Below are 72089 nucleotides of genomic sequence, written 5' to 3'. Positions count from 1 at the left end.
TAAAAATAAATGAATAAGGAATTGACATGAAATGTCAACTAATCTAAATCTAATTCATTTACATAATTTTTTAGTCTGCTGCTTAAGTCAAATGGCTTTTGAGTTTGTCTTACATATTTGTTATGATATACATTCTACATGTAAACTCGTACTGTTCTTACAGCTCTGTCTTGGGTTTTCCAATGTGAGTGGCAGCCTTCACTGGCTATGCGTTACTATGCACCTCGCTATTTTTTCAAGTTGCTTGGAAATCATTATTCAATATTCACCGCCTTTTATCTTTTGTACTAAGATAATTCAAAACCCTCAAAGGGTGTGAAATTTGAGGTATTTGACATTGAACCCTATTTTATTCTTACTAAACTAATACAAGTTAATCTTATAATTTGCCTAACAAGAACCCATTTTTTATAGGCCATAATTATTCCTAGCAGATCTCAGAGATTTTCAAATAAGAAATGAAGCAAGATAGGTAGTTTTTTTTTTTTTTTAAATTCACTGATACTGAGAGTCAGGATACATGATTTGAACAGATGCATTCTGAAAATGAAGGAATGGGAGGTGTGGCGAGAGACTCTGTGTCAGCTTCTTCATACAGACAATTCCATAACAGCATAGGAAGCTAATTCTACTATAAAGGTCATCTAGTCTTTTTTCTACCAAGTGTCTCACAAAGAGAATAAATAGTATAAGGAAAGTTCAAAGAAACAGCCATCCAGTGTTCACTGAAAACTCAACTTCTTTCCTGTTATTGAAATTAGATTTTTTTCCTAAAACAATGTCCTGATATCCCCTCCCTCTACTATTCCCAATTCTTCTCTACCTACCTGCCCATCTTGATCCACCTTTCTATCTCTCATTAGAAGATAAACTGGCTTCTAAGGGATAATAATAAATATAACATACATAATATAACAAAACAAAAACTAACACATCATGATTGGACAAAGCAAACAGAAAGAAAAGAGCCCAAGAGACGGCACAAGACCCCACAGGTTCACATAGTCAAGAATCACATAAAAACCCTAAACTGGAAGACATAGTGTATTTGCAAAGGGACTGGTGCAGACCTGTGCATATTGTTACAGACTCAAGCCTATAGTCAACATCATCAAATTAAATACAGAGAAACACAAACCAATTCCACTAAAATCAGGAACAAGACAGTTTGTCCATTTTCTCCATACATATTCAATATAGAAGTATTAGATAAGGTAATAAGAGATAAAGGGGAGACAAATAGGAAGGGAAGAGGCAAAATATATTTATTTGCAGATGCTGTGATAGCATATATAAGTGGCCCTAAAGATTCCACTAGGAAATCCCTACTGCTGATAAACACTTTCAACAAAATGGCAGGATACAGAATTAATATATAAATATATACAAATGTATATAAATGACAAATTGACAGAAAATAACAGGGAAATGACACCTTTCAAAATAACCTAGAAAAAATTGAAATTATCTTGAAGTAACTCAAACCAATGAGGTGAAAGACATGTATGACAAAAACTTCAAGAAAGAAATTGAAGATATCAAAAAATGGAAAGATCTCCCATGCTTGTGGATCAGTAGGATATACCAATAGGCCAGCCTACTAAAGGCAATGTATAGATTCAATGCAATCCCCATCAAAATTGCAACACAATTCTTCATAGAACTTAATAGGACAATTTTCAGCTTCATATAGAAACACACACACACATGCAACTGATACCAAAAGCAAGAATTATTATTCAGATAATAACTGTTGGAGCTATCACCATCCCCTATTTCAAGTTGTAATACAAAATATATAAGAAAAAAGAAGAAAGAAAGGAGAGGAAAGAAAAATAAAGGAAGGAAGGAAGGAAGGAAAGAAGGAAGGAAGACAGAGTACAGTATTGGAGAAGAAATAGGCATGTTAATCAAGAGAATAGAAATGAAACCTAGAAATAAGTCTCTACAACTATAGACAACATGATTTTTAATGTAGAAGCCAGAAATAAATGCTGGGGGAAAAATAAAATCTTTAACAAGGTACTGATCAAACTGGATGTCTGCATGTGGTAGAATGCAAATAGATCTGCATCTATTAACCTGAACAGCACTCAACTCCAAATGTATCAAAATCTCAACATAAGATACACTGAACCTGATAGCAGAGAAAGTGGGGAATAGCCTTGAAGTCATTGGCACAAGAAAAGACTTTGTGAACAGAATATTAGACCAATAGCACAAGCACTAAGATCAACAATTATTAAATGGAACCTACAAAATTGCAAAGTTTCTGGAAGGCAACAGACACACCCTCATTCAGACAAAGTGGTAGCATGAAGAATGGAAAAGATATTTACCAACTAAATATCTGATAGCAAATATCCAGGAAATATCAAAGAAACAACCAAATTTAAAAATGAGGTACAGATCTAAATAGAAAATTCTTAAATGGCTGTGATACACTTAGAAGAAAGCAACCACAAGAGGGGAGGGAAGGACCTAGGAGGGAAAGGGGATTGAAGGGGTGCAGAGAGGGGAAGATGGTCAGTTATTGGGTAGGGGGAAAGAACTGAAATCCCTGAGAACCAGTAGAAAGAATGGAAACAAGCAACCTAGGGAGGTAGGAAGTTGGGGGGAACCTCCAGAATGTACCAGAGACCTGGGAGGTGAGAGACTCTCAGGACTCAGAGAGGGACCTTAGATGAAATGCCCTCGACTACTTCCTCAGCAACAGTTTCCAGACCTCCACAGCAAGTTTCTAGTCCCACACTCTGGAAATGGAATGTCCATACAGACCCAACAGATTAGCATGAAGGTCACCTACCCAGAATTCCCTAATGTGTTTTAAATTAGGCCTGCAAGCTCACCTAGGTGTCTCTCTATTCTGGTAGTGGGAGACCCTGGCATGCTGGACTTCTGCAGAATAAACACTCTTTGCATTTATATCTATTTGAGTCTGGGGTATCATTCTTACAATACTACTGTTCTGCTAAAGGGATATAGGTATAAAATGATGTCTACAGACATATAGATTAGTGCCCTTCTCACCCATCATAAGAGAAGCTTCCTCCTGTAGTAGATGGGAACAAATACAGAGACCCACAACCAGACATGTGAAGAGAATAAGAGACCTTGGAACACAGAGCTCTAAATGGTATGCCTCCATCAATTCCCTCTCCTCGTTGGTTTCTTCATTGACATGTGAATTATTGGGAATTGTGTTAGCTTTCTAAAATATGAGGCTGCTTGATTGCTTTCTTACCATGTAAATAAAAATTTTGAAGTATCTTTCTAGTAAAGTTCGAGCAATGCTTTTGCCATAACTTTTATCATATTTATATATAAAATTTCATTTGGTTTGTATGAAATCCAATATATTATGCTTCAGATGCAATTTGTCATAGCAGCATTATTTCCTTCTTTTACCACTTAAAATTGCCTTTAACTGGGTAACTTTGTCCTTTATCTTAAATAAATACAATTAATAATTTGAATGTTGATCAAATGTGTCTGTTCCTCTCAACTTATCGTGATTAACTCCTTTATTTTGCTTTTGTGGAGTATGATCACAGTTGATTTTCTCATGTAGAAATAGATTCCTGGCATAAGCCTGACCACATCATGAACTGGCGTTTGCTAAATTTGTCTTGATAATCCTTTAGCTTCTTCATACATAGGTGAAATTGGCCACTGGATTCCCTTCTCATACTTCACTTGGTGTCTGATATAAGTTAATGAGGGAGTCCTCTCTTTCTGTTCAGTAAAAAAAGCTTCAGTTTAGAATCACTTATTTCTTGATATTTGGCAGTGCTGATCCAAAGAATATTTAGGCATGATCTTTTCTTTCTAGAATCACTGTAAATTTATTGCTATATGTCTTTCATTGCCATAGCAACATTTATGTGTGTGTGTGTGTGTGTAATTTTGTAAGCTTAAGTTTTAAAAACTTTATCAATTTCTTCTGGATGTTACAAATGTTATTTTTAAGTTGTTTATAATAGCTATCTATTGAATGTTACAACAGAAAAGAGCTGCCTCCTTCTTTGTTCCTGCATAAATTAATTTTTCTTTCTGTTAATCAACATTACTAGGGATCTACCATTGATATGATCGATGATTTTTTTTTTAAAAAGTTTTTAAAAAATCAGCTTTTTTGTCTTAATCCTTATTTCCTTCTGAGGCTTTTCTGTGAATTACTAAGGTAGGCACATCCTTTTAAGCTTTTGAAATAGGATCTCTCACGTAGCCAAGGCTGACTTCAAGCTTACCAATAGTCGAAAGAGACCCTGAACTGATGATCTTCTTGCCTCCCACTCTTCCCAGGTGCTGGAGTTTTGGATGTCTGCCACCCTGCTTGGCTAAGATATATACTTCCCATACACAACCTCTCTTTGTAGACACATTGAAGTGGATCAGTTTACTCCAAACATTGAAGTGGATCAGTTTACTCCAAGTGTTGTGTTTTTGTGGCAGCCCATACATTTTATTGGGCATTTTCACACTGATGAGTCCATTATATTCCTGGTTTCTTCATTAACATGTAAATTATTGGGAACTGTGTTAGCTTTCTAAAGTATGAGGCTGCTTGATCACTTTCTTACCATATAAATAAAATTTTGGATTATCTTCCTAATAGAGTTCTAGCTATGCTTTTGCCATAACTTTTATCATACACGTAAGCATAAAATATCATTTGGTTTGTATGAAATTCAATATATTGTGCTTCAGATGTAATCTTTCATAACAGCATAATTCATTTCCTTCCTTCACCACTTAAAATAGCCTTTAACTGAGTAACTTTGTCCTTTATTTTTAATAAACACAATTAATGACATTTCAAGTTATATCCATTATTATTATTATGCCGCTTTTTGTTTCTAACACCACAGTATCAATGTGGTCATCTTTAGAAATTTAATTTGGCTCAGAGTCCTGGTCGGAGGTGGAGGGGCTAGATCTGATGATGGTTGGTCTTCTTACTAACAGAATCCCAAGGCAGTGTATTACATGCAGATATAGGATGACTTGTGTTTTGTCTCTGTCTCCTCTTATAAAGTCATGGGGTCATGCTGACATCCTCCAGATTCTGTCTACCCTTCTAGGATCTCATAGTGAGGATTAACCCAGACATGAGTTTCAGAGGAGATGCCATTGCCAAACCAAAGCATCTATTTACTCTTATTTTTCAATTGATTGTGCTCCTTCCTTATTTTTCTGTTTTCCTGAATTCATAGTGGTTTTACTATTTCATTTATTCCTCTCCTAGCTTCAAATCTGTATACTAGTTTCTATACGGCAATTTAAAATGGCGATGCTACAAATCACTCATACTTAAAATTAACTAATACCTTCTTTCAAAGTATGCAAATTTACATCTGCTGTGATTGTTACCCAATGTGTTACTCTCCATGTTTATTTAAAACCTCTCATTTGGGCTGTAGAGATGGCTTAAGAGACCCCAACTCAAAATTTTTAAATCCCTAGCAATTAGCCTAGACATAGTGCAACTTAGAAAACTGTAAATCTTAAGATAGCACTCCACCAGGCTTTCCCTGCTTCAAGGACCCCCACCATCCCTCCACCCCCACACCCCACCCCCCACCCCCAGCTTCAAGCACTAGTGCTCCATCCCTGCTCAAAGTAACAGTGTTTGCCCAAGATAACCTGTAACCTTCCGCTGAGCCATGAATTGCCACTTGATCTCCCCATTCCTTATGACATAGATCACTGCCTAAGCATCCCCTCCCCTTTTTCTTTATAGTCTTCTTCTTTAAAAAACCCCCAACTGCAGCTGAGCAGAGTGAAACTCCTCTGCCCCTGCGTGGGATATGAGTGTGACCCCGGTGCACTGGAGAAATAAACCCCAAGTGTTTGCATCAAGAACGGTCTCTCATGAATTTTCTGGAACATCATCCTATCCCGAGACTTGAGTGAGGATTTCCTGGGATTCGGGAGTCTTTCATTTGGGGGCTCGTCAAGGGATTTGTGACCACCCAAATTCTTGGAAACCCCTCTTGGAGGTGAGAATCTGTCTTTTGTCTTTGTCTATGTCCTTGTCTTTCAGCTGTTTCTGAATCTGGTGAATCTGGTATTTCTGGTTTGCAGTCACCCACACAAGGAGCAAGGAGCTCCCTGTCTGGGATAGAAGGGAGGGTTATTGACAGACATTTCAAGAGATAACCGACTGTCACCCTGGGAGACTTCCCAGGCGGTTTGAGAGAGCTCCAAGGATGCTCAGAGAGTCCCCATCTGGATGCCGACTTGGAACCCGAATCTCTCCTAGAGAGGAGAGGTTTCCTGTCCTCTCAGCCATCTGATTCTGTTTCCTGGATAGAAGTCCTGCAAGAGGCAGACTCTAGTCTCGGCTTTCGTGGTTTTTCTGAATGTTCTGTTTGTGGTTTGTGTAACTTGGACAATGGGACAGAGTGTTACCACTCCTCTCAGTCAAACTCTCGACCACTGGACTGAAATTAGAAATAGGGCACACAATCTGTCTGTAGAAGTTAAGAAGGGATTATGGAGAACATTTTGTTCTTCAGAATGGCCGACATATGACGTTGGCTGGCCTCTGGAGGGTATACTTCACCTGACTGTGATTTCTGCCATCAAAGACATTGTTTTTCAAAAGGGACCAGGGTCTCACCCTGACTAGGTACCTTATATTTTTATTTGGGAGAATTTAGCTCAGGACTATCCTTCCTGGCTAAAGACTTGGTCTCAGAAAAATAAACCAGGCTCCTGAGTCCTAGCGCTCCATGACTCAGAGCAGAAAATGAAAACAAAAACAGCAGAGCCCAAGCTGTTACGCAAAACAGTGGAGTCTGAACTGGTAAGCAGAACCCTACCCTCGTCCCCCCCTAAGATTTATCCAGAGATTGAGGAGCCCCCAGAATGGCCTGGTACCCCACCTCCCTATCTCCTCCCTCACTCCCACCCCAGAACCCTCAACAGGATGCCGATGGAGGGGCAGCAGAAGGACTGGCCGCCAGGACCCGAAGCTGCCATGCTCAGAGCCCTGGAGGACCTGACTCAACTACGGTGTTGCCTCTGTGTGCCTACGGCCCCCCTTCAGCCAACCCTGAACAATTGCAACCCCTTCAATACTGGCTGTTCTCGTAGGCTGGCCTCTATAATTGGAGGACAAATCATGCCCCTTTCTCAGAACATCCCTCTAGCCTTACAGGTCTGATAGAATCCCTCATGTTTTCCCAACAGCCCACCTGGGATGACTGCCAACAGCTTTTACAGGTCCTTTTTACCACCGAGGAGAAGGAAAGAATCCTGCTAGAAGCACGAAAGAACGTGCCAGGAACCAATGCCAACCAACTCAACTCCAGAATGAAATAGATGCAGAGTTCCCTCTGAATCGTCCTGACTGGGACTACAATACCTTAGAAGGTAGGGGGCAGCTGACTGTCTATCGCCGGGCTCTAATGGCAGGTCTCAAAAGGGCCAGCAGGCACCCCACCAATTTGGCCAAGATAAGAGAAGTTCTTCAGGGGGGAAAAGAAACCCCCTTCTGTGTTTTTAGAAGGCTTTTGGAGGCATACAGGCAATGCACACCTTTTGACCCTGCCTCTGAGGGTCAACAGGCAGCAATAGCTCTGTCTTTTATTGGGCAATCTGCCTCTGATATTAGGAGAAGATTACAGCACCTGGATGGTCTGCAAACATTATCCTTGCAGAACCTAGTTAAGGAAGCAGAGAAAGTGTACCATAAGAGGGAGACTGAGAAAGAAAAGAGAGAGAGATTAAAATGAAGCGGAAGAAAGAGAAGATAGATGGGATAAAAGGCAGGAAAGGAGTTTGGCAAGGATTTTGGTCGCAGTAGTAGGTGACAGGGAGGATTATAGAACAGAGCAAGGAAACAGACAGACAGGGTACCTGGGCAACGCAGGGCCAAGAAGACCCTGGAACTCTGGAGGACTTTTACGACAACCTTTAGCCAAGAATCAATGCGCATATTGCAAAGAGAAGGGACATTGGGCAAAGGACTGCCCCAAGAAGACACCGGGCACAAAGCCACCCAAGGTTCTCATTCTAAAAGATAATGACTAGGGGGGATGGGACTCGGACCCCATCCCCGAGCCTAGGGTAACCCTAACTGTGGAGAGAACTCCTACAGACTTCCTTGTTGACATTGGAGCAGAATTTCCAGTTTTAAAGAAACCATTAGGAGAATTAAAAAAATAAAAAACCATAGTAATTGGGGCCACTGGCCAGAAACCATACTCTTGGACCACCAACAGAAAAGTTGATCTGGGAAAGGGTCAAGTAACTCATTCTTTCCTCGTCATCCCTGAGTGCCCCATGCCATTATTGGGGAGAGATTTATTATCAAAATTAAAAGCTCAAATAAGTTTTTCCTCGAAGGGAGCTATAGTCAATTGGCAGACTCCCACTTCTATGATTTTTGCTTTAAAACTAGAGGAAGAATACAGATTGCACAAGCCTCCAGCCTCACCAGGCAAGACACTGGACGGAGCAGAGAAGTTCCCCAGAGCATGGGCAGAGATGGGTTGGGTCATGGGGGAGGCCAAACGAGTGTCCCCCATCATTGTAAGCCTAAAGACTGATGTAATCTCCATTGGGGTACAACAATACCCCATGAGCAGAGAGGCCCGAGAGGGCATCAGATCACACATCCAAAGACTCTTAAGACTAGGCATTCTGGTTCCTTGTCAGTCTCCCTGGAACACTCTGTTGCTGTCAGTTAGGAAGTCTGGCACTAATGATTACCGGCCAGTACAATCTAAGAGAAGTTAATAAAAGAGTGCAGGATATCCATCCCATGTCCCTAACCCCTACAACCTGCTCAGTTCTCTCCCTCCTGACAGACATTGGTATACGGTTCTGGACTTAAAGGACACATTCTTTTGCCTGAGACTACATCCTACCAGTAGGGCGATCTTTTTTTTTATTGATATATTTTTTATTTACATTTCAAATGATTTCCCCTTTTCTGGCTCCCTACTCCCTTGAAAGTCCATAAGCCCTCTTCCCTCCCCCTGTTCCCCCATCCACCCCTTCCCAATTCCCTGTTCTGGTATTCCCCTATACTGCTGCTTTAAGCCTTTCCAGAACCAGGGGCTACTCCTCTGTTCTTCTTGGACATCATTTGATGTGTGGATTATGTTTTGGGTATTCCAGTTTTCTAGGCTAATATCCACTTATCAGTGAGTGCATAACATGATTGATCTTTTGAGACTGGGTTACCTCACTTAGTATGATGTTCTCCAGTTTCCATATGTATGTGGGCTTTCTGTTGTTTTTTTATTGTTATTAAATACCACTTTTACTCCATAGTGATCCGATAGGAGGCATGGGATTAGTTCGATCTTCTTATATTTATTGAGGTCTGTCTTGTGACCAATTATATGATTGATTTTGGAGAAGGTACCATGAGGTGCTGAGAAAAAGGTATATTTTTTTGCTCTGGGATGAAAAGTTCTATATATATCTGTTAACTCCAATTGGTCCAAAGCTTCAATTAGTTTCACTGTCTCCCTGTTTAGCTTCTGTTTTCCTGATCAGTCCATTGGTGAGAGTGGAGTGTTGAAGTCACCCACAATTATTGTGTTAAGTACAATGTATGCCTTGAGTTTTAGTAAAGTTTCTTTTATGAATAAGGGTGCCCTTGCATTTGGAGCATAGATGTTCAGGATTGAAAGTTTTTCTTGTTGGATTTTTTCCTTTGACCAGCAAGAAGTGTCCTTCCATGTCTCTTTTTACATTAGGTTGAAAGTCAATTTTATCTGATATTAGAATGGCTACTCCAGCTTGTTTCTGAGACCATTTGCTTGTAGAATTGTCTTCCAGCCTTTTACTCTAAGGTAGTGTTTGTCTTTGACACTGAGGTGTGTTTCCTGTATGCAGCAAAATGTAGGGTCCTGTTTATGTAACCAGTCTGTTAGTCTATGTCTTTTTATTGGGGAATTGAGACCATTGATGTTAAGAGATATTAAGGAGTAGTGGTTATTGCTTCCTATCATTTTTGATTTAATTTTATACTTGTGTGGTTATCTTCTTTTGGGTTTGATGAAAGAAGTTTAAGGTCCTGCTTTTTCCAGGGTATAGTTGCCCTCTTGTAATGGTGTTTTCCCCCTATTATCCTTTGTAGGGCTGGGTTTGTGGAAAGATATTGTGTAAATTTGGTTTTGTCATGGAATATCTTGGTTTCTCCATCTATAGTGATTGAGAGTTTCGCTGGGTATAGTAGCCTTGGCTGGCATTTGTGTTCTCTTAAGAGTCTGCATGAGTTCCGCCCATGTTCTTCTAGCTTTCTGGTGAGAAATCTGGTGTAATTCTGATAGGTCTTCCTTTATATGTTACTAGACCTTTTTCTCTTACTGCCTTTAATATTCTTTCTTTGTTTAGTACATTTGGGATTTTGATTGTTATGTGACGGGAGGTATTTCTGCTCTGGTCCAGTCTGTTTGGAGTTCTGTAGGCTTCTTGTATATTCATGGGCATCTCTCTCTTTAGGTTAGGGAAGTTTTCTTCCATAATTTTGTTGAAGATATTTGCTGGCCCTTTCAGTTGTAAATTTTACTCTCATCTATACATATAATCCTTAGGTTCGGTCTTCTCATTGTGTCCTGGATTTCCTGGATGTTCTGGGTTACAAGCTTTTTGCATTTTGCATTTTCTTTGACTGTTGAGTAAATGGTTTCTATGGTATCTTTAGCATCTGAGATTCTTTCTTCTATCTCTTGTATTCTGTTGTTAATATTTGCATCTATGGCCCCTGATTTCTTCCCAAGGTATTTTATCTCCAAAGTTGTCTCCCTTTGTGATTTCTTAGTTGTTTCTACTCCTGTTTTTAGATCCAGGATGGTTTTTCTCAGTTCCTTCATTTGTTTGTTTGTGTTTTCCTTTAATTCTTTAAGAGATTTTTGTTTTTCCTCTTTCATGACTTCTGCCTGTTGACTCAATTTCTCCTCCATTTCTTTACTTTTTTTTTTTTTTTTTTTGCATTTCTTCTTTATTGGCTTCTATCTCTTGACCCTTATTCTCCTGAATTTCTTTAAGTGACTTTTGTGTTTCCATTGTAAGAGCTTCTAACTTATTCATGTTGTCCTGTATTTCTTGAAGAGATTTATTTATGTCCTTTTTGTGTTCCTCTAGCAGCATAATGACCAGTGATTTTAAATCCAAATCTTGTTTTTCTGGTGTGTTGGGGTATCCAGGACTTGCTGTTATTGGAGAATTGGTTTCAGATGCTGCTATATTGCCTAGATTTCTGTTAGTAATGTTCCTACATTTGCCTTTTGCCATCTTGTTATCTCTGGCGCTAGTTGGTCTTGTCACTGGCTGGTGTTTGAACCTCCTATGAACCTGTAAGGATATTTCTGCACCACTGGATAACTGGGTTTCCCCTGACACAGATTGCTGATGTGCTGCCCTCCTCTTGGGTGCCTTTGGAGCCCTAGTGTGCCCTGCCCCAAGTTTACTCTGTGAACCTGGTGTTGCCCCGTTTGCTCCTTCAGAGAGTGATGATGGTGGATGCTGCGGGGACCTTTTCTGAGTGCTGATCCCTCTATAGAGCAACAGATTCCCCAACTGGGTTGGTGCACACATGGATGGCTAGCTGCCCAGGCCCCTGAGTCCAGGTATAACCCTCACAGCCTTAGGCCTGAGCAATGTTCGCCTCGGGCTTTGTCTGCTAATTGGTTCTGTCAGGTAGCCAAGATGATGGTGCGCCCCTGCAAGTGCTGGGCAGTCTGCTGGGCAAACGACCGCCTGGCTGGGATGGCACAGAGATGGGCCCACCAAGCTGCCCAGGGCCTGGGTGCTGGCACAAACCTGTCAGGGTTAGACCCAAGCGGCCTCGGGCTATGTCTGTAGCTGGCTTTGTCTCTGGCGTCAGGTAGCCAAGATGCTAGTGCAGGCCCCTGCAAGTGCTGAGCAGACTGCAGGGCAAAAAACCTCCCGGACAGGTTGGCACACAGATGGCCCATGGAGCTGCCCAGGGCCTGGGTACAGGCCAGAGCCTGACAGGTTTAGACCCAAGTGATGTTAGCCTCGGACTATGTCTGTGTACCTGGCACTGTCAGATCACTCTGGCATCTGGGAGCCAAGATGGCGGAGCGCCTCTCATAACTGGCTAGCAGGAGGAAGAGGTCTAATGTGGCTTCAGTGTGGTAAAAAGCGCTGTAACTCTACTGCCACTCGTAGCCCAGCTGGTGGTGGCCATTGGTAGGTGTTGCAGGACCTGCCTGGTCCCTGTCACCTTGGTTCCGCTAGTGGTGGCCCTCTCCGCTAGACGAGCTGCTGCTACCACCACCGCCCACCACCACCGACACCCCCCACTGTACAGATTCTTTTTTTTTTTTTTTTTTGTCTTTTTTTTTTTATTTGATATAATTTATTTACATTTCAAATGATTTCCCCTTTTCTAGCCCCCCCCCCTCACTGTACAGATTCTTATGTTGCACCAGTAGTATCAAAAGTTAGAAAAAGGCAATGTACAGTATGTAGAATCAGAAATTTAATTCTTTAGTTTTAAGATTAGAAACCCCCCCACACACACTAAAAGGAGTGGGAAATAAGACCTCCAACTCAAAATTTTTAAAGCCCTAGCAATTAGCCTAGACATAGTGCCACTTAGAAAACCTTAAACCTTAAGTTAGCACTCCCCCAGGCTTCAAAGACTTCCACTTCCCCCTGCTTCAAGGACTAGCACGCCCCCTCCCAGGCCCTAGCTTCAAGGACTATCACTTCATCCCTGCTCAAAGTAACAGTGTTTGCCCAAGATAACCTGTAACCTTCCGCTGAGCCATAAATTGCTACTTGATCTCCCCATTCCTTATGACATAAATCACTGCATAAGCATCCCCTCCCCTTTTTCTTTATAGTCTTCTTAAAAAAACCCCCAACTGCAGCTGCACAAGGTCAAACTCCTCTGCCCCTGCATGAGACATGAGTGCGGCCCCAGGGCACTGGAGAAATAAACCTTATGTGTTTGCATCACGAATGATCTCTCATGAATTTTCTGGGGTGTTGTCCTATCCTGAGACTTGAGTGAGGATTTCCCGGGATTCGGGAGTCTTTCAGGCTCAGCAGTTAAGAGCATTGACTGTTCTTCTGAAGGTCCTGAATTCCAGCAACCACATGGTGGCTCACAACCATCTATAATGAGATCTAATGCCCTCTTCTAGGGTGTCTGAAGAGAGACACAGTATACTCATATATAAGTCTTAAAAAAATAAAATTTCTCATTTTTAACTACCTGAAACATCATTATTCTTCATCCAGTAAATATGCCTTAGACTCAGCCATATTGAGATAGGCTGAGGATAGCGGAGGCGTTTTATTTTACTAAGAATCTCCAGGTGACATTCTTACCTAATGTCTGACTATATATAGTCTATCATCACTCTTGAAATATATTTTTTGGTACAAAATTTAAAGTTGAAGGCATTTTTCTTTCTATAAATTAAGAATAGTCATTCAGACAGTTTCTGGTGTTCATTACTGCTGTTGAGAAGTCAGGTAAAAGTCTGACTGGAAACGTTACTCCACAGTGGTCACTATATCTACCCTCTGGATCTTCAATCACAATTTGTGCTAGCAAGACTCTGGTGAGACATATTTATAAGATATCATATATATGAAATCCATTTACTACTGGTAGTATCAAGGGTCATGAATAATCTTAATATCCCTAACCAATGAGTTCAAAGCTCAGAAGAGCTGACCAGGGTGGACTCTCTCATCTACCCATACCTGTCTTATACTGTATTTAAGGGTCCTCCAGAGAGATTTCACTGTGAGATTTATATCCTAAGGGTGACCTGATCTGTACTGAGCCTTGCTTTTGAAAAACATCTTGTTCCAGGAGGGATAGAAAGAGGAGGCAGATTGCTCTAAATGGTTTCCTTTTGTTTCAGGATTTGCATCACCAATAGATTCCAATGCCCTTCTGAGAACTACAAAGGAGAACAAAAGGAAGAAATGAGCTGGCCACCAGGACTATTCCAGGATTTGGCCTGCACTCACTGATGATACCCTTTCAAAGGTTATCTGGACTTTGGCCTGCTTTAAGTCCATGGTCCATGCTGTCACTAGAAACTATGTGGAAAAAGGAGAATGAAAGGAGGCCATGAACTGGGCCATCAGGACTGTGGAAGTCCATGGTCTGTGCTCCTGTTGACTGTTGAGGGCAAAGAAGCAACATTTTCAGAGGTATCAATGACTGTAGACGCACAGTTGAGAGACACAGGCTTCTGTGATGACCCTTTCCTACATATCCCTGAAATAATAACAACCCGGGCAGGAAACTGTCAAAGAGAACTCTTATAAATGTGATAAGGATGTTGAAGTGTAACTCTCTACAACTGGTGGCTTCTGGCAGCAGTGCAGGTAGGGAAGGACTGTTTTCTGTAAGGGATTGGCCACTGGGAGTTTGACCATGCTCCAGTGAGTATATGGACTTCTACTTTTCTGGGGGGTTACAAGGGTTGGGGTGGACGTAGAAAGATTAGGAAGTGAGTATAACTGGGATGCATGATATAAAATTCACAAATAATATAAATATTATGTTGAGGAAAAATTATTTTGGGGTTATTTCCTATAGTGACTCAGTAAGGATTTCACATTCTAGATATATGCTAGATGGATGTTTCAGGAACTCTCACACTTTCATGTGCAGCAGCCTCTGCATCTTGTTGTTCTACATTTTAATAATTCTTATTCAAGGCCCTCCTAATCTATAAAGCCTATCTACTGAGGGTTGGTTTTTTTTGTTGTTGTTGTTTGTTTTGTTTTGTTTTTGTTTTAAATCCTATTTCTATTTCTCTAAGTTCTATTTTGGTCTTTCAAACATGTGATGCTTTATTTCCAAAGACATTTTAACTACCTTTTACTTGCAAATGTTTCATTCTACATTGCCCATGTGTGAATCCCAACATCTGAGCTTCCATGTGGTCTATCTCTGTTGTTTTATTGATAGGGTTAATTTACCTTGTGGGTTTATTTAAACTTAAAGCATTCCCTAGGACAGTTATTTGTGGCTCTGGCATCTTCCCCAAAATGGCTTACATTTCTCAGGTACTTATTGGAGACCACTTTATGTAAAACATTATAGTGTAAAAGTTTTGTTTTAGCCACAAATTCAATCTGTAATGGCCTGCAACTCTGCCCAAGTATTCAGAAGGGTTTCTTCTACCTTACTCTAACCGTCAGTGTACAGTAGTAATGGTTTTGTGTTGTTACACAGTTTTCAGGGACAATCAAAATCAAACCTGAAAACACCCTTGGGCAGAAGCTTCAGCACTTCTACTTGTAAAAGTTGGCTCTTAAGTTCCTTCATCCCTTAGGATACCAGCAACTTGAGTGTTCCTTTCTATTCTACCTAAAAGTTTGAGTTTCCAGTAGGAAAGGTAATCAGCTGTATAGAGTCCATCATATTACTGAAAAGACTAACCCTTTCTGAAAATTATATTTCAAAGCATCTTTTCTTGGTTACTAATAATACAGAGATTTCTTTTCATGTCAAAATGTCTTTGTAAACTGAAATTTCAGTTGGTTTACTTATGGGTCTGTTGGTGGCTGAGCTGGGTAGTTCAATCTCCCTCACAGGATTGGGTCCTGTGGTGGGGTAGCCCATGTGGCAGCCAGGAGATCAAGTTTCTAATGGCATTGGTGGAAATGTGCCAGGCTTTAAAGTCTGGACCACACATTTGTTCTTTTGAGCAAATCAAGTTTCAAGGCCAGCTAGGCTGATGTGGGAGGGAGGAGCTGTAGAGGAAGGAGCTACACACTTATAGACAGAAATGGCTATCAGGAACAGCAGAGAGCTAGGGCTACTATGCAATCTACCACATGGCATCATCAGAATTCCTAATGATGAAGCCGCTAGGGAAATGTAACATCTAATCTGAATTGCAGATTAACTAATATATGAACCAGACATATATTAATATCATTCAGTTTTTGAGAAGGGAGGAAAAATAAGTTTAATTTTTAATATGATTAGAAAGATGACAGATAATTTAAAAAAACAAGTGTGACTTTTAGAAATAAGGCTTAGTTCAGGGTAGGAGGTATGGAGGACCTTGTACTCACAGAAAAACACTGGGCAAACTGGAATGTTAAATATACAGGGTTGTTCCTTCAAAGGAAGGGATGCACAGGCTGTTATCTGCCCAGCAGGTTAATAGCCTGTTGACCTAGACCACACCAATCCTCCCCAAGACCCTTATCGTGAGCTTGTTTTTCTCAATCTAGAGAACCTATCTTTATACAAGTGTCACAAGTAGTCAATCTACAGAACCCACCTTACCTCTACTGATCTACTCTTTTTAAGACCAGGTCTCCTACTGAACCTGACACTCACTGCTTCAGTTTCAATGGCTGGTGAGCGGCAGGGATGTACCTGTCTCTGCTTTCTCAACACTGGGATTAAAGCCTGCATCTCCATGCCTGCTTTGCATGTGGGTACCAGAGATCTGAACTTGGGCCCTCAGGCTCTCACAGCAAACACTTTACCAGTTGAGCTACCTGCCTGGCACAAATTGTGTCACACCAATATCTGATAGGTCACCCAACATACATGCAGGTTTTGATAGATAATTTATTTTTAAATGTATGAGCCAACTTAGTATTTTTCATCTCCCCAACCTTTAGACAATAACTGAAATTCTTAACAATTGAATCTTAAAGCTTTTCTTAAAACTTTCACTGTGACTCAAAGAGGAACTTCTGAGTGATAGTCAGGTGTGTACTATTAAAGGAAAAATGGTGGGACTTTTAGAATCACAGTTATACCTAATAATAAACTTGGAATTCTACATCTTCCATTATTATGTTTACTTAACCAAGGAAGCTAGAGACAAATCAGGAGACGGATGCTTGATGGGAACAGAATTTAAAACAAATTCATATACAAAAAAAATTTCAGCGTAATTCCAAAGTATATCTTTTTAAACACCTTTCTTCGGTCCAGACGTTAAATTCTATCAAACTACATTCCACACAGCAAGTAAATGTCATTGCAATGATGGCATAGTATGACATTTGTGATCTTGATCATGCATTGCTCATACTGTCCAAAAGTAAAAGACTATCCCATTAAAGCTGAAAGAACATATTTCAGAGAGTCGATGGTAGATGAGGTTACAGGTTACAAATTTTAGCCACTTTGCTAAGATTATTGTATCACAGCTGTGGTTTTGTAGGCTCGGTGATACTAAACTGCCGATTGGGTTTAGTGGCTTCTTGCATCAGCTCTTGCAACTGTCCAATTTGCTCATCACGGAAGTCATTGAGTTTTTCTTCTGGGAGAGAGGCGCCAAAACATGCTTTTCCAGGTGAGCTTTGTCTGCTGTCCTTAGCTTGTTGCCACAGCACTGCTGCATATGTCTGGTAAAGACACACAGAGAGAGGACTGGTTAGATTTAAAAACATTCAAGCACACTCCCTGAGTCACAGAGTCCTGCAGTTCTCATTCCCAAGTCGCTCATTCCCATCTGCGCTCCATCACTAAATTTTCTGTGGTTAATTAAAAAGATACAAACAGGATTTCAAGTAGATTTTATTTTAGGATTCTAAAGTAGTTTTTGCAGACATTAGGAGAGTTCTTAATCTGCAAATGGGTGGCAGAGGTCTGCTTTAGAAGTGTGCATTGCCACCAGCCAGACCAGGTACAAACCATGGACACCTGAGTACACACACATTTCTGGGGTTATAACTTTTCATCAGGTTTGCAAAAGGAAACTATAGGTCTTAAAAGTGGGCCTCAGAATCCAGGCAGAGGGCTATTCTTCTCTCTGTTTTCACCTAAACATGTTAATCACTACACAAACCAACTCATTAAACCTTTTAATATTTAACACTCATCATTGTGAAGAACTCTATGTTTAATAGTGTTTAACTCGGCTTTTAGTGGTTGGCCTAGTATTCTTTCACTCTCTGCACTCCTCTAAAGGGAGGCAGATGCACCAACGGTTTCCAGTCCACAAAGTTGACTATTTGGTGCTCATAGTAAGTGAGTGAACGAGCTAAAAACATGAAGCTGAAAGAACATATTTCAGCTACTCAACCTGGACTGGACACTACTCAACCTGGACTGGACATTCGAATTGTTCACAACTACTAGACTTGACAACTGCTGGGGTCTGGGATTAGCTTTGCACTGACCACTTAGACTCCAGTCTCAGATATGATGAAATTTATTGAATGCTTGATTCAGACTGATCAATCAGATCAACAAAAAGGACTTGGGAGCCTAAGTGCCGTACCAATTTTATAGGAATGTTATAGGAAAAACCAGGTTCGAAGGTTTAAAAGGCAGGCAGGAAAGTGGCACAATATGCTCAGCTAACTAGACAAAGTATTATCAGCTAACCTGTAAGCTGATTAGTCCTAGGTGAAGTGAGAGGGGAGGTGTATGAACAACATGGAGGTTACATACAAAATGATATGGTCTGCAGTTATCTCAGACCCTATCACCAACATCACTAAAGGAACTTTGGTTTTAATTCCATATATCTCTTACATTGGAAATATTTTCTCTACATGTTACGAAAATTCATCTCATAAAATGACATACCATAACCTTCAGCAACTCTGCTTCTAAGTTTAGACCACTAAACTGTGGGAGACCAAACTGTGGAAAACCAGACTTTCAACAGCTCTCACCTTGAGAGTCCACTGACCTTGCAGTTTACAGCTGAACCACCCCCTTCTTCACACAAGGCAGATCAACTGGTTCTTATCCAGGCGGAACACCTGGGGTTGTCTAGGCGGAACCAGCATTCCAGAAAAGCTGCTGGATGCCATAGCCAGCATCTGCCCTGGATGACCTTTCCTCTTTCTGTGCACTTAGCACTCCCCTCAGCCCCTCCCTACTTCCTCTTTCAGTGTATTCAAAACTAGGCGCTTTGCCTTTCATTAAAGAGGCCTTGACAAGACACCCCTTTTGCTTGGCTTTGCTTTTCTTTCCCGCCCATTTCTCTTAACAGGCTCTGTCCTCCTCGGCTCCCAGAATAACTAGGTCTGGCGGGACAGGATACTAAATAAGATTATTCAGTTTGGGCCCAGCTGAGGTTTTGGATACTTTGGCTAATTCTTTTGCTATGGGTAAGAGTTGTTTTATGTTGTTGGATGTATAGAACATCACTGACCTCTAACTATTAAATGCTAGTGGCACCCATTCCCCAATCAGAAGTGCCTCTAAATACTGTCTGTGTCTTCTGGCAGGCAAAACAAATTCATGATTAAAAACTATTCCTGACGATGCTTTTGAACATGTAAATAAATGGCACACACACAAATCTCCAGAGATATCATAGGCTGAAGAAAAACATTAGAAACAACCCATTTCTACTTCAAGAGAAGAAAATGTATTCAAACTATGGATTATAAAGAAATAACAGCAATAAGGTAAGCAAAGAAGTGCAGCTATTACAAATAAGGCCTGTGTACCAACATGGACTAATCTCTTTATAAAAGGGGGGAGAATATTCTAAAAAACTTACTTTGCTTAAGGAACTTATTCAATAAAGAAATGGAAAAGTTTAAATTAAACTCACATGAATGTTAAGGGGCCTTGCATAGGCAAAAGAACCTGAGCAAAATTTGAAAGACATCAATTTTCAAACTCCTTACAAAACTACAGACTAAAAACCAAATACACGCGCGCGCACACACACACACACACACACACACACACACACACACACCTGTGGAGCTGGGTGTGGTGGCACACACCTTTAATCCCAGGACTTGGAAGGCAGAGGCAGGCAGATCTCTGTGAGTTAGTCCTGTTACTCTCCCTCATACTCTGTCCACCCTGCTCAGCACGTATCCAGATATGAAACATTCTGTGTCTCCAAAGGTATATGAAATACTATAGTTGCAACACAGGCTGGGCTCAGGGCGACCTTTTAATAATAAAGAAACACATACCAAGTGATTAAACTGGAATCAAACAACTAAAGGTCCAGGCCTGGTGCATTTACAGTAGAATTGTACCACTGTATCAGAGATCTACAATCAACACTTCCTAAATTGCTTTAGAATAGAAGAAACACTGCCATACCCCTTCTATGAAGTCAGTACTACTTTAATATCAAAACCAGATAAACATACATACACACAATACAGAACAGAATACTGTATATTCCTGATGAACACAGATCTCTACAAAATACGTGCAAGCCAAATATAAGCACATGCCTATAATCCCTGCACATGAGAGATGGAGGCACAGTGAATGTGAGTCCCACCTGTACTACATCACACTCAGTCTTAAAATACAAAAACCACAACGGTAATCAAGGGCTCAGAGAGATGGTTCGGGGAATAAGAGCACTGGCTGCTCTTCCTGAGGACCTGAGTGTGATTCCCAGTACCCACGTGGTAGCTAACAAATGTCTGTAACCCCAGTTCTGGCTTCTACAGGAGCCAGGCACACACATGGATCACAGACAAACATGCAGGCAAACACTCATACTCCTAAAACAATAATTTTGAGAGTTAAAATATCATTGAGTATATGAAAATGGAAATCCAATGTATTTGGTATTTCGGGATGAAAAAACAAGCAACTATTTCTTATCAGCTTATGAAAACATTCTGTATGCAAGTATGCATTTGTTTATATATAACTATATTTAGCACAGAAAATTTTCTAGGAAATTCATGAGAAGTTATATATTAAGTTGTGAATAATTTCATTATAAACAAAAAAACCTAAACTTCATATACATTAAAAAAAAAAAAACTAGGCATACTTCCACGATAGTCAGTTTCTGACCATTGATAATGCATGTGCCAAACAGAATACAACAAGCTAACCTGTAAAGCACTGTGTCTCTTATAAATGTGGTGCCATGGACAATACACCTGTTACAAAACTGCCATTTTATACTGAGATCTTATTCATTCTTTTAAAATATAACAACTTCATAGAATTGGGAGTATATTAAATGCTCTTTAGTACAATGTAAAACTCCCTGAATAGGATGTAAACATTATTAATTTCTACAACTGCCCAGTTATCATAATGAGCACACATATAGAGTTTATAACATACTTTACTCAGCTGAACTGGACTGTTGGATCTAGCTGCAAATATGCTCTTACCTTCTAGACTACAGGATTTGGGTGTTTTGGGATTTTTCCTTATTGTTTGCACGTGTGTGTAGCACATGCGTGCTAAGCACGTCTTTAATTGTGTTATATAGTTTTAACTATGGACACAATGAGCTGCAGCTCTTCAGCAGGGACCCATGTTGTATCTCCATCCAGACACCCCCCCACACACTCTACACTTTTTTTTTATTCGATATATTTTTATTTACATTTCAAATGATTTCCCCTTTTCTGGCCCCCCACTCCCCAAAAGTCAGTTTTATTAGCTCAACTATTTTAGATATCTTATGTAAGCAGGCTCAGGCTGTGTGTCACCTGACTGGTCTTTTTCAGTTAGCACCCTTCCTGCAGTCATCTGTGTTGCTGTTCATAACAGGTTCTCCTTTGAAATGCTCAACACTGTTTGAGTCTATGATTTTCTTTACGTATTCTTCTGATGTTTGTTACTACATATAGGCTATTGTGAATATTTCTGAGGTGGGGAAAACAGGAGTGTTATTTCATCAAAAGTTTGCTCTCAATCATTCTGAATAAATGTCATGTCCAGGTTGTTTGACAGCAAAGTATTTCTCTTTTAATTTGGGGGCACTAGCATACTGTTTTCCACAGTGGCTATACTTTTTTGCCTTTGAAACCATGTGCAAATATTCTAATTGCTTCACATCCTCACCACTGTTTGTTATATCTGCTAGTAATGCCTGTCCTGTCAGGGATGCAAGGAGGCCTCACTGAGGCTCAGCTCACATTTCCTTAATGACCCTGATAATGAGCCTCTTCCAACTGTCACTTGTGTATTTTAGAGAAATGTCTGTTCAAGTTTTTGCCCTATTTTTTCCATTGGATTATTTGGCTGTTTGTGAGTTGTAGGTGTTCCTGACATACTTGAAGTTTATGAGAAGTGTGGGTTCCATGTTTTCTTCGATTCCTTGGGTAGCTTTAGCACTTTATGATTATGAACATTCTTTGCTGTTCAGAAAGAATCTTTTGGTTTTATATCTTCCCACTTGCCCAACTTTAGATTCATTGTCTGTGCTTTCGGTATTCCAGCCAAACACTCTTACTACACCTCTGCTTCTAGTTCTATGGCAGTGCCCAGTCTAGCTGGCAGTGCTCATTCTAACTTAAGTCTTTAATCTGTTTTGAGCTAATAAATTTGAGATGGTGTATGATACCCAGTTTCATTCTTTCCTGTGTAGAGATCCAGTTTTTCTCAACACCTCTCTTCACTGTGTATTCTTAGTTCCTCTAAAAGATTAACTATATGAGGGACTTATTTCTGGATTCTGTTCTGTTTCATTAGTCTATCTTTATGCAGTACCATACTATTTTAATTACTGTGCCTTTGTAATGTATTTTAAAATCTGAAACATGTGATATGCTTCGTTCTTTCTTGACTGTTTTTGGCTATTCAGACCATTTATGGTTCATTATTGCTCTATATTTATAAAAAACATTAATGTTTAATGTTTTAGAGTTATTTATGTATATGAACATTTACCTGTATGTATACTACATGTATGCCTAGTACCCTCAGAGGTCAGAAGTCATCAAACTCTTTGGAACTAGACTTACAAATAGTTGTGAATTGTGAAGTCAGTGGGTCCTCTACAAGAGCAACAAATGTTCCTAACCACTAAGCCATGTCTCCAGTCCCATAATTGGCATTTTGATAGTGATTAGTATGTAGCTTTGGGTGATAAGAAAAATTTTTGACTCTATTAATTATTCTAGTTTGTAAGCATAGAATCTTCATTTATTTTTGTTTTCAATTTCTTTCATCATGCTTTTGTTTTCAACACATACTACCTTATCTCCTTAGTTTATCTCCTAGTATTTTACCTCTTAGCTGCTATATAAATTGTTCAATTTCAAATAGCTCTTATGCACAGAAATATATTTGATTTTTGTATGTTCATTTGTACTCTATGACTTTGCTGAATTTGTTGATTGGTTCTGATGCTTTCTGGTAGGGTGATTTTTACAGGCACAGAACTTCAGTTAAACAACACAATACACACTCTCTTTTATATGGCTTATTTCACTCAGCAAAATAAATTCTTTTCATTCATGTTGCTGTATGCATCAACAATTATTTTTATTATCAAACAGTGTGCCAAGATATGTTAATATACTCCTAATGGGTAGAAAAATGTTTAAGCTATTTCAAGTTCAAGTTATTACCAATAAAGCCACTGTGAATTTTAAATCATGTCAGCCATAAATCAAAACAACATTCCTTCTTCCATTTTGATTTGTTTGTTTGTTTGTTTTCCTTTCTTGGTTTCCTTTCTATCTAGGTTTTTCACTCTTTAAAGATAGAAAGTGGTGAAAATAGCATTGTGTTTGTAGAGGAAGAGCTGAGGTCTGCATTGAGCAGCACTCCCTTTTGCATACATGACCTAATTCATTAAGGCAAACTGAAGCTTTAAACAAATTGAAATGAGCACAGTAAGTCTCAGAGTCCTCCAATAACAACCCAATGATGGCACGGCTGGATTGCACACATTGCCCCCGGGCTCCCATGTGCACCCCCTGCCTATTTCTTCGTGCTCATGGTCCTCCTGTAAGACAGGAACATTCAGGAAGTGGAGTGCTAGAGTAAATAGGGTTCATGCTGCTCTATCCCACAGGAAGTTTCTCTAGTTCATGTAGCTTAATCTACAGTATGTACAGGTACTGTTTTATACTATCAGTCATCAGGTGGCAAAAAACTATTATTAAATATTAAATACTCAGCATAATTTTCTTAAAATCACCATTCTTCATTAGTAGTCATACAGATTATTAATGTTCTCTAAACCAATATGCTGGGAAACATATGTCCTGTGACTTTCCTTGCAATGAATAGTCTACACAGTGTCCTCCTTTTATAACCATATATATATATATATATCTTAGCAAAATACTCTTAGGGAGCAATTAAACTACTTTGATCATATCCTTCTTTTTCAAATCCAATTATGGACAGATATTTAAAAGGATAATAATTTACAGATCACTAGATAAAATATTTTCAAATTGCCAAGAGGTCTACATCTTAAAACATATTTTTGAAATTGTACTTTAAAATATAGTGGGATTTTTTTTCAGAGTTCCAAATAATGAGAGCCTCTAGTACGGAAATTAGCAACACACAGGGTAGTTTAGCTACATTTCAGCTCACTGCTGTCTTTAGGAGTCTGCAAACCTCAACATACAGTGCTACATATGAGAGGTGTTATAAACAAAGGACAAATGGGAAAGGGACTCAGAAGAAAAGGAGTGACAGAGGGGATAAGATCAGCTTATTTTAAGGACAGACAGCAGGAATTTAATATGTAGTAGAGGGTTGTTCAAGCTGACTCAGCAAAGATGAAAAGCTCTGGTCCTGTGGTGACTGGAGAGTAGTCTGCCTGAGTGGGAAAGTTAAGAGTTAGCAAATGGATAAGGACTAAATAATGGCATGCTGGATACAGATCCTAGCTCTTTGCTGGTCTCTGCTACTTTGTGGGCTCTTTTGTTCCCACCTTTTATCCTGCCCCATCCCATCCCCACCCATCCCTCGTTTCACCAGCTATCACTAGATAGAATAAAAAGGAACATGGAGGGAGGGAGGGAAAGGGAGAGGGAGAGAGATCCCCGAATCTAATTTATTCTTTGACCATGGCTACTAACAAACTACATCCAACCTCCCTAAATGACCAACAACCACCCATCTGGCCTATCAGGCTCTAGCATTTATGTACCCTCTGAAAAGTTCCGAGAATTCCAAATATCCCACAATTTCAGAAATTATCTGCAGCTGGCCAAACTATGCCTCATCTACAGCACCAGCAAATTATAGTCAGCTGCTGTGGACAGACTGAAGCAGTCCCAAGTCCCCATACCTGGTATTAAAATGAAAACACATTCTTATATTATTTCTGTGCTTTTTAAAGAAAGCAAAATTCCAGAATTCTTAAAACTTGTCACTATATCTACCGTTAGTGACAGGAACACTTAGGTGATTTCAGTGTTGTGTAAAGACCACAAATGCATTCATACCAACTAAGAGATCTAGTTCTTAACTAAAATGTCATTATGTAATACATAATTATACTCAGTTCTTTTTTTTATCACATAGACAAGGCTGACCTCGAACTCAGAAATTTGCCTGTCTCTGCTTCCAACGTGCTAGTACTAAAGGCATGTGCCACATCACCTGGCCTGTCATTTATTTACCACAAATTAACAGTTCTCTAATAAAACTTAGGTTAGTATTTTAATTATACCTTCTTCTAAGCCAGACCAAATATAAAATTGAGTCTCACAAACTAAACACTTTGTTTTTTTATTTGCTACCTGAAGAAATTACAAATTCGGGTGGGGGTACTGAAGATTATGGAGAATGTACCAGGCCCTGGAAGAAAGGAAAAAGGAGAGAAGGAAGTAAGGATAAAAAGAAGGAATGGAGGAAGTGAGAGAGAAAGGGAGGAAAGGAGGGAGGGAGGGAGGGGAAATCCCAGGGAGCAGCAGCAGTCACTGGAAGTTCTAGAGAGTGATCAGAGCATCAGCGACAGTGGAAAGGGTGGAATGCTGCAGATCCAATGTCATTATCGTCAGTTGTCTGAGCTCTACTTAACAACCAATGACCGAAACAATGAATTCATGAAATTCTTAGGCAAATGGATGGAGCTGGAGAACATCATACTAAGTGAGGTAACCCAGTCTCAAAAGATCAATCATGGTATGCACTCACTAATAAGTGGATACTAACCTAGAATACTGGAATATCCAAAACATAATCCACACATCAAATGAAGTACAAGAAGAACGGAGGAGTGGCCCCTGGTTCTGGAAAGACTCAGTGCAGCAGTATAGGGCAATACCAGAACAGGGAATTGGGAAGGGGTGGATGGGGGAACAGGGGGAGGGAAGGGGGCTTATGGGACTTTTGGAGAGTGGGGAGCCAAGAAAGGGGAAATCATTTGAAATGTAAATAAAAAATATATCAAAGAAAAAACATTAAAAAAAACAACCAATGACTGACTGCTGGTGTCTGATTAATATCCTAACAACTAGGGTATAGTAACTCAACAGACTCCTAGCTTCCACCAACTCAAATGATAAAATTATGTCAGCATTAAGGCCACTGCAGAAATCTCCCTGCTTTGCTGCAACTCATTTACCTGGTATATACGGAAGAACAGAACTTCCTCTGTTCTGTATTCTAGGCTGCTTCTCTGTAGTGATGATAAAAACAGACTGCAGAATGTCCAGACTTAATGGAACACAAATAACATACCCCCTTTTCTAAAGCAGTGATTCTCAGCCTTCCTAATGCTGAGACCCTTTAATACAGTTCTTCATGTTATGGTGACCCCCAGCCATAACATTATTTTTACTGCTACTTCATAACTATAATTTCACTATTATGAGTCATAATGTAAATATCTATGGCTTCCAATGGTCTTAGGTGATACCTGTGGAAGGGTCATTCAACCTCAAAGGGGGTTGAGCTCGCCCTCCCTCCCCCTCCCCCCAACCCCCACCCCCCCCCACCCCCCCCCACCCCCAGCCCCCACCCCCCCCACCCCCCCACCCACCCCCAGCCCCCACCCCCCCACCCCCCCCCCACCCCCAGCCCCCACCCCCCCCACCCCCCCCACCCCCAGCCCCCACTCCCCCACCCCCCCACCCCCCCCACCCCCCCACCCCCCCCCACCCCCCCCACCCCCCCACCCCCCCCACCCCCCCCACCCCCCCCACCCCCCCACCCCCCCCACCCCCCCCACCCCCCCCACCCCCCCCACCCCCCCACCCCCCCACCCTCCCCACCCCCCCACCCCCCCCCACCCCGATTGAGAGCCGCTGCTCTAAAGGCTCAGAAAACACTGCAGAGGAGGCCGAAAGAGTATCAGGGGCAGAGGCAGAGGATAACGAAAGGAACAGTGTCTTCAGGGCACAGTCAGCTGCACATAGGAACTCACAGCTGCTGTGATATTAGCACAAGACTTTTACAAGCATAAATCACATTAAATCCCAGCATGGAGAGGGGATTGGGACACAAAGCTCTACCTCTAGCTGAGGACCTACTGACAATTCTTCACTCCTGGGAGAAAGGGGTCAGCTTTCTCTGAAAGCGTACCCAGTAAGTTAACCACGCTCCAGGGGAAAGCCACACATCTAAGACTATTTGGCAGCATAAATTGGTACTGACTGGGGCAGAGGGGACACAAAGTTGGGTGGGCAGCAAAGTTGGGGTGAATCTAGGAAGATTCTGGGAAGGGAAGATGAATACAATCAAAACACATCGTACCAAATTTTCAAACAATAAAAACGTTTTAAAAAAAAAAAACAACAAAACAAACAAAACTAACACAAAAAATAGTCTGACCAAAAGCAACGTAGAGGAAAGAGCTTCTTTCATCTTACCACCCCCAGTCATAATTCATCATCAAAGGAAGTCAGGACAGGAACTAAAGCAAAAGCTGAAGGCATACTGCTTACTGTTCAGTCCCCAGCACATGCTTAGCCATCGTTCTGAAAGCCCAGGCCCACCTGGATGCTGCTGCTGGGAAAGGGCTGGGCCTTCCCATACCATCATCAAAACAACCAGTTCACAGACAGAGCCACAGGCCACACTCACTGGGCAATACCTCAGATGAGCTCTGCTCTTCCCAGGTGACTCTAACTTGGATAAAGCTGACAATAAAAATAGGACATTCTTCTACTAGGAAAAGACTTCATGAAGTTAACATCATGTTGGAACATGAAATTTGGGGTAACCCAAGTGTTCTTGAGCCATGGTCAACTCATGTTTGGCTGGAGAAAAAACTATTAATATGCTATAATAAACTATATCTCAGTCCCTTTGAGGTGAGAGATGAGGAGTTGGTTTGTTCTGTCATTTGTTTAGGGCTTGCTTTGTGGTTTTAAGGGATGTTTTGTTTCATTTTGTTTATTTGAGACAGGGTCTCTCTATTTTGCCCTGGATTTTCTGAAATTCTCTGTGTAGACCTTAAACTCACAGAGATCTGCCTGACTCTGCCTCCTGACTGGTGGAATTAAGGGCATGTGCTACCAGACCTAGCTTTTATTTTATTTTTTTGTTTGTTTTTACATCATCAGAAGAGAAGGGAAGAAAGAAAGGAAGGATGTGAGGGGGGTGGGAGATGAAAGGAAAGGAAGGCTTAAACCAAGGAGAAATCAATGTGTTAATCCACAGGAAATTTACAAATTATGCTTTAAAAAATAATAATTAAAAGAAAGTCCTATTGAGGCAGGAGCATAGGGCAGAAAGTGAGACATAGAAGGCCTGGTTTAAACTCTTACAAAATTAGTACTTTAAAAAAAAATTGGTAAAAATCTGGAAGCAACCCCCCATCCCTTACAGGCAACTAGAACAGGTTGGGAGCACAAGCAGACACTCCACAGTCTAAAGAGGCCCTTGGCTCAATCTATAGCAACACAAAATATGCATTCCTGAGAGAGAGCTAAAGATGCTAGTCATATGACACATGGCGTTGTATGCTGAACTACATCATGGAACAAATATACAAGTTAAGTCACCTGGGAACAGAGGGGGGAGACACACACACACACACAAAGCCCAAGATCTATGACATAGAAACCTAATTCAGTGTAAGGTAGGGCTGTCTGAGCTACTATACTCAAACAGTTGCCTGTTGACTCCTTTTGAAATGTTTCTCCTCTTAGTAAACTGTCTCTGCTCCTGTGTCTCTGCTCAGTTCCTTGGTCTGAGACACAGGAACCCATATAGTCCTCTGGAAGTGTCCTGCCTGACACTTGCAGATGTTACTGTTTCACAAATGTCTTAACGCACCTTGACTATAATTGTTCTCCTCAGTTCAGTTCCCCCCACCCCTGCCCCTTCACTGTCTGCTCCAGGTCACCTACAAATTCAATAGTTTAATTTCAGAGCAGAAGCCTCCCCTTTCACTGAAATACCATATCTACAGTTGCCTATGACTCTCTGCTGAACGGCTTCCCATTAGCCAATGTTTAGCACATCAAGACAGAAGAATGCCCATACAAAACCCTCACTAGATACCAGCCAAAATGGCAGAGTATTTCAATGGGCTCTCTTCATAGAGGAATACAACAAAACAGCCATAAACTGTCAAAAGACATTTTCTCTGAATTTTAGAAAGGAATGGAAAATTACTAAGTCACATATTTACTCAAGAGGAAATAGCAAACTCTTGATTCCAGCTTTGTGATGCTCTAAGTTAGACTTCTTCTCATGATCCGCAGAGATGCAGAGACCTTCAAAGACAGCAGCCGACATTCCAGACACAGTTTCCCACTACCAGAGGCAATACAGCAGACCTTATTCCCAACGAACGGAAGTTGTCTGCTCTGGCCAGTTTGGTGGCTGCATGGGGGCAGCATAAAAGGGATACCTTTCTCTTCCTTTCTTGGAAATTTCCCAATGCTGAGGACAAAACCACAGGGAAGGTCTGTGAAAAACATGCCAGGCATATAAATGTCACTGGTGCCCGGGGCAAGGGATAACTGCTGGGAGCCAACGGCAGCCTGACCATAAATAATGGCATGAAAGGCCGCAGACCAGGAGGCTTACAGAGTATGGGCTCTGCAGGGCACCTACATGTTTCTGAGAATCTAAAGTCATGCCGACATGTCTAAGAGGCTTTAAGGAGTTAAACCCAGTGCCACTGCTTAGAAAAGACTCACAGGAAGGCCACCTAAAAAAGAACATCTACAATGCAGTTTTTAAGAGAACATTAATTATTTTATCATTGTAATCCACCCAGACACTGGATCTACCCCACCCTGCCCAAGCATCATTCCCCTTCAGATCTGCACCTACACTTGAATCACTGGCAGATCAGAGTGCCTGCCCCACATTCCACAGCCTACTTGTCTCCAAAGAGGTCTGCCATAACCAGAAATACAGATCAATATGCCTGCCCCTGGACCCCAAAACCAGCCTGTCTCCCAGGAGGTCTACTCTAACAAGGGACACAAGGACACAGGGACATAGGAGGCCTGGCCAAACTAGACACAGCACTGCCTGCCTCCCAGGAGGCCTGTATACCCCAGGTCACACAGTTGTACCAGCCTCTAAGGAGGCATGCTCCAGTCTGAAACACCCAGGCCAGTTAACACCATAGATAACCAGATGGTAAAAGGCAATCACAAGAACATAACTGAGAGAAGCCAATGTAATTTGACACCAACAGAACCCACTTCTATCACAAGCCCTAGATATCCTAACATACCCAAAGATCAAGATTCTGACCTAAAATCTCATCTCATGAAGATAACAGAGGACTTTAAGAAGGACATAAATAACTCATTGAAAGAAATACGGAAGAACTCAGGTAAACAGGTAGAAGCCCTTAAAGAGGAAACACAAAAATTCCTTAAGGAATTAAATGAAAGCACAACCAAACTGGTGAAGGAATTGAACAAAACCATCCAAGATCTAAAAATGGAAGTAGAAACAATAAAGAAATCACAAAGGGCGATAACTAGGAAAGATATCAGGAACTACAGATGTAAACATTACCAACAGAATACAACAGATCAAAGAATCTCAGGAATAGAACATATTATGGAAGAAAACTACACATCTTCCAAAGAAAGTATAAAGAGTAAAAAGTTCCTAACCCAAAACATACAGGAAATTTGAGACACAATGAAAAGACCAAACCTGAGAATAACAGGAATAGAAGAGAATGAAGATACCTAGTTTAAAGGACCAGAATACATCTTCATCAAAATCATAGACAAAATTTCATTAGCCTAAAGAAAGAGATGGCCATAAAAGTACAAGAAGTCTACAGAACAACAGACTAGACCAGAAAAGAAAATACTCATGCCATATAAAAATCAAAACACTAAATGTACAGAACCAAAAAAAAAAAAAAAAATATTAAAAGGGAAAAAGGTCAGTTAAGGCAGACCAATCAGAATTACACCAGACTTCCCATGAGAGATGCTAAAAGCCAGAAGATCGCAGACAGTTGTCATACAGACTCCAAGAGACCACAGATGCCAGTCCAGGCTACTATACCCAACAAAACTCTCAATTACTGTAGATGGAGAAACCAAGATATTCAATGACAAAACCACATTAAAATATTATCTTTCTACTAATCCAGCTCTACAGAGAATTCTCAAAGCAAAACCCCAACACAAAGAAGGAAATGACACCCAAGAAAACACCAGAAATTAATCATCTCACAACAAACCTAAAATAAGAGAAACACACACAAACACACACCACTACCACCATCACCCCTCCAACAATAAAAATAACAGGACTTATCATTGGTCTTCACTATCCCTCAATATCGATGGACATAATTCACCAATAAAAAGACACAGGCTAGCAGACTGGATATGCAAACAAGAACTATCATTCTGCTGTATACAAGAAACACACCTCAGCAACAAACACACACACTACCTCCTAGTAAAGGGCTGGAAAAATTTTTCTAAGAAAAAGATCCAAGAAATTCAAGATTTCCAAGAAATAAGCTGGAGTCACCATTCTAATATTCAATAAAATAGACTTTCAACCAAAATTAATCAAAAGAGATTGGGAAGGACACTTTATACTCATCAAAGGAAAACTCTACCAAGATGAATTCTCAGTTCTGAACATCTATGCCCAAAATGCAAGGGCACCCACATTCATAAAAGAAACTTTACTAAAGCTCAAAACATACATTGAACCTCCCACAATAATAGTGGGGGACTCTGATACCCCACTCCCAACATTAGACAGGTCATTGAAACAGAAACTAAACAGAGACACAGTGAAACTAAGAGAAGTTATAAACCAAATGGATTTAACAGATATATACAGGAACCTTCTCTAAAATTGAGCATGTAGTCAGACACAAAAGAAACCTCAACAGATACAAGAAGGTTGATATAATCCCATACATTCTATCAGATCAGCATGGACTAAGACTGGACTTCAATAAAAACAAAACACCAGAAAGCCCACACACTGATGAAAACTGAACAACTCTGTTCTTCAGGAAAACTTATCAAGAAAGAAATAAAGAAATTAAGGACTTTCTAGAATTCAATGAAAAAAAGGGTTGGGGGAGGAAAGTTCACAGGATCCCCAAACTTAGCACTAAGTGCTTTCATAAATTGGAAAGATACGATTCTAGCAACTTAACAGCACACCTGATAGCTCTAGAACAAAAGAAGCAAAATGACATAGAGGGCAGGAAATAGCCAAACTCAGGGCTGAAATCAATCAATTAGAAATAAAGAAAACAATACAAAGAATCAACAAGATAGATAAACTCTTAGCCAAACTAACTAAAGGGCACAGAGACATTATCCAAATTAACAAAATCAGAAGTGAAAGGAGAGACAGAACAATAGAAACTGATGGAATTCAAAAAATCATCATATCTTACTACAAAAGCATATACTTGACAAAAGTGGAAAATCTAGATGAAATGGATGATTTTTCTAGACAGATACTACATACTGAAGTTAAATCAAGATCAGGTAAACTATCTAAACAGTTCCATAACCCCTAAACAAATAGAAGCAGTCATTAAAAACCTCCCAAGCAAAAAAAGCCCATGGCCTTTAGTGCAAAATTCTACCAGACCTTGAGAGAAGAGCTAATACTAATACTCTCAAATTATTCCACAAAATAGAAACAGAAGAAACACTACCTAATTCATCCTATGAAACCACAGTTACTCTAATACCTAAACCACACAAAGACACAACAAAGAGAGAGAACTTCAGACCAATCTCGTTTATAAATATTAATGTAAAAATTTGAAAACCAAATCCAGGAACACATCAAAGCAATCATTCCCCAGGATCAAGTAGGTTTCATTCCAGGGATGCAGGGATAGTCCAATATATGAAAATCCATCAACATAATCCACTATATAAACAAACATAAAGAAAAATGTCACATGATCATCTCATTAGATGCCGAAATCTAATGTTGTTAGATTACACTCCTTCTTGTTAAAAAGTTTTGGAGAGTTCAGGAATTTATACCCCATACCTAAACAAAATAAAAGCAATATACATCAAACCAACAGTCAACATCAAATTAAATGGAGAGAAACTTGAAGCAATCCCAGGAAAATCAGGGACAAGATAAGGCTATCCACTTTCTCCCTATCTATTCAATATAGTCCTTGAAGTTCTAGCTGGAGATGACAAAAGGAGACCAAGGGGATACAAATTGGAAAGGATGAAGTCAAGCTATCACTATTTGTGTGTGTTATAATAGGATAAGAGTCGCCCAAAATTCCACCAGAGATAAATAACTTCAGTCAAGTGGCCAAAAATAAAATTAACTCAAACAAATCAGTAGCCTTTCATTATACAAATGTTAAAAGGGCCGAGAAAAAAATTCAGAAAACAACATCCTTCACAATAGCCACAAATAATATAAAATATCTTGTTGTATATCTAACCAAGCAAGTGAGATCTGTATGATAAGAACTTCAAGTCCCTGAAGAAAAAATTTGAAGACTTCAGAAGATGGAAAGATCGCTCATGTTTATGGATTGGTAGGATTAACATAATGAAAATGGCCATCTTAACAAAAGCAATCTACACATTCAATGCAAATCCCATCAAAACTCCAATACAATTCTTCACAAACATGGAAAGTGCAACTCTCAACTTCATATGGAAAAACAAAAAACCCAGGATAGCCAAAATATTCTCAACAGTAAAAGAACTTCTGGGAAAATCACCATCCCTTGACCTCAAGTTGTACTACAGAGCAATAGTGACAAAAACCACTTGGTATTGGTACAAACAGGTCATTAAAGGAAATAAAATCAAAGAAGCAGAAATAAACCCATACACCAAGGTCACATAATCTTTAATAAAAAAGCCAAAACCATACAGTTGACCAAAAAGCATCTTCAAAAAATTGTGCTGATCTAACTGGCTGTTTTCACGTAAAGGAATGCAAATTTATCCATACTTATCACACTGCACAAAGCTCAAGTTCAAGTGGATCAAGGATCTCCACACAAAACCAGATACACTGAATTGAATAGAAGAAAAAGTAGGTCAGAGCCTGGAATGCATTGGCATGGAGGCAGTGGGTGAGGGGAATTTCCTGAACAGACTCCATGGCTTTAAGATCAACAACTGGACAAATGGGAGCTCATGAAACTTTTGTAAGGCAAAGAAGACTGTCAATAGGACAAAAAGGCAACCTACAGATTAAGAAAAGATCTTTCCTAACCCTGCATTGGATAGAGAACTAATATCCAAAATATATAAAGGACTCAAGAAGTTAGACTCCAAAAAACCCAAATAACCCAACTTAAGAATGGGACACAGAGCTAAACAGAGAATTCTCAACAAAGGAATATCAAATGGTCAAGAAGCATTTAAAGAAATGTTCAACATTCTTAGTTATTAGGGAAATGCAAATCAAACTAACCCTGAAAGTCCACCTTACACCAATCAGAATAGCTAAGATCAAAAACTCAATTGACAGCAAATACTGGTGAAGATGTAGAGAAAGAGAAACACTCCTCCATTGCTGATGGGATTGCAAACTGGTACAGCCATTCTGGAAATCAATCTGGCAGTTCCTCAAAAGTGAATAGTTATACCTGAAGAAGCAGCTTTCCATTCCTGGGCATATACCCAAAAGATGCTCTACCATACCCCAAGGACACGTGCTCCACTATGTTCATATCAGCCTTATTTGTAATACCCAGAAGCTAGAAACAACCCAAATGTCCCTCAACTGAAGAATGGATACAGAAAATGTGGTTCATTTCTATAATGGAAACTACCATACCCCAAGGACACATGCTCCACTATGTTCATTGCAGCCTTATTTGTAATACCCAGAAGTTAGAAACAACCCAAATGTCCCTCAACTGAAGAATGGATACAGAAAATGTGGTTCATTTCTACAATGGAAATACTACTCAGCTATTAAAAATAAGGACATGAATTTTGCAGGCAAATTGATAGAACTTGAAAACAAAATTGCAAGCCAGGTAACCCAGACCCAAAAGAACAAACATGGTATATACTTACTGATAAGTGGATATTAGCCAAAAAGTACAGAATACCCATGATATAGGCCATATGAAGTTTAACAAGAAAGCCCAAGTGAGGGCCTTCTTAGAATCCCACTTAGAAGGGGGAACAAAATAATCATGGGCAGCAGAGGGAGAGAGCAATCTGGTCAGGAGGAGGAGGGGAAATGGGGGGCAGGATCAAGTATGGGGGGAGACAGGAGAGAGGCCCAGAGGGCCAGGAGAATGGATGGAAATATGCAGGGGTCATGGTCAGGGAAAATCCCAGAGACTGGGGATGTTGAAGGCTCCTGGAACTCAATGGGGATGGCCTCAGCTGAAATGCCCAACAGCGAGGTGATGGAAGCTAAAGAGACTACCTCCAGAAGATACACAGGGCCCCAAGTGGAAGGATGGGGCCAGGCACCTCTCTTCAAAAATTTTGACCCAGAATTGTTCCTGTCTAAAAGAAATGCAGGGACAAAAATGGAGCAAAGACTAAAGGAAAGGCTATCCAGTGACAAGCCCAACTTGGGATCCATCCCATGGGCAGGCACCAAACCCTGACACTATTACTGTTGTCATGTTGGGTTTGCAGACAGAACCCTAGCATGGCTGTCCTCTGAGAAGCTCTACCAGCAGCTAACTGAGACAGATGTGGATACTTAGAACCAACCAATGGACTGAGGTCAAGGACCCCTATGGAAGAGTTAGGATAAGGACTGAAGGAGCTGAAGGGGATGATAACGCCATAGGAAGAGCAGTGCCAACTAACTCAGACCCCTAAGAGCTCCCAGAGACTAAGCCACCAATCAAAGAGCATATGTAGACTAGTCCATGGCCCCATAGCACTTATGTAGCAGAGGCTTGCCTTGTCTGGCCTCAATGGGAGAGGATGAGCCTAATCCTATAGAGACTTGATGCCCCAGGGAAAGGTGGGGATGGGTGAGTAGGTGGGGGAGTACCCTCTCAGAGCCAAAGGAGAGGGAGGATGTGGTGAAGAACTCTGGGAGGGAGGACCTGGAATGTAAATAAATTTTTTTTTTTTAAAAAAAAAAAAGAGGAAAAAGTCCTCAGCCCATATTGAAATATTTGGAATGCAAATTTACATTCACTATTGTTAATAACTTCCCTTGAGAGAATATTGATCTTTGATATTTCAGAATTTATAAAACAAGCAATGTTCACACAAATGATCTATGCTTCAAAAGTATGAAGATCATAACTCTGAAAATAATAATAGTCACCATAAAAACAAAGAGAAAGGTGCTATTGTCCATATATCAACAACTCTTTACTGTGTGTACTCTCAATGTCAGAATGAGGGATACAAAATTATCTCCCAACTTCTAGTTCAAAGCAGCTTATAATTTAGTGGTATAGCAGATAAAGGGGAAAGTAATTACCACCAAGGAATAATGAAAAGGAATGAGTATAAAATAATTTCCATAAATAGAAATGAACACAAAGCTCGATGGGAACACTTGGGCTGAGATGAGACACAGAGCAGAAAAGGTCTCCAGAACAAAGTGCCACCTCCCCAAGTCTAAGAAAGTCAGGAGGGGAAAGAAAGGGAATGGGCGAGTGAGCGGTGGGAGGAGGGCCTGGGCTGGGTGGGCAGCCTGGGAGGGAACAAATGATAGCAAAGTTAAAGGACACATGTGAAGTGTCATAACGAAATATAATGCTGTATGTATGCTAAGCTAAAAAATAATTTGAAATGAAAAGATAAGGAGTTGGCCTGCAAACAGAGAGGTATTACAAGCTCCCTTGTCCAATGCAGTGCCCATAACCCATGTGACTACTGAGCACTTAACACAGGATCACTGACACAAACTGGGGACTACGACTAATTTTGTTTTGCCATAATTTGACTAATCTCTCTACTAAATTATAAAAGCAATTCAGTGCAAGAGAAATAGGCTTTTCTACAACTAAGACTGAAGTAACTGGACATCTGAGGAGTAAAGCAAAAAAACCTTGAACTTAAACCTAAACGACACACAAACTAGCTGAAAATGAACTCCATAAAATGTCAGCTATGGAACCATCCAGGGAGAACACTAGCAGATCTTCAAGGCAAATGAAACATTGATAATTTGACACCAAATGCCTGACCCAGGAGAGAAAAGCCTGATAAACCAGGTCATCAAACAAAACACTTACTCTAACAGTACTCCTTTTAAGATAAATAGAAAACCGAGAAGAAAATACACGCTGCATATACAGCAGGACTGAAATTCAAAAAGTAGAAACTCTGAACAGCAAAAAACAATGTAGAAAAAGGGATTTAAAAAAACAGGGGCACACACTTCACCAAAGAAATCATGCAGATGGCCAATGTGTATAAAAACACACTTACCATCTTTAAAGTTGCACAGCAAACAACATCCCTATAGGATTAACTTTGATGTTCAACTTGATGGAATTTAGAATTATTAAGAAGACAGATCTACATATAATAAAGGTACAGCCCACATTATAATAATGGAAAAAGCAAGCAAAGCTCACAGCATTCCCACAGAAACCAGAAGCAAGACAAGGGTGAGCATGTGAGCTGCCCTGGGTCCAGTACCCAGCACCCTACACCAAAAAAAATGTAGTTTACGTATAAAGCCATAGCACACAGCTCTAAGAATATTATTGTTATCCAGTGTTGAATTATGACTTAACCTCATATTCTGGTTTAGAGAGAATTATTCACATCACACAATATATTTGAGTTTAACACTGAACGTTAAAATTAAGAGGAAGCTTCACTTTCCTATACTAACCCAGTTTTTAAAATCAGTTACTCTCAAGATATGCTCCCCTCACTGCTCCAGCATGTTTCCTCTATTGGGATTTCACATACCTTAAGGTCCTTCCAGGGCTGTGGCAGTTCCAGAACCATGCCCTGGAGACTCTGGAACACTGGTTCTCAACCTTCCTAATGCTGCAACCTTTTAATATGGTTCCTCCTGTATGGTGACCCCATAACCATAAAATTATTTCATTGCTACTTCATAACTGTAATTTTGCTACTTTTATGAATCACAATATAAACGGCCGTGTTTTCAAATGATCTTAGCTATCACCTGTGGAAAGGCCACGCCCCCAGGGGTCAGGACCCACAAGTTGAAAACCACTGTTGTAGGCATTTATGCTGTAATGTGATTTGGCCTATAAAACATGCAGAGCAGCCAGTAAGTGCACTGCCTGCAAGCATGGGAAAGTACAGGCTAGGGAGAGCACAGGCTAGGTACATGTAAAATATGCACAGCAAACTGAGTATGCAGAAGGTAAGTACAGCAAACACTTTGTTCCTGGGACAATTTTGTCATTTAATATATAATACAAATCTGTTAACTATTTACTTACTTCTTGATAATACTTTTAATTTTGTAATTCTTTTAGCACTCATAATGAGCTTACAGAAAAGGTTTCTCTTGAATGAAAAATATAAAATCTCTGTTAAATAATTTAATGATAAATACACAATATGCTACAAAATCACTGGTCACATACAAATGAATATACACATATCTAAGCATCAATATTTACTTTACAGGTAATCTGGAATTATTTTAAGGCTATATTATTTTAAGGCTCATTCTGTATACCTACTGTTTTGTGGCAAAGCATTCCCTGGGGTGTTGCAACATTCACAGCTACTCATACCAGATGCACAACCTAAGACAGACCCAAAGTATAGATACCAGGAAAGTCCAACTTGGTAAACCGAGTTTTATTGGGGTTACTTACAGGAGTATGGGTGAGGGGTTATTTACAGGAGCAGAAATGACAAAAAGGTAGCTGTGTTGCCAAAGCCCAGCCAAACATGGGTGTGGCAGCTCTAAAAAGCTGGGAACCTGGAGCTCACTGCACCGCCTGCAGGTAGATCAACAAGTTGAAGAGTGTTCTTTTTAGGTGCCTCAGTATCAATCTTTTTCAAGCAGCTCGACTGATTCTGCTTCTTCCAGGTGGCTTTGCTTATCTGAGTGTCTCTGTGGCTTTTCTACTCTGAGAGTCTTACATGCAGCTCAGCTTTGCTTTGCCTGAGGCAGGAGCCCTCTGCTTTCACAGCAGTAAGTAGTCAGGTGAATCTGGTCAGCTTCAGGGACTTCCTGGAGCTATTTTGAGTTGTTTACCTTCCAGCTTAAGGAGCTTCCCTGCAGGATGGAATGTTTCAATCTCAACTATCACTTTTTATATAAAGCATTTTATAGCACTGATGCGTGCTATAAAATGCTTTATATAAAAAGCCAATTAATTAGCTCTAATGACATTTTGGTGTATTTTATCAAATTCATGGAATTGCAGTAAGGTTATTACAAATAGTATTCTTAATGCTGTTGAAAATTCAGTTTTTACAAGTTCAGCAGTGAAGACAAATTATTTGGTTTTAAAGTGATAACACTTTAAAAGTATACCAACTGTCAAAGGTAGTAACAATGTTCCTACTAAACTGAAAACCTTTAGAGAGGAATGCATTTCATCTGAGTTGCAGCATATGTATAATTCATACTGTGCCCAAACTGTCACAATACAAACAATCTGTTGTCAAACTGACACTTTCCTAAAACTCTGCCCTCTATTAGAGCACAGGTAATCTGACAAGATCTTGCAATGAGACTGCAGTGGCGCGTCAGCTCTTCATCCTGGGGGTAGATCCTACGGTATTTGCACAATTCATGTGTGAATCCACCTAAAGGACCTGCAGTGAGACTGGGCTTTTTTTATAATCTAACACCCTAAATTTTAGTTGCATTTTGTTCAAATAAGTCACCATTAATCAAAGTACTGACCAAATAACTGAAAGCTGGTGATTTCTACAGTATTTAAAAGGTAGGTTGTAAACTGGACACTGAAAGTCATGACCAAGGAACCATCAGTCATGAGAGCATAGTCTATAAGGCTTCATCTTGAAAAAAAGACGGTAAGTGAGCATCCAGCCTCTGGAGTAGTATTAGGGAGCACAGGGGTCTCCTGTTTAAGATGGGACATGCTCATAGTGATGCCAAAATGGAAAAGCAGGCACATGGTTTGGAGCAGCTAACACTGTCAACGCATTCATAATTTGAAACAGGGACAATTGATGGGACACATGGTTTCACAAAACTTCCAGAGAAAGCTCACCCAACTGGAGACAAAAGACAGTGCCTGTAAAACATTTACATTTAAATGTTTAATGCACTTAAACACACCAAACACACCAAGATGCTGATATAAGAGCATCTTCCATTGAGCAGAATTCGCCCTGAGATTCTCTGCCGGTCTCAACACCCACATGAAGGTCAATTTTCACAAAATGCACCTTCAAAAAGACTGCAGACAATTTTAAGAAATTTAAAAAAAATAAAACCATATGTATATTCTTTAGGGGAGAAAAAGAAAAATCTTTAGAGATATGAACAGCTAAAAGGTACAGCAGTGTGGCCTATGACTAGTTATTTTATGTTAAATCATATCTTTTTTGGCCATAAAGTACCTAGATACGTTTTCATAACTTGAAAACATGTTCACAGCAACACCCATTCTAAATAATTATATTACAGTTCTAACAATGAAACCCAGTTTTCTAAGTCAACTGGTTGGTATTTCAAACACATAGGGAGATGGTGCCTTTCTTTCATTCCCTACATGCACCGCAGCCTGGTAATAAATTATGTAAAAACATGATAGAGAGGGGAGAAGAGATGGCAGGAGGGTGGAGGGACAGTTAGGAAAGTCGTTAGTTAGGGGCTGTGGTGATTGCACTGAGAATGGCTCCCAGAGACTCATGGATCTGAATGCTCGGTCACCAGGAATACTGAAAGGATCAGGAGGTGTGGCCTTGTTGAAGGAAGTGTCACTGGGGCTGGGCTTTGAGGTCTCAAAAGTCCGTGGCTAGCAGAGTCTCTCCATCTCCAGATCAGCATGTAACGCTCATACTTCTCCAGAAGTATCTGCCTACAGGCTGCCATGCTCCCACCATGATCACAATGAACTAAACCTCTGAACTTCAAGCCAGCCCCAATTACATGCGTTCTTGTACAAGTGTTGCATTGGTTGTGATGTTTCTTCAGAGCAACAACACTGGGTCAGACAGTGGGTGAATGTGTTTAAAATACATAATATAAAAAACTCTCAAAGAATAAAAATACAAGTACTACTAAAAAAAGAAAAACATTAAGCTCACTGAAAAATGTCAAAATGTTACTGAAAGTAACCAATGTCTTCTTATACTGTAAGCAATTACCACCTACTATTCAAAAACAGAGGGAAAGAATAGTTTGACTCTTTTCAGAAGTTGTCTAAATCTCTAACTTGACATTTTAGGCGGTCATACCACTCTTCCCCCACACGCCAACAGTCTGTTCTGCCCGTGGAAATGCTGTATGCTCTTACAAAGGTCACAGACAGTGTGTTCTGTTCTAGAAACACGACAAGTATTAACTCAAACACATTTTATACTTGGTGCGTACAAGCACAGTGACTGGAAAGGCTGGACGGTGTGTTCATTGAGGGCTCTAACTGCCCAGGCAGCTTACAACTCCCTCACCGCCAGCTGCTAGAGATCTGACATCCTCTTCTGATACTCACTTGCACACTCATACACACAGACACAAACACACAAACAAATCTAAGAGAAACAAAAACCCCTATCATGTTAGGGTTTGCTTTTCTTGTATTTTTGTTTAGTTAATTTCTTACTAATTGTATGATATGTGTGTATGTGTGTGTGTGTGTGTGTGTGTGTGTGTGTGTATGTGTGTGTTGGGCATGTTCAGGTCAAAGAATAACTCTCAGGAACTGGTTCTCTCCTGCCCTCTTGTGGATCTAGTATCTAATACAGGCTGACCACAGGCACCTTGGTCCACTGAGCAACTCTGCCAGCATCTATCTCTTGGTTTGATTGCTGTTTATTAGTTTGTGACTACCCCCACCCATCCGTATGTAGGATGGTACAGAACACATCATGGGCATTTACATAAAATATACTGAATGAATTTATTTCTTCAGTTAACAACAGGAAAATAGAGAGAAGACATTGAAAACAGTACAAGAGAGAGAAAGAAGGCAAGGAAAATCTAATAAAAATACAAAAGATCATAATGAATCAATTATTGATTTTTTAAATAAAATAATTTCACACATTAGTTTTAATTCTCAATTTCTCCTAACCTAAGAAAACACAATTACATAAATGCTACTCAGAAGTACTCAATGAAACATTCAAAATGGATTAAAACTTCATAGAAGACATAGGAAGAACAACTTTACTTTAAACTCAGTATACATGTAAGTTATATAGAATGGCAACAGCATACCTAACTTAAATAATTCATGAATTCTGGGTACTTGGACTAAAACAAAAAGTTTTCTGACTCCTGGCTGTAGTTTTTTTATACATAAGGATTTTCTGCCACCAAGTGGAAGGTTGTGAAATTACAGATAATTTAAAAACTATGTCTAGAGCAATTAGTTTAGCCTCAGGTTCAAATATAAATAGCTAAATCCAGTTGTAAACCACTTCAAAGCAAATGTTAAATTCTGTGTAACCTGTGGGCATGTTCCATCTCTCTTCTTCCTGAAGAAAATGGCCTAGACTGCAGCATAAAGAAACCGCATGGCCAGCACTCAGTTTCAGGTTTCCTCCATAGTTCTCTATTCTTATTTCTCCCTGCATCAGGCACATAAAATACTACATTAAAAGAGCGAAAAAGAATATTATACTATTCAAACCTATGCTGAATAATTAGAAATCTCAGATCTCTGGTAGCAGACCTATTTTTAACCAGGTTTATTTTATGTGTGTATGTGTGTGTGTGTGTGTGTGTGTGTGTGTGTCTGTGTGTGTATTAATGCCACAGAGCAAGACAATAAACACTAACCAAGCCAGGAATTAAAGTGTTCTGCATTCTCATATTTATGAAGTACCATTTAAGAAGTTAAGCCTTGGTGTGAGTTCTCAATTTTTATAAACACTACAGTAAATACACTTGACTGGTTAGCTTGTGTGCAACTTGACATCAGTATAGTCACTGACTTTTCTCCTAAGACAGTGATTCTTAACTTGTGCCTCAAGACCCCTTAAGCTTTGAACAACCCTTTCACTGGGATCACACATACCCTGCATATCAGATATTTATATTAGGATCAATAACTGTACAGGAATTTAGTTATAAAAATGATTTTATGGTTGGGATCACCACAACCCAGGGAACCGCATTAAGGGTTGCAGCATCAGGTTGAGAACAATCGCCCTGAGGGAAGAATGGTTTGCTGAGTGTGTGTTATAGATGACTTCAAAGCACAGGCACAAGCAAAGCACTGTTCCTGTCCTCCCAGAAGCACCAGGTCCTGATGACAGAGCATACACACAACTACAACACAACGCTGGAAGCAGTAAAGACCACAGAAAAGTAGCACTTTTGGAAATTAGAAGACAAAGATATCTGATGGTCATTGGGATGTAAGAAAGGCAGCACAGGACTGTGTGGCTTGGAATGGTCTAATTACCCAACAACATATACTAAATGGCTGTTAACCAATGTCTCCCATCCAAGTACTAACCAGGCCAGAAACTGCTTAATTTCCAAGATCAGACCCAATCTGGTGTGTTTGGGTAGTCTGGCCACAGACTGCTAACCAATGTCAATCTGTTAATGTCAACCAATGTCACTGACCTTGAGATTCTCCTCCTCTGCCTTGCAAATGGCTAGGATAACAAAAGGCTACCAACATAGACACACAAAATGGTTTTTGTTTTGTTTTGGGTTTTTTTGTTTTTTGTTTTTTGTTTGATTTTTTTGATTTGTTTTTGTTTTTGTTTTTGTTTTTTGGTTTATTGGATTTGTTTTTTTCAAGACAGGGTTTCTCTGTATAGCCCATATCACTCTGTAGATCAGGCTGGCCTCGAACTCAGAAATCCACCTGCCTCTCCCTCCCAGAGTGCTGGGATTACAGGCATGTGCCACTACCATCGGCTTAGACATACAAATTTAAGGCATTTATGATATATTAAGACTTTCAGTCAATAGCAAACCATTAGTAATTTGGAAAATCTAGAAGTCGTATGAAGATTTTTGACCATAGGAAGGTAGTGCCCCTATAGTGTCTTGTTCAAGGATTAACTATCTATACTTTGAAGGGAAAGTAAAAGATAATAGAGTCCAATAAGTAAGAAATGGTAGGCTCCTAGATAAGGCTAAAAAAAAAAAAAGACAATAATCAAAAAACAAAACACTACTTAATGGCCAGCAGTTCAAATTTACCATGACAGTTATATTTTATCCTTTTTCATTATATATCTATCATACTATATAACCGAACGGTTGTAGCTGTCATGGCGGTGTATACCTTTAATCCCAGCACTTGGGAGCCAAGGGCAGGGTGATCACTCCAAGCTCACGGCGAGACAGGTTTACACATCAAGTTCTAGGTCAGCCAGGACGACACAGAGAAATCCTCTCTCAAAACAAGAAAAAACAAGGAAAGGAAGAAAGGCGAAAGGGGGAAGAAAGAAACAGTTGTTCTGGGTGTGGTGGATGGTAGTGCACATCTTTAACCCCACACTCAGGAGCCAGAAGCAAGGACCTATCTTTGAGTCTGAGACCAGCCTGGTTTATATAGTAAGTCAATAGGTTCCAGTATATATAGTGACATCCTATCTTAAATAAGTGAATGAATAAATAAATAAATAAGAAGAAAGGAAGAAAATAGTTGTTTGTGATTATATTCCAGTATTCAAACTAAGAGATAGATAAAGTATCAATATCTTCCAAATATTAAGAAAAAAACAATAAACTCATGATTATAAACAAACTATCTTTAGTAAATTAATAAACATTCAAAACTATCATATGTATCCAATTAAATAACAGCAGACTGGGCTGGAGAGATGGCTCAGTACTTAAGAGCACCGGCTGCTCTTCCAGAGGTCCTGAGTTCAACGCCCAGCAACTACATGGTGGCTTACAACCATCTGTAATGGGTTCTGATGCCCTCTTCTGGTGTGTCTGAAGACAGCTACAGTGTACTCCTATCCATAAAAATAAACAAATAACCTTTTAAAAAATAACTGCAGACTAAACACAAAGTATTTAAGAACAAGAAATTATGAACTCCCCCCACCCTCAGGCTCCATTTTCTGGCCCATAACTCCTCCTATTCTCCCAGAGGCTATACCAGCACCTGGGATCCTAGACAAGACCCTGTTGTATGCCTTATGCCCACTAACTCCCCTCAAAGCACACTTACTGCACCCCATATCTCCTGGACCCATTTTCTGGCCTACACCTGCAGCAGAGGACCTCTGCTTTACTGCAGACCATGCAGGTTCTAGGGACCTCAGAGGCAACATTGGCACACAAAACTCCAGAGGACATGCAGGCCACAAACACTTCAGCAGAGACACTCTACTGGACCTGAAGACTTGCTGGTCACCGGAATCCCAGGCTACTCAAGCCATAAGACAAACAAGAAACAGAAACCAAGGGGGAAATGTCCAGAATTCACCCATCTAACAAAGAATACATTCAGAAATCAGCTCATAAATCTGTAACAACCTCAAAGCCCACATAGCTAGAGGCCAGTGTAAGAACACAATCAACAAAAGCCAGGCCAATGGGATACCACCAGACTCCAGGTATCCTACTACAGCAAGCCCTGGATAGTCCAACACACCTGAAGCATGAGAAACTGAGCTTAAATCCAATCTTATGAAAGATATAAGCCTTTAAAGGGAAAGTGAATAAATTCCTTTTAAGAAATACAGGAAAATACAATCAAACTGGTAAAGGAAATGAGTAAAAGCATTCAAGATCTGAGATAGAAGCAATAACAAAAAAAGAAAAAAGAAAAGAAAAAGCACAAACTGAGGGAATCCTGGAGATGGAAAACCTAGGTAAGCGAACAGGAATTATGGACACAAGTATCACCAACAGAATACAAGATATTGAAGAGAGAATCTCAGTTGTACAAAATACAATAGAAGAAATTGAAAGTTCCTGACACAAAAGAGCCAGGGAATCTGAGACACTATGAAAAAAACCAAACCTAAGAATAATAGAAATAGAAGGAGAAGATTCCCAACTCAAAGGACCGGAAAATATTTTTAACTAAATCATAGAAGAAAAATTCCCTAACCTAAAGAAAGAGATGCCTATAAGGATACAAGAAGTTTAGAGAACACCAAAGAGATTAGACCAGAAAAGTCCTCCTGTCACACAATAATTAAAGCACTCATTGTACAGAACAAAGAAAGAATATTAAAAGCTGCAAGGGAAAATGGCCAATTCGCACATCAGAATTACACCTGAATTCTCAACAGAGACTCTAAAAGCCATAAGGACCTGGGAAGATGTTCTGCAGACTCTTAAGAGACTAGAGATGCCAGCCCAGACTACTATATCCATCAAAACTTTCAATCACCATAAGTGGAGAAAACAAGATATGCCATGCCATAATCAGATTTAAAGATCTTAACTATAGCTTCCCATAAACATTGGAAATACTTTCACACCAGAAATCCAAAAGAAGGGAAACACACTACTACTACTACTACCACCACCACCACCACCACCACCACCACGACCACCACCACCACCACCATCACCACTACCACCACCACTACCAATATGAAATAACAGGAATTAACAATTAATGGTCATTAATATCTCTCAACTTCAGTGGACTCAATTCCCAAATACTAAGACACGGGCTAACAGAGTAGATGCATAAACAAGACCCATCATTCTGCTGAATAAAAGTAACACAACTCAAATTCAAAGTTACACATTACCTCAGAGTAAAGGGCTGGAAAAAGATTTTCCAAGCAAAGAGACCCAAGAAGCAAACTGGTGTAGCCATTCTAATATCTAACAAAATAGATGCTCAAGTAAAATTAATCAAAAGAGATGGGGAAACTTCATACGCTCCAGAGGAAAAATCCACGAAGATTACATCTCGATTCTGAGTATTTATGCCCCAGATAGAAGAGTACCAACATGTGTAAAAGAAACATCACTAAAGTTTAAACCACACATCAAACCTCACACATTTAGTAGGAGACTGCAATACCCAACTCTCACCAATAGACAGGTCACCCAGACAGAAACTAAACAGAGAAATAATTGAACTAACAGACATTATGATTCAAAAGAACCTAACATATCTATAGAACATCTCGCCCAAACAGAAAAGAGTATACCTTCTTCTCAGTACCTCACAGAACCTTCTCCAAAATTAATCATGTATATAGTAGAGCTCAAAGTTTCAACAGATACAACAAAGGTGAAATAACTCCCTGTATTGTATCAACCCACCATGGGTTAAAGCTGGACTTCAAGAACAACACAAAAGTCTACAACTCATGGAAACTGAACAACTCTATTCAATGACCACTATAGATCAAGGAAGGAATAAAGAAATTAAAGACTTTCTAGAATTCAATGAAAATGAATGAACAACATACACGGATTTATAGGAAACAATGAAAGCAGTGCTGAGGAAAGATCATAACACTGAGTGCCTTCATTAAAGAAAACAGTGTGATCTCATATTAAGGACTTAACAGCACACTTGAAAGTTCTAGAACAAAAAGAACCAAACACACCCAAGAGGTAGAAAGAGCAGGAAATAATCAAACTAAGGATTGAAATCAATAAAACAAACAAAGAGAATACAAAGAATCAAAGAAACCAGGAGTTGGTTCTTTGAGAAAATCAACATGATAGATGAAACCTTTAACCAAACTAACTAAAAGACAGAGAGAAAATATCCAAATTAACAAAACCAGAAATGAGAAGGGAGACATAATGACAGACAATGATGAAATCCAAAGAATCATTAGGGTATACTTCAAAAACCTAATTGGAAAACTAAAAGTTGGCAAATCTGGAAAAAAAAATGGACAATTTTCTCAATAGATACCACTTAACCAAAGTTAAATGAAGGTCAGATAAACAATTTAAATAGACCTAATAACCTCTAAGGAAATAGAAGCCGTCATTAAAAGTCTCCCAACCAACAAAAAGTCCATCGCCAGATGGTTTAAGCACAAAATTCTACCAGACTTTAATAGACTGAACCTCTGAACCTGTAAGCCAGCCCCAATTAAATGTTGACCCCAGTGTGTTGGAGATGCCAACACCATGGGAAGATCACCAGGAACAGGAACAGCAACAGCAGTGGAGTAAAGTCAAACAGAGCCTAGAGCCCTACAGAGGGCAGAGCTGGAGATATGGCCTCCATATCTCCTCCTTTGGATGAGACCAGAAGATCATCTGTGGATTCCAGACATTGGAATAAGAACCTGAAATGCTGAAGTTACCTTGGAAACCCCAAGATGTTTGAGATGTCAGAGCCATGGGATATCTGCTGAGGAAAGCTGCCAACAGGGAGTGGTACTAGCCCAGGAGAAAGAAATTTGTGCAATCAACACAGATGAGAAAGAACTGAAGACGTGAAGACCTCTTTGTCATCAGCATAGAGATGCAGAAGTTGGTGTTTGCCCATCTGGTTTCCTGTCTTGCTTTGGGAATTACAGTTAAATGATTGGATAAATCTCAAGAGAGACTTTAAACTTTGGACTTTTAACACTGTTGAGACTGCTACAGACTATGAGACTTTTGAAGTTGGACTAAGTGTATTTTGAAATACTCATGTTTAGGTATGGCCCCCCATAGACTCAAATGTTTGAACAAGCCTTTTGGGACCAGGGGGTGGAATGTACTGGTTTGAATATGCTTGGCACAAGGAGTGGCACGATTAGGGGGTATGACCTTGTTGGAGGAAGATTGTCTCTGTGGGCTTGGGCTTTTACACCCTAGTCCTAGCTGCCTGGAAACCAGTCTTCTCCTAGCAGCCTTCAGGTAAAGATAGATAAGTCTCAGCATCTCCTCTCCTACCCTATGCCTTCTGGGACACTGCCATCCTCCCACTTTGACGATAATAGACTGAACCTCTGAACCTGTAAGCCAGCCCCAATTAAATGTTGTCCTTATAAGAGTTGCCTTGCAACTTATGGTGTCTGTTCCCAGCAGTAACACCCTAAGATAAATACCATCAGTGAAGTGACTGGATGCAAAATTAACTCAAAAAGAAAAACAATCAGTAGCCTTCCTATATACAAATGATAGAAGGGTTGAGAAAGAAATTAGGGGAACCACACCCTTTACAATGGCCACGAATAATATAAAATATCTTGGAGTAACTCTAACCTAGCAAGTGAAAGCCTATATGACAAAAACTTGAAAGAAACTGAGGAAGATATCAGAAGATGGAAAGCTCTCCCATGCTCATGGATTGGTAGGATTAACATGATAAAAATGGCCATCTTCCAAAAGCAATCTACACATTCAATGCAATTCCCATCAAAATTCTAACACAATTCTTTACATACCTTGAAAGAACAATTCTCAATGTCATATGGAAAAACAAAAAATCCAGGATAGCTAAAACAATCCTGTACAATAAAAAAGAACTTCAAAGGTTATCACCATCCCTGATTTCAAGTTCAGAGCAATATCAACAAAAATTAAAACCAAACAAACACAACAAGAATAAAAAACATGCATGGTACTGGTATAAACAGACAGGTTAACAAATGCAATTGAACTGAAGACCTAGAAGTAAAGCCACACATATATGGACACTTTATTTTTTACAAAGAAGCCAAAACTATACAATGAAAATATGAAAGCATCTTCAACAAATGTTGCTGGTCTAACTGGATATATGCATGTAAAATAATGTAAATCTATCATCCTGCACAAAACTCAAGTCCAAGTGGACTAGAGACCTCAACAAAAAGCTAGATACACTAAACGTGATAGAAGAAAAAATGGGCAATAACCTTGAATGCACTAACACAGTAAGCATCTTCCTGAACTGAACAGCAACAGCTCAGGCACTAAGATCAACAATTAATTAAATGGGACCTCACAAAACTGAAAAGCTTCTGTAAGGCAAACGATAGTGTCAAAAGGATAAAACTGCAGCCTACAGAATGGGAAAAGATCTTCACCAACCCTACATCCAACAGAGAGCTAATATCCAAAATATATAAAGAACTCAAGAAGTTACACAAGAAGTTTCTGTTTAGATCTGAACCCTATTTTTAAAAACCCAAATAATACAATTTTAAAAACAGGGTACAGATCTAAACAGAAAATTGTCAACAGAGGACTCTCTACTGGCCAAGAAGCACTTAAAGGAATGTTCAACATCCTTACCCATCAGGGAAATGCAAATCAAAACAACCCTGAGATTCCATCTTACACCCATCAGAAGGGCTAAGATCAAAAACTCAAGCTACAGCTCATGCTGGCAAGGATGTGGAGCAAGAGGAACACTCCTCCATTGATGGTGGGAATGCAAACTTGTACAGTCACTTTGGAAATCAATTTGACAGTTTCTCAGAAAAGTTGGAATAGATCTACCTTGTGATCCAGCTATACTACTCCTGGGCATATACTCAAAAGATGTTCCATCCTACCACAAGGGCACTTGTTCAACTATGTTCATAGCAGCTTTATTATTCATAATAATCAGAAATTAGAAACAACCTATATGTCCCTCAACTGAAAAATGGATACAGAAAATATGGTTCATTTATACAATAGAATACTATGCAGCTATTAAAAACAAAAATATCATGAATTTTTCAGGCAAATAGAACTAGAAAAGATTATCCTGAGTGAGGTAACCCAGACCCAGAAAGACAAACATGGTATGTACTCACTTGTAAGTGGTTATTATCTGTAAAAGATAACCATGCTACAATCCACAAATCCAAAGATGCCAAATAATAAGGAGGGCTCCAGGGGAGATGTGTGACTCTCACTGAGAAGGGGAAACAGAATAGACATCATGAGTGGATGTGGGGGACTGAACAGAGGTGGAAGTGGGATTAGGAACAGGAGGGATCAGATGTGGGGAGGATGGGAGAGAGAATACTAGTAGAGACAACAGAAATGGGGTGGGGCAAGAGGGGAGACAGCTCTGGGACAAGCTAGAAATCTAGGGCAAAGGAAACTCCCAGCAATCTATGAGGGTAACTCTAGCTAAAACTCCTAGCAACGGGGAATATGGAGCCTAAAGGGGCCATCTCCTGTAACCAAGCAAGACTCCCATTGGAGAGACTGGGACACTAACCTAGTCACAAAACCTTCAAACTACAATTTGTCCTGCCTACAAGATGTGCAGGAGTAAAAATGGAGCAGAAATTAAGGGAATGGCCAACCAATGACTGGTCCAGCTTGAGACCCAGGCCATGAGAGGGAGCCCACCCCTGACGCTATTAATGATATTCTGCTATACTTGCAGACAGCAACTATCATAACTGTCATCAGAGAGGCTTCACCCAGTTTCTTAGTTACAGTTTTATTCCTGTGAAGCTACACCATGGCCAAAAGAAATCTTATAAAGGACATTTAACTAAGGCTGGCTTACAGGTCCAGAGGTTCAGTACATTACCATCACGGCAGGAAGAATGGCAGTGTCCATGCAGGCATGGCACTGGAGAAGCTGAGAGTTTTAGATCTTGATCTGAAGGTTGCTAGGAAACTGACTTCTAGGCAGCTAAGAAGGTCTCAAAGCCCACTCCCACAGAGACACACTTCCTCCAACAAGACCACACCTACTCCAACAAGGTCACACATCCTAAGAGTGCCACTCTCGGGGCCAAGCATATTCAAACCACCACACCCAGCAACTGATGAAAACATATGCAGATACCCACAGCCAAACATTAGGCAGAACTTGTGGAATCCTAAGAAACAGGGATGGAGGAAAGATGGTAGGAACCAGAGGGATCAAGGACATGGGGGGGGGGAAAACCTAACTTGGACCCATAGGGGTTCAGAGACTGAATCAGGAACCAAGGAGCCAACATCGGACAGACCTAGGCTCTCTGCACACAGGTAACAGTTGTGTAGCTTGGTCTTCATGTGGGACTCCTAACAACAAGAACAGAGGCTGTCTCTGACTCTGTTGCCAGTCTTTGGATCCCTTTCTCCTAACTGAGCTGCTGCTTTTAGTCTCAATAGGAGAAGATGTGCCTAGTCTTACTGCAACTTACTGCAACTAGGGCTGGTTGATGTCCATGAGAAGCCTCCCATATTCTGAAGAGAAGGGAAGAAGAATGGATGGGGAACAGGGGGAAGAGGAAGGGAAGGACTTGGAGGAGGGAAAGGAAGGAAAACTGTAGCCTGGATGTAAAGTAATTAACTAATTAAAATTCAGGTAAAAAGAGATGGAGTTAAAATAATGTGGTATGTTTCACTTATTAACCACCAAATCTTAACTCGTTCTTTGCAAACAGAAATTAAATTTTCTTCTTTCTAGAAACATGCATCAACATGTGCAGGCATTCCTTCTTTAAAACAGTTCTGGTATATGCAAATGACTTTTACACAAAAAAGGAAGAATGCATTGATTATTCATTTTTAAAAAGATTCACAATTTGCTTAAACAGTAATTATTTTAGTATACCTAGAAGTTCTATTCCTCTCCAAAAATAATTTATAATCAACCTTTCATAAATATGCTCCAGTTTAATTTACTTACATGCACATCAAGCTTCAAAAACTCCTATTAAAATAGTCTTTGTCCCAATATGGTGAGAAAGGTAGCAGCAGAAACTAATGGATTAAATAAAATGGCGAAAAATGGCCTAAAAAAATCTATATTTAGGATGGTTTGGTCCACACTCACATGACTATCCTATAGTCATCTTTTTCTTTCTTTCTTTCTTTCTTTTTTTTTTTTTTTTGAGTTTTTAAGCTATTTTACTTGTTGGTGATTTTTCTTTCTATTTGCCCAACATACTGAAGCAAAGGTCTTTTAAAAAAAATGGTTGAGATATTCTGTTATTCTCATAGATCTGTATGTATGTAGCCTTGTCATCATCAGAAAGGGTTCCTTTGGAGGCTAAGGGGCAAATGCAGAGACCCACAGCATTTAGGTAAAGCTCAGAGGACCCTGTGAGAAAAGGGAGGAAGGATTGTAGGAGCCTATCCAGAGTGGTCTAGGATTCCAGGAGAACACAGCTCACAGAATCAACTAAGCAGGGCTCATAGGGGCTCACAGAGACTGAAGCAGCAATCATGGCACCCACATGGGTCTGAGCTAGGTCCTGTGCATACGTGCTGTGGTTGTTTAGCTTGAGGTGTTTGTGGGACTTGTAACAATGGGAGAGAGGGTGTCTCTGACTCCACTTGCCTGATCTTGGGACCCTGTTCCTCCTACTGGGTTGCCTCACCCAGCTTTGATATGAGGACTCAGGCCTAGTCTTTTTTTTTTTTATTCGATATATTTTTTATTTACATTTCAAATGATTTCCCCTTTTCCCTATAGTCATCTTTATCAACCTATAAAATTTATCTTTACAAATATAGTGGAGAAATCTCAAAGCATGGAATCAATGTGGAAATGTGACACCACACAAGTAGGAAATACAGAAAAAATTAAACCCAGAGATTCCCCAGTTACTGTTTTTAAGAAAAACTCTTAAAAGGCAGAAGGCTATGCCTAGAAAAGCAATCCAAATTTGATGATTTAGAAATGAAGTATTGTGGACAAACCAGCTAAAGAGAGACAAAAAGGAGGATCCTGATGACCCAGATTGCCACACCTAGTTCCTTCCTGCTCTTTTTAGAGTTTCAACCTCAGAACAGATGCACAGTCCACGGCATCTCCATTCCAAAGAGTTAGCCACACAAGTGACAGTACAAGGATGTGACATTGAGAACAAGTATGACGGAGACAAAATCACTGCAAACATAGATGCTGTGAGGATGGCAGTAATGACAAGGACCAGAGAGCGCCATCGTAGCTATAGCCTGAAAACCATGATGACAAAGACAAAGAAAAAACAAGGAAGATGGGGAGTAGTTGTAAAGAAATAAAACAGTCACCTGTTTTCGTGTAAATCCACAGAGTAGACCCTCTGAAAAGGTGGGTCCTTTACTTCTTAACTTCCTAATGTAAGTATGATCACACTGCAGTTTTCTACAAGTGTTTAGAAATCAGCAATTTGATCAAATGTGCCAGCTGTTATGAGCACCCTGAAAGGTGCACATCCATCCAAACATTTTACAGTAAGAAATTCCGGCTTGTGTACCTTTCTTTTAGCCTTCTAAAAGGACCCAAAGACCATTACAGAGCTCTTTAAGAATGTTAAGCACTGTTACTACCTACAAGTTCTAAAGTTACCAATGCAGTGTAAGTATCTAAGAGAATTCATTGTTGTTACTACTTATGTGTTCTAAAGTTACCAATTGCATGTGTGTCTCTGCAGTTAAAATGCTGTTAGGCATTGTTAGGCCTGCAAGTTCTGCAGTTACCAAAGGCATGCATACATAGCCGCAGGGTACCAAATGTCTAAGTGACACAGACAAACTCTCCAGGCGGTGCTTTAGATGACTCACTAAACAAGATGTCTTTTAGAGTTCACGGTTCAAACTATACTGAAGCCAGACAAGTATTCTTGACTTGTGTGACTGCTGTGGCTGTTTTTAGAAATATGTGTTTGCTCTGCTGTCTACCACCATTCTGAGTTGTGTATACAAAGGCAGGATACAACGTATATGTTTTTGTTTGTTTGTTTGATTGTTTTATGTGGAATAACTTTTAAGCAATTTATAGACCTATTCACTGGCAACAAAGTAAAGTGCCCTGAAGTGACCAGAGTCCAGAGACTTCTGGTATTTTAAAAACCAACAAATAAAGCATAAACACTTCAGTGTTTCAGAACTTAAAAAACAAAGTATGCCTTTTCTTTAGACACGCCTCAATTACAGTGATTTAGGAGTAAAGAAGAGCACAAACTTGTAAACAAGGCAAATCTGATACTCCCTTAGGAATTAAGCTAATTAAATCTGCAGACAAGGAGAATAAGCTGATATCTCTCAGGCCCAGAAGGCTGGGTTAATCGGCTTAATCTATTAACAGATATAGCAGTAATGCCAAGCAAAAGTGGCTGACATTAAAAAACAGGACTGAAAGAAAACATCGGTATGAGTCCAGAACTGTCTAGGAAAAAGAGGACACTGAAGCCTCAGGAGCCTTTGCTACTGCAGGTGCAGTGGGGCCTGATGGGAACACAGTGGGGCCTGACGGAACGTTTGCTTCTCTTATTTGAATTTCTTGCTCATTAGGCAACTGTGTAGACACTAATGCAGTCTCCCAGGAAGCTCAACAGAGGTCCACAACCCCTCTTTTATAAGTTTAAAGTCAAAGAAATCCTGAAAAACGAAGATGCTTTTAGATATATAGCAGTAAATTCTGACATAACTGAACATGCGGTCTTTAGATACTACACTTAATGTGAACAGTCAATTTCTTTTAACCAGCGAACACGTTAATGTATTTGATAACGGGAAACAGGTACAGCCCCAGATCCCAAAGGGCGGTTTTGTAACATTCATTGTATACTTCTTATTAGTCTTTAGAAAATCTAAAATAATACTTTTTTGAGATACTTCTGAGAAATGGTCCCCTGGAAGTGAGAGCAAATACTCTGATTCTAGAAAAGGATACATTCTTCATGAGTTCCCCAGCAGGAAGAGACAGTTAGCAACTCAGTTTATATTTCATTATTATATATGCTTAATTAGCATGAGTCTGAGACCAGCAATCTGACCTCTTTGGGTATCTTGGTAAAGTCCAATCCAGAATACAAGACCATTACTGGGCCTTGTAACCATATTTATGGATGGCATGTGCCCACCTCAAGTCTCTTCCCTAAGCCTACTACAACTTTCCAAGGCACAGACGGAGCATGTTAACACATCTTCACAGACAAAACAAATTATTAATGGACCCCCCCACTTCAATCCTACCTCACTGTTACCCTACAAAACTTTCATTTGAAGATACGCATATTTAGAATTCCATTTCATTTCTAAAACTCAGCAAGAAATGACAAAGCTATAGCTGGCATCAACATGTATACAAAATGAAAACTCCAAGATTAGCATATAAAATAAGAGGACAAAGGCCAGGACAAATATCTTACTGAACGCTGGTATTTGGTTCATTGAATAAGTCCTGAATCAGGCTTTAAAGAAATAAAACCAGTTATAAAAGTATTCAGTGTATTAGACTGCATTTTAAAGTAACACTTTTTTTTTCTTGAGACAAGGTTACTTTGTGTAGCCTTGACTGTCTTGGAACTAGCTCTGTAGACCAGACTGGCCTCAACTTGCAAAGATCTATGGTCAACCATGACTGCACACATGGAGAGCCCCATAGCCTCTTTACTCAAAAATATGAACACATTACCAAAACTTGTGAGACACTGGACAAACAACACAAATAATGTCCCCAAAGAAGAAATGAATTAAGGAACAGAAAATGATAGTATAATATTCTTTTAAAAGAAGATTTTTATTTTGCATGTATGTCTGTGAACCACATGTGTGTCCAGCACCCACAGAGACCAGAAGAGTTACAGGTGGTTGGGAACCACCATGAGGATGCCGGGAACCAAGCCCGGGTCGTCTGCAAAAGCAACAAGTGGTCAAATGGTCTCACCCACCAGGTCATCTCTCCAGCCCCACATACTGTTTATAATTATAAGTTTTCCTACACTGTTTTTTAACAATATGTACAAAGACTTCTTTTAAGCTAAATATATGTCTTAGTTAGGATTTTCTTGCTGTGAAGAAAAACACATGGCCATGGCAATACTCATGAAGGAAAACATTTAGTTGGGGTTGGCTTACAGCTTCAGAGGTTTAGTCCATTATCATCACAGCAGGAACCATGGCAGTGCTGAAGAAGCAGCTGAGAGCTCTGTGTCTGGACCTGCAGGCAGCAGACTGTGGCTCCACACGGGCCATAACTTGAGCATAGAAGACCTCAAAGCTGCCTCCAAAGTAGCACATTTCCTCCGACAAGACTACACTTACTCCAACAAGGCCACACCTGATAATGTCACTCCCTATGACCAAATCTTCAAGCACATACATCTACGGGGGCATTCCTATTCAAACCACTACAACTTTGTGAATTTCACACCATGTACTACAATCCCACTCATCTCCCTGTCCCTCAGGCAGCCCTTGCAACCTCCCCAACTAAAGAAAAAGTAAAAAATAAAAAGACAAAAAAGAGAAAATGTCACCCACCGTGGAAGCTGCAATGAGTCACAGAATGTCACACAGTATCCCCATTGGTCTTTATAAATCTTTACTTACAAATGTTCACTGAAAGGAGTCATCAGTGTGTTTCAGACCTCTGGCTTCTGTTACACTATTAATACTGGATCTTCACCAGGACTCTAGATATCTTGTTGTTGCCCTGTGTCATAGAGACCCTGCAGCTGAGGCCCCTCCCCATGCTCCAGCAGTTCATAGATCAGGTGGATGCTGGAGTTGGCTAACTCAATGTCTTGAAACTAGACCTGGGTAGTAGCTGAGTTGGTCTGCCCGAAGGCTTTCGTCCACCCAGTTACCCAGCCCACACCATCTCTGCTTTGCTAAAGCCAGGGGTGGGGCCACCGCTCCTGTCTGTCTCTGGAGGCCACTATTGGGTTTCATCCACCTGCCAGGGTCACGGCAATGCTAGTACCATGCCCTTGAGCCTTTAAAACTACAACCTAAGGCTGGCCTCCAGGTCGGTGCTGGATATAGTGAATATACCGAGTTCCCAGGCAGCTGGCACATCTCCATTGGAACACACCATCCATCCACTCTCCATTTTGTCAGTGTGTCTGTCATTCCCTATCACCCTAAACAGGTCAATTCCAAAGCACAGCAAACCCTTAAGACATCCAGCCTCTTATAAAGCATTAATACACATTCCATACTGCAAGGGTGCCCTGATGCATACCTTCTCTTTATTCCTTTTAGATGGCAATTAAGGACCATGATTGCCTAAAATAGCTTTTTGTTGTTGTTGTTTTCTTTAGTTTTTTGAGACATAATTTCTCTGTGTAGTTCTGGCTATCCTAGAACTCTCTGTAGACCAAGCTGACTTGAATTCAAGAGATCCAATAGCCTCCGTCTCCCTAAGGCTGGAAGTAAAGGTATGTGCCACCACCACCTGGTCCTAAAACATCTTAAAAGATATAACTTACATGCCATCACTATTATATAAACCACCACCATTCAACAGACCGCCACACACAGAGGCTGCCAAGGATAACATACAGAATAAACCAAGAACACAAGCCACCCACTGACACTTGGGACAGCCATCCCTTTCTTGTCCAGTCCATGTAGTATGGAACAATAAGTCATTCCTTTTTTCCTGAAAGCTAAACAAACTACAAGTGATACTCAAAAGTAACCAACTGAGGTCTTCAAGTGAGGTGAGACATAAAAATTATGAAAAATAGCAAAATGCCATCCAACTCCAATTATACTAAGTTAAAGAAACTTTAAATATACATGACAATACCTAGTCATTTCTTTTTATCTGATGATCCACTTAAAACTCACAAAAAAAATAATACATCAGATGAGTTACAACGGTTACATGAACTCTTGATAGTTAAAACACGAGGTTTAAATTTCTACTGATTCATCAACTACAGGGCCCCAATTCCATAGAACAGTTTGTCTTCATTCCAAAAGGTATGTTAAACTACTAGACCAGTAGAGGAGACATTTCTTCCCTACAAAAACCTCTCAACTAATACAGTCAGGCGGAATATTGGAAACAGAAAGTTAGCACAAGGACACAATCACAGCACATAGCCATGAGTGCTGAATCAGGGGAAGTTTAGGGAGAAAAAGAACACTTGTGTAGTAGCCTCAGAGTTCCTGGCCCAAAATATTTAGTAATTTCAAAAGGAAAAATACTGACCTTGTGTAGTAAATAGAGGCCTTTACTTAACTCACAGTTTGGAATTCCAAGACCATGACACTAGCAACTACTTGGCACTGGCAGAAATCTCTTGACTGCATCATGGTGGGAGTGTGTGTAAGAAGGAATGATCATATGTCACATGGCTGGGCAGGAAGTAAGAGAGGTTTGGGGATGAGTGTGTGTGTGTGTGTGTTCACGCATGCTCAAACATACAAGGCAAGTACTCCATCACTAAACTGCCTACCCATTACCACAGTCTCTTGTGTTTTATTTTGAGATTAAGTCTTCATAAAATACATAGGCTACCCTTAAACTTCCAAGTCCCTTGCCTTTGGCCCTCCGATACATAAAATTACAAGCCTGTGTCACTGCACTGAGGCAGGCTGTGGATTTTCTTTGTGTTTATTTTTATTACAACAACCAGAATTCCCAAGACTCTTGAAGCTACATTAATCCCCACCATCAGTTCTACCCTCAATGCGCTGATGGCCTCACACTGGGGCCCACTGCTTAAAGTTTCCACTTACTCTCGCAACATGCCACAATGAGGATCAAACTGTCAGCTATATGAACTTCTGATCCATAAACTTTCCCTAAACCAGAGCTCTGACATAACAGTAAAGACACCCAGAAGATAACACCTCAATCAATCTAGCATCACAAAGTAGGATCCTTTCTTCTTAACACATATATATAGTCTTTCTGTCTGCTTTCAAACTTACTTAATAGACACGACTTTACAAACACTTTATTATAGCTTTGATATAATTAACAATATAAAAAGTACTTTTTAAAATACACTAGCATTAGCCATGCGGATCTCTGATTTCCAGGCCAGCCTGGTCTACAAAGTGAGTTCCAGGGTGGGCAAGGATACAGAGAAACACTATCACAAACAAACAGAATAAAATAAAATAATAAATACACTAACATTGTGATGCCTGTTGTAAATACTGTTATTTTATAGACTGTACGATTAGAAAAATTAACCGAAATTAACTGATGTAACATTTAGTAAATGCTGAGGTTTGAATTTAAATCTAGCTTTTTTTTTTTATTTCAATACCAACTACATATTTAAAGAAAGTGCTGTGCATTTAAAAAGATTAAACCTACCCAGTTCCTGGCAACCAAATTACATCTAATAAACCAAGACTTTTAAGAAAAATCTACATTTCATCATTGTCATCATCATTGTTATATTAATCTCTCTTAAAACTTCAATAATTCTACCAAGAATTATAGAATTCAAAGAAAATGTTTTTACCCTAGCCTAATCTTTATGTTATTTTAAAGGTAAACATCACTTCAGCCACTATCAGTATGAAAAGTCTTTCTACTTTATCAGAGCAGTTTCTTTAAAATACCCAATTCCTTTCACCTCCTGATAGTTTTCAGGAGGGAAATCCTGCAAGACTCTCTCAGCATCATGCAATACTCTTTTTCCCTTCATTCTTAAGGGAAAAAAAATTATTAGGGTTGTAGGGATGGCTCACAGAGAAAGGTGCCTTCTGCCAAGCTGCACAGCCTGAGTTCTGATCCCCAGAACCCATGTGGTGGAAAGAGAGAACATTCCCTTGGGTTAACCTCTGATAATAATAATTTATATATTATTATAAATAAATAATAAGAAAGAAAAGAGAAAATCAAACAACTAAATCCAAATGCATGCCTCTGCTTAAGAATTATCCAACAGTGCAGTTAAAAGTGTGTTAAAAGTTCCCAGGACTTAGCCCGAAGAAAACAAGTTTCACCTGGCTTAACTCCCGCCAGCATTTTCCCCTTAACAAAATGTAATCCTTAAGTCTTTTCTATGTTAATTTATCTGTCAAGTGGAAAGCTTACTGGGGCCCTACAATTAAAAATGAACAAATGATCGAAACAAGCCTCTAAGTCTGGCAGCTAAGAAATGACATCAGGTTAATTACACGGCTGTCACCTGCAAAGGCAACGCAAAGGACAAACGCCGCCGGCGAACTTTGGGAGCACTGAACAGTCGGGGGTGCAGTGACTTCTGAGACGCCCCACCCTTCTCTCTCCAATACCTGGCACCCTCAGGACTCTCAGAAAGTGGATCTGAACGCCGGGGAACCTGCGCAAGCAGCGAGCCTGTGGGGGGAGCTGAGGGATTCTCGAAGGAGTTTGGCGCGCTACTTGACAAACTTCGGTCTAGTTCAGGTCGCGCAAGGACAATGGAGAGCAGCTAGGAAGCTGGCGTCTGAACTGAAAACCAGGGGAACCAAGGGTCCGGGACAAGGGGTCAGGGAGGGGGCATCACTTGCCTCCCATTCCTTCAAGAAACGCTGGGCCTCGCCAGGACCAACAGTCTTATGTCTCCTAAATTCGTCCTTCACGTACTGATCACCCAGGGCTTTGAGGTCCGGGGGCAGAGCCCGATGTAGCTGCAAGATTCGCCTATATAAAGACCTGACTCTGGAAACATGCTTCCCCGGCATTGCGCCGCGCGTGCTCGAACCCGCGCGCCTGCGCAGAAGGTCGCCGTGGCTCCGCCCCCACTGGGAAGTCGCCTACGGGCGAACCACGAATCGGGCGGAAGTGAGTACAAGACCTTCATCCGGATTGGTCCGTCATAGAATCCTGTCCTTCCGGAATCCCTGAAAAAAATTTTTTTTTTTTAAGGGCGCGACTGTTGAGGAATCGTTGCAATATCTCGAGTTTCCTACAGAGATGCTGTATAAGCTAAGTCTTGCTCACACAAGCGAGTTGTCTGTTACTTTCAGAACTAACTCGTCATTTCCATTCACCAGTTCCTTCTTATGAAAGATCTGAGAAAGGCTACATCAAACTCAGTCTCCTCCAAAAAGCCTTGCTTGGTTAACCCAGAGCGTTAGGGCTTCTGAAGCAGCGTGGGGTTCACACCCCCCTCTCGACAGCCCACGTCCTTTGCACAGTGCTGCTGTACTTCGGAGTTTATACACTGCAAGTGTGGCCTCTTCCCGGTAAGAACACAAGTGAGCCGTGGCTGGTGGACTTCGTTGGTCCAGGTCAAGTTGGCTGTGTAAGAACCTTGGAGGAATTTTAAGTGCATTTTCCCCCTAACGCCACGATCCTGCGGGTTTTCATTAAACAATGTGAGGTGAAAACGAGAAATTTAGTTGTTCACAAGTCTAAACTTGCATAGAGGTGATTAAAAAAAAAAGAAGAAGAAAGTAACTATTTTCAAGAGCTGATAGCTCCTTGTCCTTTTTTTTCCCCCTTCCTGTTACATTTTTAATTCTTCAGCAAATCCTAATGGCACCACCACCAAAATCATGCAGGCATCAAACATTCTCTCTCCCACACCCTGTACCATAATTATCTCCTTCTACTTGATAGCTATCATATCTCTGTTCTTGCCTCTGGCCATGTTGAACCTCAGTTATGATCTACCTGGGCCGTAATTAGATAATGCCGTTCCTCTGCTTGACAAATCCTCAGTAGCATCCTGTTATTGAACAACTCAAAGTCTCTATACCGCTAGGATTTAAATTTTCTATTTACTCACTCCCTAGTTAGTCAGTTCCAGTCACACTGGCCTTTTGGTCCTTCGTCTTTGAAAAGGCCAGGCACACTTCCAACCTTGTTTGGAGCACTACAGGGAGCTGGTAGGAGCCATCGCTTGCCTTCCATTGCTGCAAGAAATGCATGGCCTCACCAGGACCAATGAGTCAGCTCATTTTTATGTAACCTTTCCCAGCAGCCTTGTTTGAAACTGTAACATAACCAAGCCAAAACTCCCAAGCTGCTCCTGCATTTTTTCATCCCCATGATCCTTAGCACACCATATTTTACTTAGTTACCTATTCTTGCTTCTCACTAGAATATTCAAGGGAAGGAGTTTTCAGGAGGAGGGAGTTTTTCCCACTGGTGAATCTGTGCTCTAGACATGTAATAAACACATTACTGTTGCATTGGTCTGTAACGTTTATTAATGGTGTTGAGCACATCAGGATTTGCATGTTGGTAAAACACAAGAGTGTGAGAACGTGTGCTGTTGTCTCACAGACACAGGATTTCTGTGTAACAACTATGAAATAAAAAAAGACAATAGCCTAGAATGTTTTGCTCATTTCCAGGCCTCACTACCACACAAATAAGAAGTACTCCCATATGTATGCCTTTAAATGGAGTTTTTCCTTTTACTTAATTTTAAGGAAATTATTTGCCTAAAATAATATTTTAATGGATTTAATTTGGTATTGTTACAAACCACATTAATGGCAAGCGTTAAAGAGCAGTGTGGTTATGTTATTCCAGGACATTTTTGTTACCAAATTTCTCCTGTTAATATCCATGAAAAATTGAAAATTATTTTATTCTAGTTTGCCTTTTTCAGTTTAAATTAACAAGTGATAATAAATCCTTCTTTCAGAGCCAAGGACCTTTAGAAAAATCTGGAAAAAAAAAAACATTCTGCCAATGAACTAATAAAAGAATTGATTCAGCCTAAAGGTAACTGAAAAGATCCACAAAGTGCTAGCAAATCAAGGATCAGGAATGGAATTGATGGCCAGAAGGATTCTAAGATACGGTGACCTCGACCTTTCCTCATGGTTAGACCTTGATAGCAAGTGTAATGGCAGGTGAACTCCACCCCCCCAAACCCAACGAGCAGTGCACTATTTGGAGGATGAAACTTTCTGTTTCTCTGACTTTTCAACTCAGCTTTCCTCTTGTGGTCAAAGTATCCATCAACTGAAAAGATTTGAGTTGAATTCCTGGCTATTGATCCAGATTCCTTACAATTTGTTTTGACCACAAGAGGAATAGTAGAATTGGAAGGTCATAGAAGCAGGAAAGGTTTGTGTGGATCCCCTCCAACACACAAGTGGAAGAAGCAGATAGAAACCATGTTTGACAGAGAAATGTTTTGGCTGAAAAAATAAAATCGATGAGCAAGGAAAATAGCCAAAAACAAACAAACAAACAAACAAGACACAGAAAGGAAACACCTGCATATAGCATGCTGAATTAATACTTTAAGTTATACTGCAGTATTCATAATGAAATGTAGAAAATAGGTCTTGCTATCAGTATCAACCCATTTTCCAGGCCTGAAAAGATGGCTCAGCAGTTAGGAAAACCTGCTGCTCTTACAAAGAATTTGGATTCAGCTCCCAGCACCCACAGAGCAGCTCACAGCCTTCCTTTCCTGCAGTTCCAGGGGATCCAACTCTCCGTCCTGGCCTCCATGAGCACAAGTCATGCACCTGGTGCACAGACATGCATGCAGGCAAACATTCATACACATCAAACAAAAGTCTGGCCAAGTATGTTTTTTTCCTGTACTTGGGACCTGATATTAAGCAAGCACTCTTCCATTGAGCTGCATTTTCTTTCCTCCTTTTAAAAATGTTATATTCTGCTTGGTCTATTGGCAGTGGTCAGCAGACTCTGAGCTGACCAACTCGGCTACAATCCAGGCCCAGAGTTGGTCCACCCAAAAATCTACTCTGTGTGTGAGCTGATGGAATACGTGAAGGAGCCCATCCTGCAGAACCAGAACCACAAGATCTCCATAGGCAACATCGAGAACAGTCTCAGTAATGGTCCAGAATTCATGGTATGACAGAAGCCAGAGGCCTTGAACCAGTCCGATGACTCATTGCAATGAACATTTGCATGTAAAGATGTTGGGGGGGGGGAATCCTACAGCTTCCAATGCTACTAAGATGGACGAATATATGCTGGAGAGGTGGGAAAGGTGGTGAGAATAGAGCAGTGGAAGAGCCGGAACTAGACACTTAACTGTGACAGGTGTGAGAGAAGACTGTGGCCGATGGAGGTAGTCAATGGAAGAACAGGTTGTTACCTGAAAGGGTTGGCAGGGTGGTGTGCAGCAGTCTGAAACTTGAGCAGAGTTGCCCCTTACCATCAACAAGATGCCCAGCCACACAACCACTTTGGCTCTGAGCAGGATGTTCAAGATGAGGAACAGTTCATTTACTGAAATGAAAGACCTCCGTGGTCCATACTTCTCCTAGAGGCCATGCTAGTCCTTAGCTGTGCTTTGGCAGAGGGCCAGGTTGATGTCCAAGATGTCTGCCACTTGGAGACCAAGCAGAGGTCCTTGGCATATGCTAATGCTGGAGGCCAGGTGGATGTTCGTGGGCCATGCTGTTGCCAGAAACCACGTAGAAGCCCAGGATCTATGTTCTGCTGACTGTAAAGAGCAAGGAAGCTACTTTTGTAATAGTATCAATGATTACAGACTCACAGTTGAGGAAGAGGGACATAGAATACTTCTGTAACAACCCCTACCTCACTCCACCACAGCCTGCCTGCAAAGTAAAAAGACTAAAAAGGAAGACATCAAAGAGAACTCTTAAAAATTGGAAATAGACCTTCCTGAAGACCCAGCTGTACCACTCAGGCATATACCCAAAATATGCTGTGCCATACCATAACGAAACCTGTTCCACTATGTTCACAGCAGCCTTGTTTGTGATAGCCAGAAACTGGAAACAACCCACTGTCCCTCAAATGAAGAATGGATACAGAAAATGTGGTTCATTTACATAGTGGAATACTACTTGGCTATTAAGAACGAGGACATCATGGGTTTTGCAGGGAAATGGATGAAACTAGAAATTATCATCCTGAGTCAGGTAACCCAGATCCCAAAGGACAGACATGGTATATACTCACTAATAAGTGGAATTAACCAAAAATCACAGAATACATAAGATACAGCCCACAGAATTTAAGACATTTAATGAGCAGAAAGGCCAAGTGAGGATGCTTTAATACCACTTAGAAGGGGAAAGAAAATAATCACAGGAGGCAGAGGGTGGGAGAAACTCGGGTGGGGGAGGGGATGGGATACAGGATCAGGTATGGGGGTTGGGACAGGAGAGAAACCCAAAGGGCCAGCAGAAGGAATGGAAATACGCCGACTCAGAAGGTGGGAGGTAGGGAGACTCTCTGGAAATTACTAGAGACCAGGGAGATGAGAGACTCTCAGGACTCAATGGAAGGGACCTTGGATGAAATGCCCAACAGTGGGGAGAGGAAACTTGAAGAGTCCACCTCCAGTAGCTAGACAGGGCCTCAGGAGGAGGGAATATGTTACCAACCCACAGTAAAAATTTCTGACCTAGAAGTGTTCCCGTGTAAAAGAACTTCAGGGACAAAATGGAGAAGAGACTGAGAGAAAGGTGGATCCAATGACCAGCCCAACTGGGGATACATCTCATGGGGACACCAAGAACTAACACTATTACTGATGCTATGGTGTGCTTACAGACAGGGGCCTAACATGACTGTTCTCTTAGAGGCCCAACCAGCAGCTGACTGAGATAGACACAGATACTTACACCCAACCATTGGACTAAAATCTGAGACCTCTGTGATTGAATTAGGAGAAATGTGGAAGACGCTGAGGAGAGCAACCCCATAGGAAGATGAGCTGTCTCACGTAACCCAGACTCCTGGGAGCTCCCACCAGACACTGGTGAGACGAGGTGTCTCACGTAACCCGGACTCCTGGGAGCTCCCACCCAGACACTGAGCTACCACCCAGGTTGCTGGTCCGAGACCCCCGACACATACACAGCAGAGGACTGCCTGATCTGGCCTCAGTGTGAGAAGATGCACCTAACCCCCGAGAGACCTCAGGCCCCAGGGAAAGGGGAGGCCTGGGAGTGGAGGAGCATCCTCTAGGAGACAGGGAGGAGGAGGAATGGGATGAGGAATGGTGGGAGGGGAGACCAGGAGGGGGACAACTGCTAGATTGTAAAAATAATAATAATAATAATAATAATAATAATAATAATTGCCTAAAAACAATGAGGATGCTGAAGTGAAGCTCTCCACTGTTGATGGCTTAAGGCAGGGAGGGGTGTGGGGGTGGAGGAGGACTCAGTTTTCTTTAGGGGACTGGCCACTGGGAGTTTGACCAGGCTCCAGTGAGTATATGAACAACACACAATGGACTTCTTTTGTTTTTCTTGCTTTTTTCTTTTTTCTTTCTCTCTCTTATATTGATTTATTTATTTGTATATTTATTATTTATTTACTTATTTATTTTTCTTTCTTCCTTTTTGCTAGGGGTGGGTGTGCTGTGTCTTATAAAAATAAGGAGAGGAAGGAATACGTTTGGTGGATGTGAGGTTTGGTCAGGTGTAAGGGAAGGAGGGGCCCATGCTGAAGCATCCCTTCCCCCTGAGGGGACCATCCATAGGAAGGTATAGTATAGAATGGAGTTTATTTAGGCAGGCAGGCAGAACACTGGAGCAGCATTGAGAACTGACATTTTGATCCACAAACAAGAACCTCAGAAAGAACACTGGGAATAGAAGAATCTTTTGAAACCTCAGAGCCTGCCTTCAGTGACACACCTCCTCCAATAAGACCACACCTCCTAGTCCTTCCCAGACAGTTTCATCAAATGGGTACCAAGTACTCAAATACATGAACCTGCAAGGGGGAAAACGTACCTAAAACAATATCTTTAAAAGAAAACTAAGGCAGTGCTGAAAGTAGTTATTAGGTGTTCTGCATTCTCAATTCTAAAGAACTCTTACAACAAAGGAAAAATACTTTATATAATTAATAACATTTTAGGTGTTTAAAAGGATTAAGCCTAATGACACAAACCTGTAAGTCTAGCTGCTAGGAAGGCTGAGGCAGAAGGACCACAGTTCAAAGCTAGCCCAGGAATATTAACAAGACCCTTTCTCAGGATCAACAGTTTTTAAAAAATTGTCTGGGGAGAGAACTCAGTAGTTCACATTTGCATAACATGCACGAGGCCCAGGTTCAATCCACTGCACCTGAAATGTAATACACAAACAAAATACAGAAATAACCCGTGTCTGAGAAAGAGAGTGCAAAGTGAAAACAGCAGAGACGGTAACTCGGAGTTCCATGCTCATCGATAAGGCGAAAGTGATTAGTATGTCAAGGGTTCTCTGGAGAACTCACCTCATAATCTCTGTACACACCACACACACAATTCCGCATGTGTCTTGGGTAATGATTTAAGCTTTCTAAATAACTAATGAGTATTAAAATATAGCTTAGTTTGTCCAATATAGGCACTCTGTTTTTTTAAAAAAGAGTATAATAAGTTTATTGAGTATACTGCAAGGAGTTGAAGACTGCACAGGGACTGGAAGTGCAGGCCTATGAGTCAGACTTGGTACTCTTACTAAAGAACCACAAGATCTATCCTATTGCCCACAAGCAGCCTTGTTCATATCCCAAATCCTCTCAGAAACACCCTTCCATCTCTGTCTCCTTCCTGTATTCTCCTCGTGGTATAATCCCACTGATCTCCCGTTTAGTAGGATGTTGAGGTTAAAAAATATTTCTTCGTCTCCCGTGTCTTCTTTGTAAATGACCGGCCTATCGTCGACTTCTTTCCATTGTGATACTTCGAATTTTATATCCCCACCTCTTCCGTTTCCATACCCATTGCCCGCTTACCCTACACTCTGCCCCTCTGCATCATTTCTCCAAAATCCCTAGTGTCTTGGTCCTATTCGCTCTCACCCTTGTCTCTATCTTCATAGAAACCTTGAGTTATTGCCATCTAAAAATCTGCGGTCGAGGTGATCCCATTACCAAGGTCCCACTCCGTGGTTGGCTATAATTGTTTCCCCTCTAGGATGTGAACACCCATAGATTCAACCCAACTCCATCAGAGGTCCTGCTGTTTCCAGCAATCGATGAGTGTCTGCTGCCCCCACCTGGCCAAGTTTTCATTCAGTCACTGCAGGGCCTCAGGGCACCTTTACCTGGAATTTCTCACCTCTTCTGCTTCTGCCTCGCTGGCCACAGCATTAATCTAAACAGACTGTCGTTGTCATCCCTTCAGCGCTTCTGTCCCAAGACACCCATTTCCTCCTCTGACCGTTTTCCTCTTCCGTGTCCCCCAGCTAACCTCGGCTCAAAACGCGGACAGCTTCTGTGACATCTTTTTCTTGTTATTTGTTGTTGTTGGGGAATCCTCATTGAAATGTTTCTTGTAAACCAATAAACTTTCAACCTTCTTTCTTTACTCCACCTGAATTCTGTCCATCCTTTAAATGTGAAGGGATAGCTAGGACAAGCCTTGCCCTCCCTGCGTTCCCTCTTCCTTCCTAAAAACTGTTATATTGCATTCCTATAGCTCGCTATCGGGGTTTATTCCCTTAATTGTCCACTTCCTCTTCTTCAGGCTGACTACCAAAGTAATGAAGTTTAGCAACCAAAAGTTATCACTGCCTCACCTAATTAATATGCCCAATCAAAATAAACCAATTCACCCTAACACAGGACTTTCATTAATTAACTGCCGTTTGCCTACAGTCTGCTGATATTGCCTCTCTATCCACAGTCCTCCAGGGCAAACATCTATTCCCCCTTTCCCTTATTCCTCTCCCCTTCTCCCTCATCCTTTATCTCCTGTCTCTTGTTCCCTGCCCTGGCTGCTCTTTCAGAGGTCCTGAGTTCAATTCCCAACAACCACATGGTAGCTCACAACCATGGGTAACGGGATCTGATGCCCTCTTCAGCAACAGTGTACTCGTGTACATAAAACAAATATATCTTTAAAAAAGCTTACTTGCTTGTGGAATGAAGAGAAGACTTGAATAGTCCTGGAAACCACATCATGTCATGCTATCGCCACCATAGCTTGACTCCTGGAACCATGGCTATGGGCAATGAAGGAATAAAACAATGACAGATACTGAAGAAACAATAGACAGACAAAAGCTGGGGTCAGAAAGTTTATCTGATAGAGTGCCACCAAGTGACACCTCAGCACAGAGCCTCGCTGGCTGTATTTATTATCACAGCACAGGGACAAGGGTTGGCTAGACTCTGGGAAAGCAGTCTATAGTTGTAAAGATTCTCTAGGATGAAGCTGCCATTGATAGTTTTTTAATATATTGGGCAATCATTTATAAACATTGAAACTTGGAAGAGAGGAAAGCTCTGCTTTCTTCCCTCCTGTGTATTTCCCCATCCCCAGTCCTTCTAGACTATCCCCATTCCTAAGTGTCAGCTCCCAATACCTAGAAGCGCATCATACCCGGGAACTCCAGTGACCATACCTATAAAGTGCCTAAAAGAATTTGCTCCCTGGCAACATTCAGATAACACATCCTTCTAAGAATGAGAGAGGGCAACAACCCAGGAACAAAACACCATCCAACTGAGAGCCACAGAAACCAAGGAACAAAATACCCACCCAAAAAATACAAGGCCCAGATATCAGGACCTAGAATTACAATCTTCCCAAACCCAGATGCCTAGATATCAGTATTTAAAACAAAATCAATAACAGCCAGGACTATGTCTCCACTAAAGCTCAGAAATCCTACCACAGGGTCCGAAATACTATAACATAGAACAAAATATCACTAGATAAAGACCTTAAAAAATATTTTATGAATATGATATAGGTCATTAAAGAGAAATCAATAAATTCCTTAAAAATCCATGAAATGGTAGAAGAATAAGAATAAAACCATTAAAGACTTGAAAGTGGAAATATAAATTTGTTTGAAACATATCCCAAACTAGAGGAAAAATGGAAATAAAAAAAATGGAAACTTGAACAGAAACCTCAGAGGCAAGCCTTACCAAAAGAATATAAGAAATATAAGAGAGTCTCTGAGGCATTAAAGACAGGATAGAAAAAATGGATACCTCTGTCATAAAACATGCTAAATCTAAAGCACTCCTGATACAATAGATGCAAGAATTCTGGAACATTATGAAAAGAGCAAATCTATTAATAATAGGAATAGAGAAAGGAGAAGAAACCCTGCTCAAAGCACCCAGAAAATATTTTCAGCAAAATCATAGAAGAAAATGTCCCTAAACGTAAGAAGGAGCAGCCTATTAGGTACAAGAAACATACAGAATACCAAACAGACTAAACCAAAACATGAAAATTAGCATCAAAACATTAAACATAAATAACAACAAAGAATATTAAAAGCTGTAAAGGAAAAAGACCAAGAAACATCTAAAGGCCATCCCAGTAGAAGTACAACGGACTGCTCAATGGAGACTTGTAGTCTTAGCTAGAGCAATAAGACAATTGAAGGAGATCAGAGGGGTGCACATTGAAGAAGTTAAAGTATCTTTATTTGCAGATAATATGATGCTGTACATAAGGAGCCCAAAAAATCCACCAGGAAACTTTTACAGCTGATAAATGCTTGCAGCAAAGTAGGGAGATCCAAAATTAACTCAGTAACTCTTCAGTATACAAATAACAAATAAACTAATAGAGAAATCAGGAAACAGCACCTTTCGCAACAACATCCAATAAAATATCTTGGAGTAGCTATAAGCAAGGAAGGTAAAGACTTGTATTATTAAAACTTCGATGCATTGAAGAAAGAAACTGAAGAGAATTTCAGAAGATGGAAAGATCTCCCTTGCTCATGGATCAGTAGATTAAAGTCGTGAAAATGGTCATCTTACCAAAAGCAGTCTGCAGACTCAATGCAATCCCCATCAAAAACCCAACATGACCCATTTTTCATAGATCTTCAAAGAACAATTTTCAACTTCATATGGAAATACACACACACACACACACACACACTCCTGAGAAATAAAAGAACCGCAGGAGTTAGTACTATCCCTTACCTTAAAATACACTACAGAGTTATAGAAATAAAAATGGAATTGGTGTAAAAACTGGTATGTTGATAAGTAGAAGGAATTGAACACTACACATCTATAAATCCACACATCTATAGACACCTGATTTTTTATAAAGAGGCCACAAATACATACTAGAAAAAAAAGACAGCATTTTCAACAAATTGGGTTGGTCAAACTGGATGGACGCATGTGGAAGAACCTAAATATAGTCCTACTTATCACCCTACACAAAAACTCAACTTCAAATGGATCAAAGACTTCAACATGGTCAAGGTACACTTCTGTTCTATCAGAAGAGAAAGTGGGAAATAGCTTTGAACTCCTTAGCACAGGGAAAGACTTTCAAACAGAACATCGTTGGCACAGGCTCCGAAAACAATAAATGGGACCATATAGAACTGAAAAGTTTCTGCAAGGCAAAGGACATTGTCATTTGGACAAAATGGTAAGCTACAGAATGGGAAAATATGGTTTTGTTTGTTTGTTTTTACCAAATACACACCAACTGTGGACTAATAACCAAAATATATAAAGAACTAACACACACACACACACACACACACACACACACACCCCAAGTATTCTAGATGGTTTTATGTCATCTTGACA

General features: G+C 40.4%; 1 protein-coding gene across 1 annotated transcript; it reads right to left on the bottom strand.

Annotated features, from left to right (window-relative positions):
* Positions 1–16540: 16540 nt before the first annotated feature.
* Sdhaf3 (succinate dehydrogenase complex assembly factor 3) lies at positions 16541–61368 on the bottom strand. Its single transcript, XM_052173224.1, has 2 exons — positions 61151–61368; positions 16541–17346 (listed from the first exon to the last, which is right to left on the bottom strand). The coding sequence occupies exons 1-2, from the start codon at positions 61322–61324 to the stop codon at positions 17143–17145; spliced, it is 378 nt and encodes a 125-aa protein (XP_052029184.1). The 5' UTR covers positions 61325–61368; the 3' UTR covers positions 16541–17142.
* Positions 61369–72089: the final 10721 nt, after the last annotated feature.

This window comes from Apodemus sylvaticus, chromosome 2, assembly GCF_947179515.1.
Source record: "Apodemus sylvaticus chromosome 2, mApoSyl1.1, whole genome shotgun sequence".
In the NCBI taxonomy this organism is placed as follows: domain Eukaryota; kingdom Metazoa; phylum Chordata; class Mammalia; order Rodentia; family Muridae; genus Apodemus; species Apodemus sylvaticus.
This window is presented reverse-complemented; position numbering and strand designations above follow the sequence as displayed.

Excerpts from the sequence above, each read along its gene's own strand:
- Sdhaf3 (XM_052173224.1), bottom strand. The coding sequence starts at position 61,324 with ATGCCGGGGAAGCATGTTTCCAGAGTCAGGTCTTTATATAGGCGAATC. Across the intron at positions 17,347-61,150 it reads GTTTCTTGAAGGAATGGGAG|ACATATGCAGCAGTGCTGTG; the intron begins GCAAGTGATGCC and ends TGTCTTTACCAG.